The sequence below is a fragment of the Engystomops pustulosus genome, chromosome 1 (genome assembly GCF_040894005.1).
Source record: "Engystomops pustulosus chromosome 1, aEngPut4.maternal, whole genome shotgun sequence".
Classification (NCBI taxonomy): domain Eukaryota; kingdom Metazoa; phylum Chordata; class Amphibia; order Anura; family Leptodactylidae; genus Engystomops; species Engystomops pustulosus.
The window spans coordinates 266386531-266447478 of record NC_092411.1 but is presented as its reverse complement, the minus strand read 5'-3'; the positions used below and the strand labels follow the sequence as shown (position 1 = coordinate 266447478).

At 44.0% G+C, this 60948-nt stretch overlaps 2 protein-coding genes across 3 annotated transcripts; one reads left to right on the top strand and one right to left on the bottom strand.

The window, feature by feature from the left end:
• Nucleotides 1-323: 323 nt before the first annotated feature.
• Nucleotides 324-37608, top strand: LOC140112912 (proton channel OTOP1-like). The gene is made up of 7 exons (XM_072132614.1): nt 324-435; nt 4950-5388; nt 12253-12389; nt 25407-25465; nt 32107-32237; nt 32632-33461; nt 37340-37608. Exons 2-7 carry the CDS (start codon nt 4971-4973, stop codon nt 37517-37519), a joined length of 1755 nt encoding a protein of 584 aa, XP_071988715.1. The 5' UTR covers nt 324-435; nt 4950-4970; the 3' UTR covers nt 37520-37608.
• LOC140079383 (uncharacterized) lies at nt 16605-23806 on the bottom strand. 2 transcript variants are annotated; one of them, XR_011849904.1, is made up of 3 exons: nt 23728-23806; nt 16990-23464; nt 16605-16726 (listed from the first exon to the last, which is right to left on the bottom strand). XR_011849904.1 is itself a non-coding variant. In XM_072126081.1 (2 exons), the coding sequence occupies exon 2, from the start codon at nt 23214-23216 to the stop codon at nt 17244-17246; it is 5973 nt and encodes a 1990-aa protein (XP_071982182.1). In that variant the 5' UTR covers nt 23217-23464; nt 23728-23806; the 3' UTR covers nt 16605-17243. The 2 variants fall into 2 exon arrangements, 1 of the variants encoding a protein (XP_071982182.1); XM_072126081.1 differs by having other exon boundaries at nt 16605-23464.
• Nucleotides 37609-60948: the final 23340 nt, after the last annotated feature.

Genomic DNA, 60948 nt, shown 5'->3' with positions numbered 1-60948 from the left:
ACGTCCTTGGAATAATCCGAAGTCAAACCAGTGGGTCCACAATTTACTGCTAATTTCTGTTGTGAAATGGATGTGACACTTCCGGTATTTTTATAATTTTGCTCTTAAATTGAAGAAGAATAATTAGATATTTAGGGATATTTTAGCACAGATATGAACAACGCACTAAGAGGCTTCCTATAATATTTTAGTATTATTTTTCTGCATTTCCAGAAAATGTTTACAATCCCTTTACTTTCTAATATTCAGCTGATCTGGAAACATTTGCTTCTCGCTCCTTCGTGCAATCCTATCCTACTGTAAGTGACGCCTATCCTCTGACGTCACCCAGAAAACCTATTTAAAAGGGATCAAAGACAGAAATTGCTTAGAACACATAAACCAGCTCCACCACATGAGAGTTTTCACTGGGGAATCCTACATCACATCATTCAGGTAAGGAAGATGCTAGACTCTGGAAGATCTGGACCTGATCTTTTACTACTCACAGACACAGATCCATCATTGTGCTATATCAGATGTTACATGAATAGCTGTGCAATACATGATTCATTAGTAAAATACATATACTATAGCTGATAAGTTTAATAGATTTCTTAACTTTGTTTTACTAAATAGCTGCTAAAATGTATAAAAATGTCATCTGGTACAGTACAAGGGCCCAGTGCAGCAAGGAGCCCTTAGAAATGGGGTGTAATTTATGGATTCACATGCAGGTTACTTTATGTAGGGTATTATGAGGGGGGTATTATGGTAAACTTTTTTTTAACACCGCTAGACAAAAAGTTTGCCCCATCCCTAATAGCATTAATCAATTAGATTTACCGCAAGTTCCAAAAATGTAATTGGTGAAAAACAAATCACGATGTGAAACTTGCCCCAAAAGTGACGCCATTTTTTTGGGATTACAAGCAGATGTGTAACAGATGGACACAGAACTAGGTAACACTGGGAAACACAGTTTTCGTTGAGTTAGATCTGTCTCTTGTTTTTGACTAACTTTTGGCAAAGTTTTTCTGGTCAACTTTTTATAGTACAGGATTCCCTTGCTTCGTCCCAAATATCCTACAAAAGAAAAAAATTGCTGAATATACTGATATTTTTGAGTTATTTTATTCATACAAAGGCATTGTAACTGCAAGTCAAACTGTGCACAACTAGTAGAGTTCTGTACCAAACATACCGGACCCTTATGGATTTTTCTGGAGTGTTCGATCTGTAGTCAATCTCTCCTGATGCTCCTATAGTCGGTCATCATACAGTATGCACATCCCATCCGCTCTGATACTGCTATGATGATCTGCACATCTTGGTGAAATTGTTCATCTTGCTCATCACTAACTGCACTAAGATTTTTCGGTAAGTCAGCAAGATGGCAATGCCGAAAATGCATCTGGTCCAGTGTTAGGACCCATTCAGAAATCATATTCTTTTTGCTGGTTTTGCAATCTAAATTTTGCAAATCATCCTTTTTAATTGCGGACTTGAAAATAACTACATGCAAGATAGGGTCCATATTTTCTAATTGTAGTTCCAGATTTTTTTTTTTGACATAGTGACTATTGGAGTTTCAAATTTTTTTGCTATACTGGGACCAAGGATTATCAATGAAGCTTCAGTACAGACACCTTACAGCTGATTATTGCAGTCTGGGACTATAGCAAAGTATTCAGAGAGCTTCAACAAAGGTAACAGGGGGCAGAGTGTCCGTCTGTAACTAGGGGTTGTCTGTAAGTTGGGTGTCCTATAAGTTGGCTGTAGAGATGTGAGAAGACACTGATGTGGCTACAATACTGACACAAAACAGACTGGAAACGAATGTGTTTTCCTACCTGTGTGAATGAGAACCAATTATATGATTATCTATTTTCTAGAAAGTTGGAAATGAATAACCTAGAAAAGTATGAACCTGTCACTTGTCTCCAATGTTGTCCCTCACCCGTTCCCACTCAAGGCAGGTTCCCTTAACAATAGGAGAGAATCAGCACTTCCCTTTGGCCAGGGCAGTCTACGTAGAGTGATTGGGTCGAAAAACAGATTGTAGTTTGTCAAGGAGAAAGTTGGATGAGAGGTAGGAAGATAGCTCTAGGGCGACATGTTGTTCCAGGAAGTAGTAAAATTGGGTGATAGTTCAGCGGAGTGGATAGGTCCAGCGTTGGCTTCTTTAGGATGGGTGTGAAAGTTGCATGTTTAAAGGAAGATGGAACAATAGCAGTGGAAACCAAAAGGTTAAAGAGATGAGTTAGGGCTGGAATGAGCACCACGGTGAAGTTGGGGATAAGCTGTGACTGGGGTCCTGGGTTCAACCCCCATCCAGGTCAACATCTGCAAAGAGTTTGTATGTTCTCTCCGAAGAAACTTCATGTGAGAACTGCAAGTTTAAAATCAGCAAAAGGCTATATAAGGGAACTAAGAAGACCCCCTATGGAGACTTTGGCATTAAAGGGGTATTCCCACCTCACCTACTAAAATATTTCTTCAATGCATTGTTATTTTTAAAACATTAACTTTATTCCCATAACAGTGTAAATGGGGATTACCTGTCCCCTAGTAACGGCCCCCTGTCATCACTAGATGAGGGCACCGCAGCTCTCCAGCAGAGGTGGCCGCGCAGGCGCTTAGAATGAGGCTTCTCTGAACCTGCTGCGAGTGTGTGAATGTGCATAGCTAGCGCATGCGCAGTTCACATTTACCTCGCTCGCTAGATCAGGATGGCTGCCGGGCATGTGCAGTAGCTTCACAGCAGTCCTGGTCGATCAAGCCTTACCACGGGACAGCTGTGTACAAGCCGGCATTAGTACGTTCTCTTCATCTAGTAGTGCTGGCTTGCTGCAGTGCACAGCTGTTCCACGGTAAGGCTTGATCAACCAGGACTGCTGTGAAGATACTGCGCATGCCCGGCCAAGTTTAACATAACTGGAAATTGAACTCAACAAAAATTACATCATAGTCTTTTGATTAGATAAATTAAAGAATTCTAATTTGTATTAATTTTTCAATGTGGGACCCACATTTATAATGATTCTATCACATATCCTGTGACTACCCTGTTTCCCCGAAAATAAGACATTGGGCGTCATTTACTAAGGGCCCGATTCGCGTTTTCCCGACGTGTTACCCGAATATTTCCGATTTGCGCCGATTGTACCTGAATTGCCCCGGGATTGTGGCGCACGCGATCGGATTGTGGCGCATCGGCGCCGGCTTGCGCGCAACGGAAATCGAGGGGCGTGGCCGAACGAAACCCGACGTATTCGGAAAAACCGCCGCATTTAAAAACCGAAAAAGTGTAGCTTGGGAAGCGCTTACCTTCACCTGGTCCGAGGTGGTGCATTCCGGCGCGTTGAGATGATTTTCAGCGCAGCAGCGCCACCTGGTGGACGGCGGAGGAACTGCCTTTATAAATTCCGTCCGGACCCGAATCCTGTGCAGAGAACGCGCCGCTGGATCGCGAATGGGCCGGGTAAGTAAATCTGCCCCATTGTCTTATATTAATTTTTGCTCCTAAAGAGGCACTAGGTCTTGTTTTTAGGGGATGTCTTATTTTTCCATGAACAAGAATTTACATTTATCGTTGAACAAAACAATCTACTTCTCTAATCTCCTTACAACTCTGAATTTCATGCTGTATTTTTTGTGATTCCATTACTATTAGAATCATTGGCCTCAATCTCTCATGTATAGTAAAACCACTTTCTATAAATGACCCTTCTTATCCTGGTAGCTGCTGGTATCACATTTGCAGCACAACAGTCGGTGATTTTATCCCATGAATTCTTCTCGATGTCACAACCTTCTGCAGCATCTAAAAGATTTACCAATACAGGCAGTCCCCGGGTTACGTACAAGATAGGGTCTGTAGGTTTGTTCTTAAGTTGAATTTGTATGTAAGTCGGAACTGTATATTTTATCATTGTAATCCCAGACAGAATGTTTTTGGTCTCTGTGACAATTGGATTTTAAAAATGTTGGATTGTCATAAGAATCAGGATTAACACTAAAGCTTCATTACAGACACCAGTGATAACTGTTATAGCTGTTTATTGCAGTCTAGGGCTACAGTACAGGAAATTACCAATATCCAGAGGTCCGTTTGTAACTAGGGGTCGTATGCAAGTCGAGTGTTCTTAAGTAGGGGACCGCCTGTACTAATGTACAGCGCGGGAGGAGCTGCTGCAATGACGGCCGTTAGGTCTTATTTTCAGGGGAGGCCTTATATTTCTAAGCCTGAACAAAATTATACTAGGTCTTGTTTTCAGGGGATGTCTTATTTTAGGGGAAACAGGGTATGTCATGAGTACAGAAGATGGGAATAACTCTTTAGGGCAGGGGTGGAGTAGCTTTGACTCTGTGGGTGAGATTTATCATGAGGTCGTCTCTTTGCAAAAGTTCTATGTCTGCAGTTGGAGCTCCACTACTTTTTAGATTTATTAAAGTTGTGTTGACTCATTAATATATCTCTATGTGATTTTTAAAAAAAAAATATTTGCAAGTATAGGAAAACAATCGCAACAGCACATACGCCAGGACCTTGCGACCTTTTTGCATTATTTTCGAAAATCGCTAATCATAAATCTGGCTTTGCACGGCGCTGCACTAGCATTGGTTCTATATTTTAGTGGCGGGAAAAGGCACTGCGATTTTTTGACTCAAAGAAAAAAAATCGCTATTTTTTGCCACTTACTTACGCCAAAAAGTCAGTGATAAATCTCCCCCTATATACCCAAAATGATCAACTGTTCTTTAACCATGATTTATCAAGTTTATTATTGAGTAATAATAAAATAACAATAGAAATTATACTAAAAAAATATGTAAAAGCCCTAAATTGAACACTTGGAACTACATCTTGTGTACAATAAAAACAGAGAAGCACAATACACCTTGTACAAAGCTCATGTATAATATTGACTAAAATATTTCTATGCCATTTCTGTGGTTTATTCCAGGCCCCTCTTTCCTTTCGGTGAATGGGTACAGACATGACTGACAGCAGCCATTCCACAGAAAATGCTACAATCAATGGGATCTCTCTGGAAATGAAGGATATGGGGAATGAAATAACACTTCCACCGCCTCCCCCTTCCCCTCCACCTCCGATGTCTGAACCTCATATAGGAGCCAATGTAATGACCACCAGCAAGAGGCACAAGAACAGTGAGATTGCCAGCAGTCAGTATGGCATCAATATTTTCATCCTAGGACTTCTCCTGATGCTCGCCACCTACCTGAACATTACCGGCCTGTCTGAAGGTGACCGGCTGATCTTCTTGATCGCTTTGATGCTGGTTCAGGTTCTGTGGATGATTTTCTATATGGCTATAGGAAATAGAAAGAAATGGGCTACAGCTGAGAAAGATGGACATGCGGGAGCCCGGTGGCTGAAATGTAAGTGCACATTTTATTGCTATTTGAGTAGTTGTAACATTCATCTGGAGACATAGCTATGGGATAAAAGTGTATATATCGGTCAGGAGTACAAAGATTGAATGGGGGAATTTTTTCAGTCCTGAAATGTTGGCAATTACTAGAGAACCAGCCAGAAATTGTGATTATTTCCCGTTTTAAAGAGAATCTGTCACCACGCAAATCACTTATAAACCACCAAACATACCTTTATCTGGGAAAATAAAGTTTTATTCTTGGACAGCTACCAGTCGTGGGGTTTGGGGAACAGCAGTCAAGCCGGCAGCCACCCTCAAGGCCACCTCCTCCACCGCCGTGAAGCTTCTATCAGTTCTACCTCCTAGCTCTTCATCCCCATCCTCCCGCCGACTTTTTTAAAATCAAGCGCATCGATCCAATTCGGCACTGTGTACCCTGTGTCGACCATGCATGTGCAGTGTGCATTTCTCCTTCTGGGTACACAAAGGGCCGGAGGGGATTTGAAATTTGAAAAGTGACCCTAGGAGGACAGGGAGGTACCTAAGACCAGGGGAAGGGCCACTATCAGCTCCACGGAGGCGTGGTTTAACTAACGAGGTGGCGTTGATGGTGGCTACATTACCCCGCACTCCACCCCCATGACTGGTAGCTGTCCAAGAATAAAACTTTATTTTTCCGGATATAGGCAGCGTTGGCAGTTTAGAAAGACATGGCTAGAAAACACTTAGCAGCCCATATATGATACGTTTGGTGGTTTGGAAGCAATAGGGCTGGTGACTGCTTCCCTTTAAGCCACCCTCACACCAAATGAGCAGGAGGGATTTGAAGCGGGGCGTTCCTGTCTCGAATTTGCAATAGCCTGTACTGGAGTACAGATAACACTATGCATTCTTTGTATCACATACATATTACCTAACCCATTGTATTATTTTTTATTCTTTCCAGTATAGTTTCTGCACATTAGATCAAATAACACAATAATGACATTTCCTTGTGTATCTCATTTCTCCCAATTTTCAGCAATGCAAAAGATGCAATAGCCTGTGAACATTCACAACTGAACGCTTGCAGGTTATAGCACAATTCTAGAATTATATGCCAGTGCAAACCGCCAACTGGATACATCAGGAGGCTGAAGGGCAAAAATCTGTGGGAAAATCCAGACTAAAATTTAGATTAAAGGGCTTGGCCACTTTACCTCCTGTTTTTTGCAATGTGTGTAAGTGTGTGTGTGTGGGAGGGGGCGGGGGCAGGTTATTAGGTAATTTACCAATATATCTATTTAAAGATCCCATGGAGGACAGGACCTGGATCTTATATTCATTGTCATGGGTACTCCCAGGACCCATATTGCGGGCTCAAACGGGCGCCTCACTGCCAGCTGGTGTCACTTACTTGTCCTCGCTCCAGCTCCAGCATTCCGGAGCATGTGGGCGCATGCACTTCTACACTCAAGGATTTAAAGGGCCAGCGCACCGCTAATTGGTGCTGGCCGTCCCCTGGAAATTGTTTAAAAGCTGGTCTCTCCCAGCATTCCACCGGATCTTCGTGCTTATGCCGTTGAGAAAGCTTGTGTCTGCCTTGTGCCTGTGTTTGGATTTCCCATTGTGACCCCAGTTCTGTACTTGACTTTGATCCTGTTCTGCCTGTCCTGACCTCCTGCTTTGTTCCTGACGTTGATCCTGTGCTGCCTGTCTCGACCTCTTGCCTGTCCCCAACCATGATTCAGCCTGTCGTCTTTGTACCACACCATGGCTGCCACTGCGGACAAAGTGGCACCTGGTGGAACGACCTGGTGGCACCACGTTGCAGCAAGTCCAACCCACTTTGCGGTGGGCTCTGGTGATAACTGGGTACCACTTAGGTTCCGGTCCCAGGTGTCGGCTTATGTCATCATCTGTGGTGGTCCAGTGGGTCCACTACCCCTGGAGCATGACATTCATTAATACAATCATAAGGTCCTGGCTGGTTGATTGCTCATGGACAGTTCATGGACAGGAATCTCTGGCTGATGAAGTAAAAGTCAGGAGGCTTCACTTTACATATCAAGACAGTTGAGCAGAACTGTAAATTAGCTAATATTCTGACACTTATAAACACATTACAAAAAAATGAGGTAAAGAGGCCAACCACTTTAAGATTTATTTTCTAAATTCTTGTAAAAACCTTTATGAATACCTCTGATGATGCATGCCATCCACATATTCCATTCAGAAAGCATGGCTGGCATCATCATTACTACAGCAATATTCTTTATTGAAATAAGATTACAGGTAAACACATGGGAGTACAAATTTTGATTGGCCTAAGAAACGCTTCTCTTGGACCAGGATTTAAATGGTCACTTGTAGTGATGAGCGGACCCAATATTCCCGTTCAGGGTTCGGCGGCCTGATCTGGATGTATTGCCGGATTGGCGGATGAACAGCCAATTCTGGCAAATTGACGGCCCTTACAACTTGCCATAGCTATGATTGTCCTGGGAGAGTTCCCCTGCCAATCATAGCCCTGGCTAGTAGCTAGGGGCGCCAATTGCATCTTCTCTCTGTTCTGCATCTGAGAAACATAATTACAGCTAGTCTTAACCCAGTAGTTCAGAGACAACTAACATTTAGAGATAAAAAGGGTCATTTATTATGGCCTCTCAAATGGAAAACTGGTGGCGTTTTTTTTCCTCTCTCTCCTCTTGTACCTGAATTTATAAAGTGTTACCCCCACAATATTGGTGTTTTCCGACACTCCCAACTTGTTCGTTTTTTGGGCACAAAACTGTGGTGCCACTTATGAATCCAACAGTTTTTTCCGGCACTTCTATTTTACCAACCCCTTTTGTGGCGCATGTGTGGCGCAAAATTAGAGCAGCTAAAAGCAAGTCTTGGGATTTCAAAACCTTTTACTCTGTGCACTAATTCGTTAATCCCTTGCGCCACAAACTTACATCCCACTGGAAAATATAGCAGCATTCTCGTGCCTCCCTGCACCAAAAATGTCCTGGGCTTTTTTGGTGTAAAAAAGTAACAAAGTAGGGGTTTTTTTTTAGACTTTTCACTGCTGAAAAGTCTCACAGGACTATATACACCTCTTCACTAATCTGGTCTAAACATAGAACTACTGCTTGTGCAACACCGGGCAAAGCCATATTCATGACTTGAGACTTTTGCAAAAAGTCTCATAGTCACTCCAGTCCAATGCTGATGTATGTGCTGAGACTTCTTAGAAAATATGCAAAGTTTTCTAGGATGGGATAAGGAAAACCACGCCTCTTTTAGCTCCCTTGTAAGGCAGCTCCCTTGACATCAAGCATGACCTCCAAGAGGCCTAATGACATGATGCAGGCTTAAAACCAAACCAGTATATCTATTCTAGAAGAAACAGACATCCAACTATAGACAGCACTGTTTCGACCTGGTTGGGTCTCCTCAGTACAGCGTAGGGAACTGGTTTGGCTGGGTGAGAGACTTCTGACTAGGGTCGGGAAGTAAGACATTTTCTTTATCCCATACTGGAAAACTATGCATTATTTTCCAGAATCCCCCTAGTGGAGCATCCATGGCAATAAGACTCCACACGCCTACATGGTGGCCTTAATTGGCAGTCTCCATAAGGAGAACTCTTACTTCCCGACCCCAGTCACAAGCCTCTCACCCAGCCAAACCAATTCCCTACTCTGTACTGAGGAGACCCAATCAGGTGGAAACAGCACTGTCTACAGTTTGGAGTCTGTTCCTTCTAGAATAGATATACTGGTTTGGTTTTAATTCCGCATCATGTCATAAGGTCTCAAGTAGGTCATGCTTGATGTCAAAGGAGCTAAAAGAGGCGTGGTTCTCCTAATTGCATCTTGGAAAACTGCATATTTTACCAGAATCCCTATAGTGGAACATCCATGGCTATAAGACTGACATGCCTACATGGTGGCCTTAATTGGCACTCTCCATAAGGAGAACTCTTACTTCCCGACCCTTGAGACTTCTTATACATTTCCAGAATTTTTTTTTGGAACTTTTTGAAAAAAAATCTCAGACAGAAAATAGACCATAAGAATTAAATTAAACGGCCAATGCCACTTTAATGAATCTGATGGGCATCGGAGCTCCAAAAATAGACATAGAACTCTCCCAAGGAGCCGGTCTAATGATAAATAACCCCCAAAATGTCTAAAATAATTAATAAATGTGTTGTAAGGCGTCTACACCCTGCAATTCTAGGCTATTAATAGTAAACCTTCTCCATTGTCCCAAGTTGAATCCCAAAGCGTTTTTCCACAGCTGCTTAAAACTTTTCCACAAAACAAAAAATAGTAGATTCTCCAACAGTGCATCACATGTGTGTGTATAGAGCCTAACAAAGAAGAACACTGAGTATACACCTGTATCGGGAGACCACACCTGATACGCCCTCCTGAGAACATTTCCTAAAGGAAGCTTAGGTGGTGGCCTGGCCTCCGGGCAAATGTGACCAGTATTAAATGTACAACATGAATACACGTCTCTGTTTCCACTTCCACCCGTTGAACTTTGTATCTAAAAATAAGCTTATCGACAATTGTGGGTGTGTTGTATCTTGTTTATTTATTCTTTTTTTTTTTTTTGGAAGATTATATCAGAGCCCAAGTGAAAACTGATCAGTAACATTAGTTATTAGCTTTGTACAGATTTAGATACATTTGATACCTAACTCTCAGTCTGTGCATTGTTTGTGGACACAGATAAAAACACTGATATCACGTATAAGTATCTGCCTTGCCAGAGAAAAGAGGAGCTGCAAGCTGGGACTACTGGGGGGGGGGGGGAGGGTAGGGGTGGTGCTGGTTTCTAGAACTCTTAGTACTAGTACTGGTTCTAGTAGTAGTAAAAGGGGCATAACTAGGAGAGGATGGGCAGAAGCAGGCTTCTGAATGGGACCCTCCTTCCCTTTTAAAAATATCCATATTTGTATACTCACACATGAGTTACAATCACACACAGTATATTTACACTATATATACATACATACAGCAACATACAATACACACATACATACAATACCATATACAGACATAGAGCATATACACACCTAATATACTGAATGCCGGGGCCCCCTGACACTGCGGGCCCCATAGCAGCTGCTATGGCTGCTACCCCTGTAGTTACGCCCCTGAGTAGTAGCGCTGTGTAATATCTTTCACTAATAGGGGGCACTGTATAACCAGCTATAACATGGTATCCCTGTTGATCCATTACTTGATTAGTAAATTGCCCTTCACTTGACATTGATTGTTGATAAATATGTCCACGCCCTTATTGGTATCTGTGTCAGTAAATCTCTCTGAAATCCTTCAAGGTTTACGATAAGATCAGAAAAATTACATCCCTCAGGACAAAAGATTAAGAAGCAAACCTAATGAATGCACCATTGACCCCTACAGACATGGATATCAACCAATCAGATTCTTTTTTAATTTCGGAGCATTACCCAAAATGAGACAATTCAATTAGTTGTTTTGGGCAACATGAGACACTACCTCCTTTTTTTCTGTAAAGGGATAGTATTGTGTTAAGGTTAATCCATTGTTATCGGAGTACGACATGAAACTGTCATGCCATTAAAGTGGTTTTCTCACTATATACAATAATCTCCTGTCCACTGGGTATAACTAAGGATTGCCTATAAGGATAGACTTCACTTGACATTGACTGTTGTTGGTAAATTAGTCTTGGTCATTGTTAGTAGAGGATAACAACGTGATTGTTGGTGGTCTGACCATTGGGATCGCCAGTGATCAGAGATGTGATTGGGGTCCAACTGCTGGGAACTCTGAGCATGGCTAGAACAGGGGCCCATAAGAGCATCAAAATACTTCATATAAGAATTCACAAACAGCATTTGGAGGCACTTGTGTGCCCCCGTTCTAGTGATTCTTAGGTTCAACAATATCTTGAGAGGGTTCACAAACGGTACTTTCGAGCAGAATGCCCCCAATAATCAAGATAATGTCAGTATCCCGAAATTGCTTTGAAATTTTGTCTTCTAGAGGGGTGGAAATGTTAAAGGAAATCTGAAGCAATAGGAGCAAAGTCAACTGGAGCAACTTATAGTAAAAACATAGGCTTAGGCTTGATGTATTGGTATTGTTTACATGAAGCTCCTCCAGTAGACACTTGCAACTGCCTCCCTAATGTGTACGTAGGATACTCCAGCCCCAGTTCCATTATCATGCTGGTCTCTGGCTCGACCAGAAGTGCAGAGGGTCATGTTTGGACCAATCAGTGACCTCTTCGAGCCACAAGACATCACTTGTGACATAAATGGAAGTAAAGTCCAATGGTTGGAGGAGGCCACGGATTAGGACCCAAAGAATGGCATATGACCAAACTGGCAGTGCTGAAGTACTCAGGAGCCAGAGCAGGGATAAGTACACTGAGGGGCATTTATTATTTTTGCCGTTCCAGTGGTGCTGGAACTGTGCTATATTTTTCAGTTGCTTGCCATATATTGCACCAAAAAACATGTCAGAAAAATAGAATCACCAGAAAACAGGTGGATTCACAAGCGGCGCCAACATTTTGACCCCAAAAGTAGAACAAGTCAAGAGTGTTGGAAAAAAAAACAATATTGTGGTGCTGAGGATTCATAAATTTAGGCGCATGAGGCTCTTAAAGGGAAAAAAAAACACTGCCAGTTTTCTGTTTGACAGTCCATAATAAATGACCCCCACTGTCTTTATTTTGGCATCCCTGCTCATACACAGGATTTCCATTTGTCCACTGTAGATAAAATAAAGTAGCATATACAATGGACACATATATAAAGTATTGTTTTGCTTTGCTGACTTGTTTTTTAACTGTCAATACATTTAGCCGGTCTGTCTTTGTATTTGTATTCTAGGTGGCATTGGCCTGTTTGCAGGGACCACGATAGCAATGCATGCGCTGAAATTAGGCTACTTTATTGGATACACAGAATGCAAGTCGATAGTAGAAGGAATGTACCCGGTCACCCACATCATTCACACTATTTTACAGGTACAGTATGACCTGAAGGTATTTCAATTACTCTGTCAAGTTAAGGGGAGTCTGTCAGCAGTTTTATTTTCTCAGGAAAAGCAGTACAAACATATGTGGGTAATATTTATATATATATGTATATTGGGTTCTTCCCTTCCATGGCTCTTGGGACCATTTTTCATTCCATGCTTTGATAACAATGTGGAAAATACTCTAACTTCTCAACTTCCCATTTTGAAAACGAAACCACCTTGTAGATCGGTGGTTCAGTGTCCCAAATCGTCTCCATAACCACATTACATAAAAAACTTTTATACTCACTTTGGTCTGGAGCCACATGATCGTGGGTGTTACCACTGTTGGTGAACATTTGGATTTGGGTTTGGGTACCCAAACCTAAATCAAATTTTCAGGGTTGGGTTTGGCCGAATTTGTCGAACCTAGAGCTGAAAGGGTCACCACACTCATAACTTGAACTTAGGGGTGGTGTAAGCTGACTACATTTAAGTCAATGGGGGTAATAAAAATAACATAGCCTACGTCATGCAGATGGCCATCAATAGACATTTCTGTACAATCCCTTTAATTGGCCTATCAGAGCTAAATAATGTTGTTACATGGAAAAATAAACAGAAAGTGAAACTTACCAAAAGACCATCAGAACTAGCATGTGGACCATAAAAAGAGGAGATGTAAATACTGATAAAGAGCAGTTCAAGATGTTTTTCTTTTTTTTTCCATCAGATCATTTTTAATTGAACTCTGACTCCCAGTTTTCTATTTTTAAAAAATGAAAAGTACAGATACAATATACAACTCACAATGCACCCCTCTCATATGGCCGAACAGTAAGATCCCCCCACCCCATTGTCAGGCTTCTGGGGTAGTGAACCCACTGGACCACCGTGGACACATGCCGACACCTTGTACCTGAATCTAAGTGGCACTCGTTCTTCACCAGAGCCCCCCACATATCGGGTTGGACTTGCTGCGGCGTGGTGCCACCAGGTCGTTCCACAAGTGCGACTTGTCCGCTGTGGCAGCCAGGGTCGAGGTACAGGAACACTAAGCAGTCTCCAGGTTGGGGGCAGGCAGATCGTCAGGGCAGGCAGCAATAAGGCAGAAACAGGAACGGAGCAGGAGGTCAGGGCTGGCAGTGAAGGAGCAACGTCAGGGTCAGGTCCGGGGTCACAACGGGTGATCAGAGCAGAAACAATAAACTTGGAGGAAAGCTTTCTCAATGGCATATAGCTCAAAGATCAGGCAGGGTTCCTGGGAGAAGTTAGCTTTTAAAGAAACCCAGAAGTAGCCAGCATGAATTAGCGGCGCACTGGCCCTTTATATCGGCATATATATAGCGGGAACGCACATGCTGGCCAGCCGGGACGGGAGCAGGAATGCAGAGAGGTAAGTGAGTAGGGCCCGGGGTGGTGACACGTAGAGGGGCATGGGTGTGCCTGCTACCCGAGACGTGGATTTCAGTGGCACCCATGACAACCATTCCTTTTCTACCTGGAACAGTCTTTGAAAAGTTCACACTAGCAGTGAGGTCCATATCTCTCCTACCCCAACTTCCATACACTGATTCACACAGGTCAAAAAGTATGGAGACAACAGATTCCGTATCACAATAGGGTAGTGACTCTCTGAGCAAAATCTGTAAAGGAACCCCTGGTGAGACATTCCAGGGCCTGCAGATTAAATCAAATCTACTCATGGTCCCCCTTTTCTATAACCCCCTTTTCCAGACTAATAGGCTTATTAATGTGCTCTCGTAGGTCTTTGACCAACTATTAGCTGCAATGATTTTATGGGCCTGATATAAAATATGGAAGAGACCATTCATGATGTTTCTCAATTATATTTCTCAGAATATGGGCTTAAAATGTGGAAAGGATGTAACATTTTTAGAAATGCTTTTTTATGGCATCACTATTACATCTCTACCTCCACTTTCTTTAGACCACACACAACTTTAGATCCTTTTATCTGTATAAGATTGGGTTAGACCAGTGAATGTTGGGTTAGTCCTGTGAAAGTTGCCTGTTGGTAATTTCGATCCTTTATACTTGAAACACAATGACATTGGCGAGACAATGATGCTATAGACTATTGTGAATTTCAATACCTGCTCTATCTTTAGCTTCAGCGCTTGTTTCTTGGAGGAGATGCTGGGAATAATAGAATCTGGTAATTCTAAACTTCTGAATAGGAAAGACTAGGAAAGTTAGATAAATCTTACGAAAGAGACTTAAAAGTAGCTGACATCATTCTTTACATTAAAATAAAAAAATTATTATCGGAATGTTTTAACCCGTTAAAGACTTGGCTATTTGTAGCCTTTGGAAACACAGATGGACTCTAATGAATGTGTAGAACCATCTCAAGGATGATCAGAAGGAAATGGACATCATGTGAGTTAAATATGAGTGTCACCGCAAAGGTCTGAATACTGACCATGTAATATTTCAGTTTTTCTTTTTAGATAAATTAGCAAAAAAACCTACATTTCTATTTTTTTTTCTGTCAAGATGTAGTGCAGAGTGTACATTAAAGAAAGAGAAAAATTACTTTATTGATCTTACCAGTTGGCTGTAATGAAGCAAAGAGTGAAAAAGGGATGTGAATACTTTCTGTACCCACTGTAGTAAGAAGCTTCTGCAGGCGGAGCTGCCGGGGACCTGCCGCTGCTCAAGCCGCTGCTACAGGGGGCTGGCAGGCATTTACAAGGGGCTGGCAGGCATCTGCAGGGGGCTCCAGGCATTTACAGGGGGCTTGCAGGCTATATACTACAAGGGGTTGGCAGGCTATATACTACAGGGGGCTGGCAGGCTATATACTGGGGCTGTGACCAATGCATTTCCCACCCTCGCCTTATATATACGGTAGTTAAAATGTAATAAGTTTAAAATTTTTTTAATTTTAATTTTTATTTGGGGTTAAAAGTGGAAACAAGTCTTTTGATTGTAATTTACAGTGCATATTTTTTGTGATTTTCAAATTAACTCAAAATGAACTTTATTAATGAATTCTCTATTTTGTTTTGGTCATTTTATATATAATAAGTATATTATCGGACAAACGGGATGATTATGGCAGTGTTTTTTGTAGTATTGTAGTATTTTTTTTATTATATGGGGTAATGTGAATGTATTTTTTATGAGTATTTGTTATTTGTCAAATTTTGACATTTAACAAAGTGTTTTTTAGTTTTTTCAATTCTACCAAATTAAGTTATAGTAGGTTTGAATTATTTTTAGATACACCTGTTAGTGTTTGTATTTGTAAATTGTGTAAGCTTTAGCACTCTTAAGACAAACATTTAAATTTGCATTGTACTGCAATATTCTGAACCACATAACTTTCATATACAGGCAGTCCCCGGGTTACGTACAAGATAGGGTCCGGAGGTTTGTTCTTAAGTTGAATTTGTATGTAAGTCGAAACTGTATATTTTATAACTGTAGATCCAGACAAAAAAAATTTTGGCCCCAGTGATAATTGGAGTTTAAACATTTTTTGCTGTATTGGGACCAAGGATTATCAATAAAGCTTCATTACAGACACGTTACAGCTGATCATTGCAGCCTGGGACTATAGTAACGCATTCAGAGAGCTTCACCAGAGGTCAGAGGGGTCTGTCTGTAACTATGGGTTGTCTGTAAGTCGGGCGTCCTTAAGTAGGGGACCGCCTGTATTTCTGTCTATGGAGTTGTTTAAAGTGTAACCGTCATTCTGAGCAAAAAGAACTAAAATACATAATTCTGCTCCAGGTGTCCCTGGGAATTACTCCTAAAAGTATTTTGCCTCTCGGACCTCATTTAGTACCTCTTTTGGCCCATAGCAACCGGGGTTTCCAGTTTTCAAAAAAACTACAATCAGCAAGAAGGAGGGATGGATCCTGCCTCCTGTCACCTCATCACAAGGGCATGGTGCTGACCAATCACACTGTATCCATCCATCTCATATTTATCTACTTAGCCCCTATCTATCTATCTATCTATCTCCTATCTATCTATCTATCTATCTATCTATCTATCTATCTATCTAGTATGGGAAAGTCCAGAGCAGCACAGCAACTATGTTGGGTGCAAAGTCCTTGACACTCTGGCAGAAGCGTCTTCAATGTATAATTCAAAAAGCAGGCAGCACTCCAGAGTAGTGATCAAAAACGGTGGGGTATCTTTATTCCATGTGCGACGTTTCAGCTCATGCAGAGTGTCCTGCCCCCACTTCACGTACCCCCGGGGTCTATGCGGAGCTCGACAGGCAGTTAAACGCCTTCCTACAGTTCAACAAATGAGACTGGTTCAAAGTCCGTAGCTTTATTAAACTGATGTAGGATTAGGGTGAAACTGAAGAAAAACAGGAATGTACAATCTATTAGAATAGTACAATAATATAACAGGAGCATGTTACATACATTACATTAGCATATAACAAGAAACAAGCTGATACATATACAGTCTGGGACCAAACATGGCGGACCATGAGGTTGGGCCTATCTGTGCAATTACAGTTTAATTACAGATCTATACATTACATCATATAAGAGACTTTATACAGAGTGGTCCTATAACTGCTAGTAGCTATAGATTCTTATATACAGTCTCCTTACCGGCTATACTACAACAAGGGTTAAGATGGTTGAATATAGGTCTTCTCTCTGTGTAGACATGAAGGGAACTGCCCTTCTCCTACCCACAATCCTTTGTATCTGCTAGTGGGTGGGGAAAACAGAATGTAAGTAACTATTAACTTTGGCCATTAGATGGCGCCTGCAAATAAACATCTGTTACATAATGGACAAATTAAGAACATCATTTAACCTGCATAACATTTGCCAGTGGGCAGCACACTCCCCGCCTGGCGTCAATCGATGCCACCATAAGAGTCCTCAGATGACAGCAATAAGATTAGTTCAGTTACTGGTCTGAAGAACGTTTTGGTTTCATTCTGATCATGGACCTTGACTTCAACTTTGCGGACGTTCCCATCCTCCCCTGGGAAACTTTTAGTAACAAGAGCTAAAGGCCACGCATTTCTGTGTGACTGGCAGTCTTTCATCAGCACAACATCACCGACTTTGAGATTGGGTTTGGTTTTCTGCCATTTATTTCTTGGTTGTAGTGTGGAGATGTATTGCTTTTTCCACTTATCCCAAAAGGTATTGGCAAGACTTTGTACTTGCCTCCATTGGCATTTATAGAGATCTTTGGTAGTAAATTCTCCAGCTGGAGAACAGGTTGTCTTAGTCTTCTGAGTAAGCAACATTGCAGGAGTAAGTATCGTCCGATCATCAGGATCGCTGGTAACTGGAATTAGTGGTCTGGCATTAATGATGGCTGATACTTCTGCCATGAAAGTAGTAAGGCACTCATGAGTTAGTCTGGCCATACCCACTTGTAAGAAGATAGAGTCCAGAATTCTACGGGCTATGCCTATCATTCTCTCCCAAGCTCCACCCATATGGGAGGAATGTGGCGGATTGAAAGTCCAAGTGCAGCCCTGTTCACTTAGGTATCTGTTTACACTGACAGTATCCAGGTTTGTAGGAATCTGTAACTCTTTGGCTGCTCCCACAAAATTGGTGCCTCTGTCAGAGCGAATGTGTTTCACAGGCCCCCTAATGGCAATAAAGCGTCTGAGAGCATTTATGAAGCTTGAGGTGTCCATTGATTCAATTACCTCTATGTGCACGGCCCGGACAGACATACAGGTGAACAAGACTGCCCAGCGCTTACTGTTTGCTTGACCTCCTCTGGTTTGTCGGGTAACCACAAACCATGGACCAAATACATCAAGCCCGACATTAGTGAAAGGAGGTTCTGTACTCAGTCTGTCAGATGGAAGATTGGCCATCTTCTGTGTTTTGAAAATACCCCGAAGTTTGCGGCATGTGATACATTTGAAAATGAACTTGCTAATACATCTTTTTGCTCCAACAATCCACAGTCCAGCAGCTCGTAAAGCCCCTTCTGTGAACAACCGACCCTGATGTTTTACCTGTTCATGGTAATGTCTGACAAGCAAATAGGAAATGTGATGATGCCCAGGAATTAATATCGGATGTTTTCCTTCAAAGTCTATTTTTGCTTCCTTGAGGCGGCCTCCAACCCTTAATAGGCCATCTGCATCAATGAAGGGATCAAGTTTCTTTAAGATACTATCTTTAGGAATAGGTCTGTGATTAATGATACTGTCAATTTCTTTAGCATAAACTTCATGTTGGACAGTCCGAATGATTACATTCTTTGACTGATCTAGTTCAGTCACTGCATGAACATTTTTGCAGAGGTGCCAGCCTTTACACTCCTTAACATTAGCAAGCTTGGTATTTTTGAAAGAACGAGCTATGTGGGTTAAGAGAGTGATGGCACGAACAAGTGATTTCCAGGTTGAGAACCTGCTGAATCGGTGAGACTTAAGGTAATTGTCTGAAGTCACTGTGTGTAGTGTCGACACCTTGGGACGGATTTCTGCATCCTTGTCAGCATCCACAAGTTCAAATGTTTTAAGATCCGTAGTGCCGTGTTCTGAGCTGTATAGAAAGGCAGGACCTGTAAACCATGTAGTGTCTTTAAGGCGGTTGGCAGCAACAGATCTAGTTGCTTGGTCTGCAGGATTTTGATCAGTAGGAACAAAATTCCACTGTTTTGGCAAAGTTGACCTCCTGATTCGTAGAACCCTGTTGTTGACATACACGTAGAAGCGTCGGCTTTCATTGTAGATATATCCCAAGACTACCTTGCTGTCTGTGTAAAACACAGCATCTTTGATCTCCAAATGCATCTCTGTTGCGATCATCTCAGCTAGCTCAACTGCTAATACTGCAGCACAAAGTTCTAGTCTCGGTATAGTGTGCTCAGGGAGTGGTGCAAGTTTTGCTTTGCCCATGACGAATCCTATATGACATTGTCCTTTAATGTCTACTGTTTTAAGATAGGCCACAGCAGCAATGGCTTTGATAGAAGCATCAGAAAACACATAAAGTCTTTGTAGCTGAACCTCTGTAGATGGTACAGGGGCATATGAGCGTGCAACATGTATATGAGAGAGATTTGTTAGAGAATCCTTCCACTCTACCCACAGTGCTTTCTTTTCATTGGGAAGTTGTTCATCCCAGTTAGAGGCATCATGAGTCAAATCTCTAAGTATTGCCTTACCTTGGATGGTAACAGGAGCTGCAAACCCTAAAGGATCATACAAGCTGTTTATAGCAGATAGTACTCCTCTCCGAGTAAAGGGTTTCTCTTCCTCGCTGACTTGGAAGGTAAAGGTGTCAGACTTTAAGTCCCAGAGCAGTCCAAGACTACGTTGCATTGGAAAAGTGTCAGTACTTAAGTCCTTTAAGTCATTGCTGTAATCATGAGAGGGAAATGCTTCCATCAATTTTTTGCTGTTGGAGGCAATTTTATGGAGTCTCAGGTTTGAATTAGCAAGCATTTCTTGAGCTCTCTTAAGAAGACTGATTGCAGACTCATTTGTAGGTAGCGATTTTAAACAGTCATCCACATAAAAGTCCTTTTTGACAAACTGTGTGACGTCTGAACCATATTCTTTCTCACCCTCCCTGGCTGAATGTTTAAGTCCATATATAGCCACTGATGGGGAAGGGCTGTTACCAAAGATGTGCACACGCATGCGATACTCGATGGGTTCCTCCAAGGGGTTGTTGTCCTTGAACCAAAAGAACCTAAGGAAATTTCGGTGTTCCTCTTTAACAAGAAAGCAGTGGAACATTTGTTGGATGTCAGCCATAAATGCAACAGAGTCTCTGCGAAATCTGAGAAGCACTCCAAGGAGTCGGTTGTTGAGGTCTGGACCTGGCAGTAGGACATCATTTAAGGAAACACCCTCAAATTTGGCACTAGAGTCGAATACTACTCTTATCTGTCCTGGTTTCTTTGGGTGGTAAACTCCAAATATAGGTAGATACCAGCATTCCTCTGAATCCTTTAAGGTTGGAGCTATCTCTGCATGGGAGTTCTCAAATACTCTTTCCATAAATGTAAAGAAGTGGTCTTTCATATCAGGCTTTTTCTGAAGATTCCGTCTAAGGGAAGCAAAGCGTTTATAAACTTGTTCTCGATTGTTAGGCAAACACTGCCTTTTGGGTCTGAAGGGAAGAGGTGCTATCCAGCTATTTGATTCGTCTTTAACTATTCCTTGCTCCATTATTTTTAAGAACAGTCTATCCTCAAAGGACATTGCCAGTTGATTGTCTTCCTTTGTTCTCTGGAAGACTGTGCATCCTAAGTGGTCATGGTCACTAGTACAAGTATGGTTGTCACAAAGGTTGCTAGTGATATGACAGGGTAGAGGAATGCTGTGTGGAAGCTCTTTTATGAAGATGTTACTGTAACATGGTTGAAAGAGAGAAGGGCGTCCATTCTCTAATGTGCTGGTAAGCATGTTGTTCACCGAAGTGGGTCTGTGCACACCACCTATACAAACATCGCCTACAATCACCCACCCTAGGTCAAGTTTCTGGGCAAATGGAGCATTGTGAGGACCATTAATTTGATGTCTAGGCTTGTGAACTTGCAAGATATCTCTTCCAAGGAGCAGAATTATCTGAGCTTGAGGATCTAACTTTGGTATGAGATGAGCTATATGCTTCAAATGGGGTTGGTGTTTTGCAACATCTGGTGTAGGGATTTCAGACCTGTTATCAGGGATCTGGTTACACTCGATTATGGTTGGTAAAGTCAGGCAGGTGCGACCATCTATAGACTCTATTGTGTACCCAGTAGCTCTTCTCCCCGCCGTCTCAACAGTGCCTGCACAAGTCTTTAGGGAGTAGGGAGAGCTGGGTCCCTTAATATTGAAAATGTCAAAGAAAGTAGATCTAGCCAGAGATTTATTACTTTGGTCATCAAGAATGGCATATACTTTGAAGGCTTTGTCTTTGCAGCCCGTTGGGTAAACTCTGACAAGACAGATTTTTGAGCAGGACCTGCCACCTACAAGTCCTTTGCAGACCTCAGTGCATTGAGAAGTAACATCTGGTGTCTCTGTTTCAGTATTTCCTTCCTCTCCACCTTGTTCCTGGCCACTTTCTATATGAGATGAGGCCCACGGTGGTGGCCCAGGGTGTAAAGCTGAGTTGTGATCTGTGCTGTCACATTCTGTACATTTAACACTGACCTTACAGTCCTTTGCGAAGTGTGATGTTGCCAAGCAGCACTTGTAACAGATTTTGTTCTCCCTGAGGAAAGCTTTGCGGTCCTCCATGGACTTCTCTCTGAAGCCTCTGCATTTCAGTAGGGAATGTGGCTTCTTGTGCAGGGGACACTGCTTACTTGGATCCATGGATCTTCCATCCTGGTGGGAGGAGCTTGAAGGCCTGTAAGAATTACTTTTAGAAGAAACATTAGTTTTGTGAACTGCTACCGGAGTTTTATGTTGTTTAAGACCAGATGGAGTGGCACAGGATAGAGTAAAATCGAAACTGGGATCATTTCTGATTTTTGCTTGCTGAGTAATAAATTCCACAAATACACTGAAGGGTGGAAACTGTACATCATGGATTTCCTTGTACTTGAAACCATGATTGACCCACTTCTCTTGTAGGTTGTGAGGAAGTTTTTGCACTATAGGGTTGACACCTCTGGCTGTGTCAAGAAATGCAAGTCCCATTAAATCTCCTTCTGCTTTGGCAACCTGTAGTTCAGTTAACAGATCACTTAGTTCCCTAAGTTTTTGGTAGCCCTTACTAGCTATTCTAGGGAAGTCATCAATTCTTTTGAATAATGAATTTTCTATAACCTCTGCTGAGCCATAACACTCATCGAGTCTATCCCAGATCATTTTTAAGCCTGTTCCTGGATAGTTTATGTTAATGGCTCTGATCCTCTTAGCATGCTCAGCAGATTCATCTCCAAGCCATTTCACCAGTAGATCTAGCTCTTCCCTAGAAGACAGGTCTAAGTCTCTTATAAGACTCTGGAATGAGGATCGCCAAGCCCTATAGTTCTCAGGGCGATCATTGAACTTTACAAGTCCTTTGGTGACAAGCTCACGTCTAGCAAAGAACTTAGCAAAGTCTATTGTGGCTTGGTTTGTGCTGAGACAGGTTGGCAAATGGTTGCCTTGGTGAGAGTGTGGTGTGTAGCCATACCTGTCAGAAGTTTCTTCTTTAGGTTTCACAGTGCCACACTGTCTGGGAGTGTAGTAACTTCCTGGATGCTGGGGTGAAGCTTGGGTTCTCTGGTAGGCAGGGAAGTTGACTTGAGCCGTAGCATTCTCTTGCTTGCAGAACTGTTGTCTGAGGTCCGCTTCTTGACATGAAATACGATGCCTTGGACTTGACTCACAGTTGGTAACCTTTGTTTCATGTGTAGTCTGAGGATTACACGCAGGATGTTGAAGGACATATTCTGAAGTGCGTTCTAGTGTATCCTGGGGTTCTTGTTCCAGATCAGGCATGCTACTGTGTCTGCTGGGCTCGCTGTGAGAGAACGCGGCTGCCTCTAAGATTTCTGCTTCCGCCATGGCAGCTGCGGCTTCCCTCTCAATTGCCAGCTTCTCGAGTGTTGCTTCCAGGCGTGCTCTTTCTAAGTCTAGAGAAGCCTGTTCTTGTGCTTGTCGTGCCCTCTCTGCTTCTAAGGAGGCTTGTTGTCGTGCCCTCTCTGCTTCTAAGGAAGCCTGTTGTCGTGCCCTCTCTGCTTCTAAGGAGGCTTGTTGTAATTTCAGCTGCATCTCTTGTTCAGCAAAGGTAGCCCGTGTCCTCGCTGCTTCCGCTTTTGCGCGGGCGATGGCGGCTGCATTGCTAGTGGTAGATGCTTTTGAGGAACTGGCCCGTGATCTTGTCTTGATAGAAGACACTTGGCTTCGTGACATGCTTTGACCGGTTAGAGATTGCTGTGTTGTCTGTTTGCAGGTGACTGCGTAGACAGTAGCAGACCTCTGTGTAGTCTAAATCTTTCCCGCTTGTTTCCAGCAGCCGTTTCACTGTCCTGCCCCCACTTCACGTACCCCCGGGGTCTATGCGGAGCTCGACAGGCAGTTAAACGCCTTCCTACAGTTCAACAAATGAGACTGGTTCAAAGTCCGTAGCTTTATTAAACTGATGTAGGATTAGGGTGAAACTGAAGAAAAACAGGAATGTACAATCTATTAGAATAGTACAATAATATAACAGGAGCATGTTACATACATTACATTAGCATATAACAAGAAACAAGCTGATACATATACAGTCTGGGACCAAACATGGCGGACCATGAGGTTGGGCCTATCTGTGCAATTACAGTTTAATTACAGATCTATACATTACATCATATAAGAGACTTTATACAGAGTGGTCCTATAACTGCTAGTAGCTATAGATTCTTATATACAGTCTCCTTACCGGCTATACTACAACAAGGGTTAAGATGGTTGAATATAGGTCTTCTCTCTGTGTAGACATGAAGGGAACTGCCCTTCTCCTACCCACAATCCCTTGTATCTGCTAGTGGGTGGGGAAAACAGAATGTAAGTAACTATTAACTTTGGCCATTAGATGGCGCCTGCAAATAAACATCTGTTACATAATGGACAAATTAAGAACATCATTTAACCTGCATAACATTTGCCAGTGGGCAGCACACAGAGCCTTTATCAAGCATGCTTGATAAAGGCTCTGCATGAGCTGAAACGTCGCACATGTAATAAAGATACCCCACCATTTTTGATCACTACTCTGGAGTGCTGCCTGCTTTTTGAATTATCTATCTATCTATCTATCTCTCTATCTATCTCCTATCTATCTATCTATCTATCTATCTATCTATCTATCTATCTATCTATCTCTCTATCTATCTATCTATGCAATACTCCAGCACAGCACATGAAGGCACAGCACATGAGGGCAGAGCTTGAAGACTTGGAGATTGTCTCCTGCCCCTTCCTTGTGTGAGGTGATGGGGGAGGTGGGGCTGCAGTTTCTGTCTGTGTGGATTGTGTGTTTATACACAAGTGTAGGGAAAGCTGAGGAGAGATGAGAGTTTAGGTGTTTGGTCACTACATTAGTAAGGGCTTCTCCCTGCACATGACTGAGTGCTGGAGCAGTGACACATGAGGTAATCAGCTGTGAGCAGGGAGACATGAGGTAATCAGCTGATTGGAGGGAGAGAGATGGGGGTGTGTCTCTACCTCCGTAGTCTCAGCTTCTTTCTGAAGACGGAATGTCCATAGCAACAGACATATGTGAGAGTGAAAAGTGCTTAAAATTACCTGCCCTACAACATATCAAAAGTTTTTTTAAATGACGGTTCACTTTAAGGTTTTTTAGGGTGGGAGTACATATGATCTGTTTTTTTAATATGTTTTTAGGGGACTGCATTTCTGATGTCTTTTTTCCATTACTATTCACTTTTATTTTTTATTACATTTTATTTTATTTTTTTTATTAGGCATTCTTGGAGACAGCCATCCCAATTATTTTTATTCATTTGAGGAACTTTTTTTTATTTATCTTGGAGTGATTTTCAGTTTTGATATGATCATGGATGTTAACAGTGGGTATTAGCTAGTAGTAGCCGAAAAAGAGGGTGTACGTAGCTACTGAGCACACTCCATGCCTCATCCAATTTAAAGTTACTTTGGTTTATCATAAAGGGGTCAAATTCACCTTTACTTACTACCCCCACCGCTAACAAAAATTTAACTGTTGTTAAAGGATAATTGAAGATTTAACTCACATGTATCGGTATGCACCACATGCATTTTTATCTTTGGAGTTTTGTTTGCATGGTAATTATAGACTGTGCACATGTTTCTTAAGCTGTTTGTACCTGTAATTACCAGGAGAATAAAAACCCCATTAAAATACTGTGATCATTTATGACGGTGGGATTAGTTATACTCATTACAATTAAAACCCTGTTCACAGCTGCGACATTACAGAAGCTTAAGATAATTCTTATTGTCTATTATGTGCTACAGGACACTTTGTTTTTTTCCCGGAATTAGTTTTACAATGTTTGTCTGTTACAAGTCATTAATTTATGAGAAATCATTTTTTTTTTACACATTTATGGATTTCAGGTATATTTTCTTTGGCGCCATTCAAAAGACGTAATCAAATCCTTCAAAACACTCGAAAGGTAAGAGCATTGGATTTCATATGAAATAATTTTTCCAGCAAAATTTTTTTGCCCATATCTGTTTGGTCTTGTATTAATCCTGTGATGCCCCATGGACTTAGACCATATTTGGAATCACTAAAATCATACTGAAACATAAAAAGATTTTACGTTATTTATGCTGCGTGATGAATGACGCAAAAGTATTCATTAAAACTTTGAGGACTTTTTATTTTTCTACTACCCTTCATAAAGCATTGGTAAAATTAAACCAATAAGTTTATATTTACAGGTGGTCCCCTACTTAAGGACATCCAACTTACAGATGACCCCTAGTTAAAGACAGACCCCTCTGCCCACTGTCACCTCTGGTGACCTCTCTGGATACTTTACTATAGTCCCAGGCTGCAATGATCAGCTGTAAGGTGTCTGTAATGAAGCTTTATTGATAATCCTTGGTCCCATTACAGCAAAGTATTTTGAAACTCCAATTGTCACTGGGCCAAAAAAGTTTTGACTTACATACAAATTCAACTTAAGAAAAAAACTATGGAACCTATTTGTAAGTAACCTGGGGACTGCCTATACTTCAAAATGACTCATTAAAAATTCAAGTTATCCTGCATAAAACAAGCTCTCATATAGATATGTAAGCGATAAAATGTAAAAAATTTGAATGTGAAAATGTGAAAATCCTTAGAAATTTGGGGGAAATTGAACTAGTCTGGTTGTAAAGCAGTTAATTCCTCCCATTTATGTGTCTATTGGCACAACGTTTTTCTTTATGATTGAGCTGAAAGGTTCAAAGCTGCAGAAGACAAATGGAAGTGGAAAAGTTACTCTCAGATGACTATCCAAATGAGGTTTTTAAAAACATCTATATTTAACTTGGAGAAAAAAGAGACTGTCACATCCTGTAATTCACACCCCAGTTCAGTTACACGGCCTTATGCAGATGTGTACAAAAGAGGACAGAAAAAGGCTGATTCTGAAATATGATATAAAAACCTGTTGTATTGGTAACTTTAGTCACATAGTATTATAGACATATCTATTCAGTGTTAAGATTGTCAATAATTTCCATTTAGACATTAAGGTGAGGCCTGGAATATTATATCTTGCATAAGAGTGTATTGTCGATTTTCTAAGTCGTATGTACATGGAGTTGCACCTCTCACTCGTAGACTATGTTGTCCACAATATTTTCTTTATCTGTGGCATAACCCATTCCTGTAACACTCATCAACCCTATAGCTGCCTTCAGTAGATGGTACATTAAGGCTGGATTCACACTGTGGTTGCATGCCGTATGGTGCATGGTGCCATATGCCGTGAAAAGATAGGACATGTCCTATCTTATCATGGGGTACGGAGCGGTTCGGTACGTGTGCGGCACCGCACCGCTCCCGTAGGGCATCGTGCGCCCATTGCCGTTTATGGGGGGCGTATATATCGGCTGTATATATATCCCCCATATGTCAGTGTGAATGTAGCCTAAGACTGTAGCATTCTACTCTTAAAGGTAAACAACCCTTTTCTATGTGGAACATTCAAACCTTAACCAAGTGAGGCATTCCACTTTCACACCACTCTCTTCCCAACCATTCATCAGTTCTCATTTTCCTTGATTAACTTAAACCCAATCAATTTAGCCCACCATGGAATGATAGTATGTAGGCTTCATGTGCTCTGGCCATTGCAGTTCCTGGTCTGGGGCCCAAGCCACCTAAAGGGCCCATGGCCACTCAAACCACCCACCATATTTTACTGAGAAAGGCCTCACACCCATGAAATCCTCATACATCAGTTTCTGCTCTCAATACTCTAGGTCAGTGATGGCGAACCTTTTAGAGATCAAGTGTCCAAACGACAACCAAGCCCAATTATTTAAATGCAAAGTGCCAACAGGGCAATTTAAGCAGGAACTTGTTTCTACCTGTTTTGTCACTGCTTTTAATTGTATCTGGGTCCTGAGGACACATTACAGTTGAAAGAAAGAGGAGGAATTCAGATTATCATTGTAGCTTCTTTCCGGGGTCCCCTGAAAAGGAATAACTGCGGGGGTCCAGAGCAGGAGCTCCAATAATATCGCAGCCTTGTCTGCACCTCCTTGCTCCTCCTGTAGTTATAGGCAGCTAAGGATAGCCCTGATCACAGCACATCCTGGGTGGCCAGGAGGAGGTTTCCAGAGTCCTATCTGGAAGCTCTGTGCTGGGGTGATAGCCTGGGTGCCCACAGAGAGAGCTCCGAGTGCCACCTTTGGCACCTGTGCCATAGGTTCGCCACCACTGCTCTAGGTAGTGGGGAGAGCAGAGGAAAGGAGACTTTTTGAGGCTTTTGAAATATTTTTTCCACTAGTCCCAGCATCCTCATACTATGTACCAACATTTAATGTGGTAGGATGCCTTGGAAAAGGCTTTATCCACCACATCCTCTCTCCCTTCTCTGTCACATGTTGAGCATCTTCTGGCAGCCAATAATGTACTGCTCCTATTCAGCTTGTCACTGCTTACCGCCCTTCCTCACTTCTCATACGCTTCTCTTTCTTAAAGATGGATGTCACTATCAAGGGGGAGGTCATGGCCGCTCGGGGTTGGATGACTGCACAATTCCTGTCCCCTTGCCTGCGCAATTACTGCGGATGGACTAATTTTCATATGCGTGAATTTGATAGCTGCGTTTATTTCTATGCCGGGTAGGAACTGGCGTAGAGATGAAAACTGTGCACAAGCATATGATAAACAACCCCCAATGTGTATAAAATATATTTACAAAATGTACAATCATGGCACATTCCTGTTCCTTTTCTTCAATGGCATGTGCTTATACCTGAAGGTTCCCAATGTCTTGAGTACAGGTATTTGTCTCTTCTATTGTTTGCATTCCCTTGTTTCTGACTCTTGCACTGTTGTAAGACTGGGTTTCTGATCCCCATATGGTGGGTCAAGACAAAACCAGAGGTTAACACTTGGATAACGCCCTTGGAAAGTCCAAAGTCAAACCAGTTAAGTGAAGCAGATCCACATACTAAGTTCCAACAAATCATCATCTGTTGTGTGGGTTTCAGGTTTCTGCTTCTACTAGGGTCAATTGCTTGACAATTTATCAATATAATTGCTTGACAACATGTTTCTCAGCTACCCCTGTGGAATAGATTTTGCCAATATTAAATCCAATACTCAACAAAATGGTCCGTCCAGCAAAGAATTCACTCCTTAAAGAACTTGGTGGCGAATGACAAATGGACCTGGAATTTTGCCCATTTAAGTGGTTTTAAGGAGGTGTAGATATAAAGACCAAAAAATATTTGGCAATGACGTTTGTCAGAACTAGTTTTGTTCATGGGATGAGGGTCCAAATTAATATCCATATCTCCAAAATGTAATCTGGAAGAGAACAGTAGCTATAAAGACAATTGGTAAGTTGTAAAAGGAGATATCTATGAGTGGGTGACATCAGGTCACATCTAGTGAGTTTAGTAAGTTTATGGCGACTGTAAAATATTACATTGCATAGACATCATGGATCAGTGTTTTTCCAGGCTACAGTCCTGAGTTACTGCTACTTCATGTACATCTGAAATGTCCTCTCCCCAAAAACTGCGGAAAATATCCCATGTGATGGATGGCTGAGCCACTGTAAAACAGTCCTATAGTTCTCCTGTCCCTACTTCTCTACTTCTTTTTAGACTCATTGAGAGATGATAGGGAAATATTCAATATACTACTGAATAAAAGTTAGAGAGCTGGAGAATGCCAAGGTCTATGGCATATCTACTGCATGTGGACCTTTTCACACCTTTTCACATTACTTTGAACCTTTATCTCCTGTCTGACTTGTGTGTACATTCCGGGTTGTAATAATACTGCCATTGTCTACATATGTTGTTGCTACCAATTAATTGAAATCAATGCGTATAATCTTAAATTGTAGGTTCCTCGAATGGTTGCATGTTGTGAAATCCCTCACTCCATGAATCAAGAATAGGGGATAGGGAAAAAAAACCATGAAACATGAGTCTTTCTCATAATAAACCTGGACCTGTTTACTGAAATGACCCGGACAACATAATTGTAACTCAATACGAGGAGCTATAAACTATACATATAGGAGCAAGGAGAAAAATACAGCCATTGACTGAATAGCATTCCTTGTGGTAAAGCTGTGAATAGTTGCTAAGGTTGTTGTGTTAATAATACTAAGGTGATCCCAGTGCAAATGTTTTTGCAAACTTTTAATAAAGTTACTTAAAGGGGCTGCCTTGTTATTCCACCATTGCCCATATGGCATGTGTCATGGGTGTCCCTGCTATCCATGCCCCGGATCATGGGCACACCCATGCCCCTCTCCGTTGCGGCGCTTCCCCGGCCCGCACTCAACTCTCCACGCTTCTGCTCCCGACCTGGCTAGGCCGCACGTGTACCCGCCCCCTAGGGCGCGCACGCGTCGGCACTCGGAAATTTAAAGGGCCACAGCCCACCACTTATTGGCGCTGGCCACTTCCTGTTCCCTTCTGTGTTGATCTCCTGTTGTGACCTCGGATCTGACCTCTGCATCTCTGCCGCCTGCCCTGAATACCAGCCTGCTTCTGACCTCGAGCCTGGATTACAATTCTGTACCCCTACCTTAGCTGCCATGGCGAGCAAGTCACACCTGTGGAACGACCTGGTGGTACCCTGCCGCAGCAAGACCATCCCGCTTTGCGGCGGGCTCTGGTGAAGACCAGGTGCCACTTAGATTTCGGTCCCAGATGGGAGTTAGGGAAGACTCACAGTAGCGTTAAGGCGGGTGGGCGGGTAAGTAAATGTGACCCGTTGTTGACTCTGGTGCTCAGAAAATTGTTGATATACTGCCTGTCTCCTCTGGTCTTTTGGCCAAAGTTTCGAAGGAACGTTCAAAACCACCCTTCACTCCATCCCTTGAGATGTTTACAATATGTGTTTGGTTTTTGATCCATTTTCCTGAAAGAAATAATATCTATCTTGTCTTCTTTCCTTGCTTCTACCTTGTACCCCTTCTTTGATTAGATACTCTATGATTTCCTGGTGGTTGCTGGTATTTATATGAAAGGGTCTACTTGGGAATAGGGATGAGGGAACCAGGACTTTAGGTTTCACGTCCTCTGACCACCAGCTCCGTCTCACAGCCATGCCTATTTGCTTGTGGCGTAAAGCTGGCTGATTGCTCTGCAGCCCATCAAGCAACATGTCCGGAATAGGCTCCAGAATTTAAGGTTCGAGTCCATTTTCTTTAAATTCTTCTAAAATCTTCAAAAACTGAAAATTGTAACTATTCAATAGGTTTTTCAAGGTTTCCACTGTCTTCTTGATGTCTATCTCACTCCTGAATGGGAATGGGAGTTTTATCTGCTTATTCATTTTTTTATAGCAGCTCCTCTTATATTATCTTTTCTTTCTGTAGGATCTAGGAAATCACACAATGGTCTTCTGTGCTAATACTCTGCCAGTAATCGTGACACCCTAATGCCCCCTGGGAACTATATTTTTGTCAGATAGTTCTCCAGGGATTGTACTTCCCTTCAGGACGTTACCTGTTCCGAGTACAGTTTAGCAAGCCACTTAATTAAGGTTTCGCATAAAAAAAATATTTATTAGAGCAGTAACCCAACTGTAAGCGCTGAATCCATTCCATTGGGACCTAAACATTAAATATGGTTTTAGGGGAATCTAAAGTTTGCATGTTATCCTGAATAACCAAATATGCTAATTCTGGAGTTCTGACCATTGGAACCACCTCCAGTCAGAACAGAGAACCTAAAAAGGTAAATATATTGAACTGCAAAATAACATCTACACACTAAATACAAAAATCAGGACTCTCATTGTCAATCACTGTGTGTGGGCAGAGTAATCAGGACTCTCACTGTCAATCTCTGTGTGTTGTCGGAGTAAGCAGGTCTCTCACTGTCAATCATTGTGTGTGGGCAGAGTAATCAGGACTCTCACTGTCAATCATTGTGTCTGGGCGAAGTAATCAGGACTCTCACTGTCAATCACTGTGTGTGGGCAGGGGAATCAGGACTCTCACTGTCAATCATTGTGTGTGGGCAGAGTAATCAGGACTCTTACTGTCAATCACTGTGTGTGGGCAGAGTAATCAGGACTCTCACTGTCAATCATTGTGTGTGGGCAGAGTAATCAGGACTCTCACTGTCAATCATTGTGTCTGGGCGAAGTAATCAGGACTCTCACTGTCAATCACTGTGTGTGGGCGGAGTAAGCAGGTCTCTCACTGTCAATCATTGTGTGTGGGCAGAGTAATCAGGACTCTTACTGTCAATCACTGTGTGTGGGCAGAGTAATCAGGACTCTCACTGTCAATCACTGTGTGTGGGCGGAGTAATCAGGACTCTCATTGTCTTTTCTAGGACTACCTTCAGATTTTCAGAAATATTATGATTTTAGAGTTCTGTATCCTGGTTCTCTGTCTGCACTTTTGTTCTTTCATAACTATTTATTATAGTTATGAAATAGGTAACTTCTAAATTCTCATAACTGTATACTAAAAAATGCAATACTTCAAAAAGCATGTGAATAATAAACCAAAAATAGAATAAAACCAAAAAGTATACATTTACTTGTTTGCAGATCTATTAGAGCTATGTATAGACGTGTGTTAATTTTTATTCTTTTTTTATTCAGATTTGGCTTAATCCACTCAGTTTATACAAATTTACTTCTCTGGGCGAGTGCAGTGGCCACAGAATCTGATCACCAGCTGGAGGAGCACATGGGTAGACTGACATCGCTCGGCTTTGTTAACATAACTTTACGTAAGTTATCGTCAGGGATGGCGCCAGCACTGGGCATACCTGGGCATGTGCCGGGGCCCAGAGCTGTTGGGGGGGCCCACATAAGGCTGTACATAAGGAATCCATGGGGGTAAGGAGGGGCTGTAACTAATGAATCCATAGTGGGGCTATTTGTTCTGAAAAACTAGGGAACAGGAGACTGTTTTAGTTTCTGAATTTTTAATGGCGCCATGTGAGTTCGCTGCAAAAAGGCCCACTGAGGCTTTGTCGCCCAGGAGCCTCCTGAAACCTGGAGCAGACCCTGGTTATTGTGATTGATATCTTTATCCTAAGCACTGTATAATATTGTAATCTATCAGTAAATCAATAGTTGTACATTCCTTACAGTTTTATTTCGGGTTCCTATATCTTTCAGATGAGGATCACATGCAGTGTAACTGTACCTCCAGTCTGTGTGACAGCTTCAGAAGAGGAATCTATTACTTATACCCCTTCCACATTGAATATCAGATCTTGGCCTCGGCCATGCTGTATGTACTGTGGAAGAATATAGGAAACAACCTTGGATCTCGTCATCATAGATCTAAACTGACTTTCCATGGGGTTGTCCCTGGTACCCTTGTAGGACTCATCGCTTTGGGTGCAACTGTTGCTACAGTCGCAATATACCTGCTGAATATTGGACGCACGAAGATCAAAAGCGAATCCGCTCTGAGCATTTACTACATATATTCAATCGTCGTCCTCAGCCTCATGAGTGTAGTATCACTGGTCGGACTCATGATACATAAACTGGATGCAACACCTACTTTGAAGGAGAAAAGTCCAGCTGTTAAACTGGATGAAAACCTACTGGTGGGCTCTGCCATCGGATCTTGGATTACATCATGGGGCTCAATAATTGCCATAATATTTTCCGATAACCACCCGGCCTTCATCTGGTACAATATACCCTACTCCATACTGGTCATACTGGAGAAATACCTACAAAACATGTTCATCATAACATACATAAACCGAAAGCACAAGCAGAATACTAGGACACCTTGTGTGGGAATCTCTATCATGTCACATGAAACAAGATTCCCTTCCAAAAATACCGATTTTAGGACAGGGAATGAAAACAAACACCACGACCGCTGCCACATCACGCAGCAAGACTCCACGTCTCAAGATACTTGTGCAAAAATTAAGAAAGCGATGCTGAAAAATATTACAGTGGCCTTGTTCCTATGCAATATTTCGGTAAGTTTAGTCAAATCGGTAAGATGACTTTGACAGAATTCCTACTCAATTTTCACCAAGAAATTTACCTACATGCCTTTCATACTTATATCGGGGCACATTTACTAAGGATCTTGCACCAGTTTTCTGTTGAACTTTGCATGTTCTGTTTAGTGCAAACTGCTTGCACAGGTATTTAACCCCTTGCCGCGGGACGAGCCCTCTCCATAGCCGGTAAGTCTTTGCTGCATATTGCAGCAAAGGCTTGCTGGTAACACCCGCGATCGGTGCTAGCACCGATCGCGGGTGCTTTCACCTTGATCGCCCCTGGCAATGCTGCCGGTGACTTCATGGGCGCCGCCATCTTGCCGCTGATCGTCGCTCCCCGATGACGTCACGGGGAGTGGCAATCCATTGCCATGACAGCTTCGGGTCTCACGAAGGCCCGAAGCTGTGTCGTTTTAACCCATTCATTACAATGTGCTATCAGCAGTATGGCAGTATATGGTAGGATCGATCAGACAACCTAGGGTTAAAGTCTGAAAAATAGTAAAAGTAAAAAAAAATAAAAAAAATTTTTCCCTAGAACTGATATAAATATTAATAAACAGTAAAACATATTAGGTATCGCCACGTCCGAAAATGCCCGATCTATCAAAATATAATAACGGTTTTTCACTGCGTTTAACCGCGTAATGGAAAATAGCGTCCAAAGTCGAAAATAGCATTTTTTTGCCATTTTGAAAAATATAAAAAAATGAATAAAAAGTGAACAAAAGGTCGCACAGTCCTAAAAATTATAGCAATGAAAACGCCATCAAAGGTCTCAAAAAATGACACCACCCACAGCTCTGTACACCAAAGTATGAAAAAGTTAATGCTGCCAGAAAATGGCAAAATCACAAAAAAAATTTTGTACAGGAGGTTTTAATTTTTTTAAATGTATGAAACCATTATAAAACCTATACAAATTTGGTATCCTCGTGATCGTACCGACCCAAAAAATAAATCAGACATGTCATTTGGGGCGCAGAGTGAAAGCTGTAAAATCCAAGCCCACAAGAAAACGTTGCAAATGTGTTTTTTCACCATTTTCACTGCATTTGGAATTTTTTTCCCGCTTCCCAGTACACGGCATGGAATATTAAATACCATCACTATGAAGTGCAATTTGTTACGCAGAAAATAAGCCGTCACACAGCTCTTTATGTGGAAAAATAAAAAAAGTAATAGATTTTTGAAGATTGTGAGTGAAAAATGGAAGTGAAAAAAACTAAAAAGGGCCAAGTCGTTAAGGGGTTAAGAAGTATCCGTGCCACATATGTGTCACGCCAGACCCCTTTGTGGCGCAGATGCACTATGCTTCATATGATACAGATTACCTGATGTTTCAGTGCTCAGTCGCACTGTGCGCCAGATTTAGCATGCAAAGTTTGACAGATTTGTGTCGCAGGACCCATGTTAAAGGTGCACCAAAAAAAAGTGGGCAGTGCAGGGGGCGCCAGATTCATGGAGAACGTGTGTCAGAAATCCTGAATCTGGCGCCCCCTGCACACCACACAGGGAGTACACACTGCACTGTTCTTAGTGAATGTGCCTCAATGTAGAAGATGCCTTCCATTGAAGGTGTATGGCCCAATACGAAGGGCATGGCTTAAGATACAACAAAACGCCTCAAAATTGTTACAAAACTTTTAGCAAACTTTGGCCGGGAATGTAGGCCAACCAATACATAAAAGTATATAACATGCATAGCACATTTGATTGAATTTATGAAATACTCTGGGCCTCTTTGATACATTTCTGGATCGATTGTACATAGATTATAACCCCTTCCTACACTCTACTGTATAATGTGTTTCTTCAGCCCTAGCATGATTTTTTATCCTTTCCAGAGGAGGGCTATAATATATGCCCTGCCCTGTAAATAAGTCCTAGTTAGCCTATATCTTCTGAACTGTGGCACCTAGAAACACAGTTGTGGTGTAATTGTAAAGAGTAGGGTCTCTATTTTAATAATACACAATGTGGACATTTGTCACGGTTTGTACGTTAGTTTTGTGTCACACAAGGCCTGAAATAATCAAAAATGCAGAGAGAAATGCTAGGCATTGCAATTGTTTTCATCTGGATTTGGGGATGGATGGACATGAACGGAGTGCAGTCGGCGGTGAAGTGGGACTTGCTACAGCAGTGACTGTTCATGGCTGTCTTCAGAGCTGGACATGCTCCTGCATCTACATCTGGAGAAAACAAGATTTAATCACTGGAGACGACAGGGCTTTCTTACTATGAGAACTGTAAATCTGTGGAATAGCCTGCCTCAGGCGCTGGTCACAGCAGGGACAGCAGAGAGCCTCAAGAAGGGTCTAGATTAGAGATGAGCAAGCACTAAAATGCTCGAGCGCTCGTTGCTCGGGTCGAACTTTTCCTGATGCTCGAGTGCTCGTATCGAATAACGAACCCCATTGAAGTCAATGGGAGACTCGAGCATTTTTCACTGAAAGAACACATTGAAAGAACACTAAAGAAGAACACATTGCAGATGTTTGCAGATGTTTTCACTGAAAGAACACATTGAAAGAACGGTGTTCTTCACATACTATTGGGGGTCATTTACTAAGGGCCCGATTCGCGTTTTCCCGACGTGTTACCCGAATATTTCCGATTGGCGTCGATTTTCCCTGTATTGCCCCGGGATTTTGGCACACGCGATCGGATTGTGGTGCATCGGCGCCGGCATGCGCGCGACGGAAATCGGGGGGTCGTGGCCGAACGAAAACCTGACGTATTCGGAAAAACCGCCGCATTTAAAAACGGAAAATGTGTTGCGAAGCTTGCACTTACCTTCACTCAGCCGGCCTCGGTGTATTTCAGTGCGTTCCGATGCTCTTCAGCACGTTCCGATGCTCTTTAGCGCAGCAGCGCCACCTGGTGGACGGCGAGGAACTGCCTTAGTGAATCCCGGCCGGACCCGAATCCACCGCAGAGAAGGCGCCGCTGGATCGCGAATGGGCCGGGTAAGTAAATCTGCCCCATTGTATTCTTCACTGTTCTTCACTGTCTTTTCTTAATTAAATGCCCGCTCCGTTTCGCTCCAGCCCCCGCTCCGCTCCTCCATGCCCGCTCCAGCCCCTGCTCCGCTCCTTGTGGCCCGCACCAGCCCGCACTCTGCTGCTCCATGCCCGCTCCTGCCCCGCTCCGCTCCTCCATGCCAGCTCCAGTCCCCACTCCACTGCTCCATGCCCGCTCCACTCCTCCATGCCCGTTCCAGCCCCGCTCCGCTCCTCCATGCCAGCTCCAGCCCCCGCTCCACTTCAGCCTCCGCTCTTCCATGCCTGATCCAGCCTCCGCTCCGTGATGCCCGCTCCGTTTCGCTCTAGCCCCCGCTCCGCTCCTCCACCGTTCGGCGCTCGCGTCTTCAGATAAGTTAGCAGATGTTCGGAACATCTGCAATGTGTTCTTCACTGTGTTCTTTGTATTCTTCACTGTTCTTCACTGTCTTTTCTTAATTAAATGCTCGATCTCGAGCAGAGCAACGAGCCGTTCCGAGCATGCTAATATTTGAACGAGCATCAAGCTCGGATGAGTATACTCGCTCATCTCTAGTCTAGATGTCTTTTTACACCTAAATAACATTGATGGTTATGTTATATAGAATTGTTTCCCATAAATCTCTTCCTCCTCCAGTCCCTTCCCTTCCTTGGTTGAACTTGATGAACACGTGTCTTTTTTCAACCGTATAAACTATGATATTAGATGTAACTGGTAGCGCAATGCTCACTGGGAGAAATATGCAAATTGGTCCATGTTTATGGAGATGGTAATATGTCTTATTTGATATCTGATTAACACAAAATATACAGTATTGACACATTTATGTAATTTTTTTATTCCAGCTTTGGATACCTCCGGCTTTTGGATGTCGCCCCCAGTATGATAACGGATTGGAAGCTGTCGTGTTCGGGTTCATACCCTGGATTATTGTGATAGATATTTCTGTCCCGTTTTCCATCTTTTACAGAATGCACTCAACCTACTCCTTGTTTGATGTGTATTGTAAAATAGGCTCTTCCTGAGAAAAAAGTCATCAAGGATTCAGGGCTACATTTTATATTTAGGCAAAAAATTAGGCCACCCTTATAGAAAATCCCATCTTTTGTCCAATTCCTCAAACTTTACCTTGAGTAGTACGTTCAATTTTTTGTTTATAAAATTATTAATAATATAACTAATAATAATCTGTATTTATATAGCGCCATCATATTCCGTAGCTTTACAAATCATAGAGGACATATACAACTATATTACATTACAGAGTACAAGCAGTAATATGGAGCAATAGGAGTGAGGGCCCTGATCACAAGAGCTTACAGTCTATGAGGATGAGGGGGTGATACAAGAGCTTACAGTCTATGAGGATGAGGGGGTGACACAAGAGCTTACAGTCTGTGAGGATGAGGGGGTGATACAAGAGCTTACAGTCTATGAGGATGAGGGGGTGACACAAGAGCTTACAGTCTATGAGGATGAAGGGGTGACACAAAAGCTTACAGTCTATGAGGGGGTGACACAAGAGCTTACAGTCTATGAGGATGAGGGGGTGACACAAGAGCTTACAGTCTATGAGGATGAGGGGGAGACACAAGAGCTTACAGTCTATGAGGATGAGGGGGTGACACAAGAGCTTACAGTCTATGAGGATGAGGGGGTGACACAAGAGCTTACAGTCTATGAGGATGAGGGGGTGACACAAGAGCGTACAGTCTATGAGGATGAGGGGATGACACAATAGCTTACAGTCTATGAGGATGAAGGGATTGACACAAGAGCTTACAGTCTATGGGGATGAGGAGGTGACACAAGAGCGTACAGTCTATGAGGATGAGGGGATGACACAATAGCTTACAGTCTATGAGGATGAGGGGGTGACACGAGCTTACAGTCTATGAGGATGAAGGGGTGACACAAGAGCTTACAGTCTATGAGGATGAAGGGGTGACACAAGAGCTTACAGTCTATGAGGATGAGGGGGTGACACAAGAGCTTACAGTCTATGAGGATGAGGGGGTGACACAAGAGGTTACAGTCTATGAGGATGAGGAGGTGACACAAGAGCTTACAGTCTATGAGGATGAGAGGGTGACACAAGAGCTTACAGTCTATGAGGATGAGGGGGTGACACAAGAGCTTACAGTCTATGAGGATGAGGGGTGACACAAGAGCTTACAGTCTATGAGGATGAGGGATGACACAAGAGCTTACAGTCTATGAGGATGAGGGGGTGACACAAGAGCTTACAGTCTATGAGGATGAGGGGGTGACACAAGAGCTTACAGTCTATGAGGATGAGGGGGTGACACAAGAGCTTACAGTCTATGAGGATGAGGGGGTGACACAAGAGCTTACAGTCTATGAGGATGAGGGGTGACACAAGAGCTTACAGTCTATGAGGATGAGGGATGACACAAGAGCTTACAGTCTATGAGGATGAGGGGGTGACACAAGAGCTTACAGTCTATGAGGATGAGGGGGTGACACAAGAGCTTACAGTCTATGAGGATGAGGGGGTGACACAAGAGCTTACAGTCTATGAGGATGAGGGGTGACACAAGAGCTTACAGTCTATGAGGATGAGGGATGACACAATAGCTTACAGTCTATGAGGATGAGGGGGTGACACGAGCTTACAGTCTATGAGGATGAGGGGGTGACACAAGAGATTACAGTCTATGAGGATGAGGGGGTGACACAAGAGCTTACAGTCTATGAGGATGAAGGGATTGACACAAGAGATTACAGTCTATGAGGATGAGGGGGTGACACAAGAGCTTACAGTCTATGAAGATGAGGGGGGACAAAAGAGCTTACAGTCTATGAGGATGAGGGGGTGACACAAGAGCTTACAGTCTATGAGGATGAAGGGATTGACACAAGAGATTACAGTCTATGAGGATGAGGGGGTGACACAAGAGCTTACAGTCTATGAAGATGAGGGGGGACAAAAGAGCTTACAGTCTTTGAGGATGAGGGGGTGACACAAGAGCTTACAGTCTATGAGGGGGTGACACAAGAGCTTACAGTCTATGAGGATGAGGGGGAGACACAAGAGCTTACAGTCTATGAAGATGAGGGGATGACACAAGAACTTATAGTCTATGAGGATGAGCCCTTGTGATTGGCTACTTTACAAAGCAGGTAATTCCCCCCTAGCACAGCAGAATATATGAAACACTACATGACACCTCTTGCGAAAACTAGGCGATCCATATAATAGATAGATGTTTCTGTTTCTCTAGAATAAAATGTTTTTTTGCAGTCGTAGTCATCTTTGTCAACTGAAGCTTATAAATGAGGTGCCTTTTTATTTATGCACAACATTTCTATTTAATCATTTACACAAAATCTTTCAATGTCTACATTTCTGTTTTTTATGTCTAAAATTATAGGCTTAATAAGTGCTTGCACTTCCATATCCGTCTTTATACAGTCATGGCCGTACGTTTTGAGAATGATACAAATGTTAATTTCTACAAAGTCTACTGCATCAGGTTTTATAATGGCAATTTGCATATACTCCAGAATGTTATAAAGAGTGATCAGCTTAGCAGAAATTAATTGCAAAGTCAATATTTGCCTAGAAAATGAACTTTTTCCCCCAAAGCACATTTCAACTTCATTGCAGGCCTTCCTTAAAAGGAGCAGCCAACATGGTTTCAGTGATTGCTCCAGTAACACAAGTGTGGGTGATGATGAGGACAGGGCTGGAGATCAATCTGTCAAGATTAAGTAAGAATCACACCACTGGGCACTTTAAAAGGAGGCTGGTGCTTGGCATCATTGTTTCTCTTCTGTTAACCATGGTTATCTCTAAAGAAACACGTGCAGTCATCATTGCACTGCACAAAACTGGCCTAACAGGGAAGAGTATCGCAGCTAGAAAGATTGCACCTCAGTCACCAATCTATTGCATCATCAAGGAATTCAAGGAGAGAGGTTCCATTGTTGCCAATAAGGCTCCAGGGCACCCAAGAAGGACCAGCAGGCACCAGGACCGTCTCTTAACAGTGTTTCAGCTTCAGGATGGGGCTACCAGAAGTGCAGAGCTTGCTCAGGAATGGCAGCAGGCAGGTGTGAGTGCATCTGCACGCACTGTGAGACTGCGGAGACTCTTGGAGCAATGCCTGGTGTCAAGGAGGGAAGCAAAGAAGCCACTTCTCTCCAGAAAAAAAACATCAGGGACAGACTGATATTTTGCAAAAGGTACAGGGAGTGGACTGCTGAGGACTGGGGTAAAGTCATTTTCTCTGATGAATCTCCTTTCCGATTGTTTGGAACATCTGGAAAACAGCTTGTTGGGAGAAGACAAGGTGAGCGATACCACCAGTCTTGTCTCATGCCAACAGTAAAGCCTCCTGCAACCATTCATGTGTGGGGCGGCTCCTCAGCCAAATCTATTTTTCACAGTCCTGCTGCTACTAGCAAAACGCAAAGTTATGATTACACAGTTCTACATGGACAATAACTAACACTGTCTGCAGCTTTATATAGTCAAAACTGCAGTTTATCAAAGGAAACCTACCATGCGGAATCTACTATCAGAAGTAGATATGATGGTGGATTCCTCCTGCTGCCTCTGCCCTAATCTGTAATTTAATAATCCTGGAACCTAACTTGTTAAAAAATATAATTCAGTAATATGTAAATTAACTGCAGAGGCTACTGGGGCGGGGTGTAGCTTAGCTCTAGTACACACCCCAGTACCCTCTGCAGCTAATTTACATATCACTAAAAGTTTTTTTTAACAAGTTAGGTTAAATTCCAGGATTAATAAATTACATATTAGGGCAGAGGCAGCAGGAGGAATCAACCATCACATCTACTTCTGATTCCTCATGGTAGGTTTCCTTTAAGTATAAAACCAGAGTATCTCTTCTTCTAGTTCCCATTAGACCATGAAATAAAATAACAACAAATAACACTCACAAATCCTACTTTTTCCCATATAAGGCTGCATTTATATTGATGTATGCCCGGTCGGCCATACGTCAGCTGCCATGGAGAGGAGGAGGGGCGATCCCTCCCCTCTCCATAGAGAACCATTGTGCACGGCCCGTAATACGTGGAATGATAGCACATATCCTATCTCTTCCCTGTGTACGGAGCGGTACGGTGCCACATGTGTGCGGCACCGTATTTCTCAGTGCGACCATTACTTTCCCTGGCGGACATACACTCACCGGCCACTTTATTAGGTACACCTGTCCAACTGCTCGTTAACACTTAATTTCTAATCAGCCAATCACATGGCGGCAACTCAGTGCATTTAGGCATGTAGACATGGTCAAGACAATCTCCTGCAGTTCAAACCGAGCATCAGTATGGGGAAGAAAGGTGATTTGAGTGCCTTTGAACGTGGCATGGTTGTTGGTGCCAGAAGGGCTGGTCTGAGTATTTCAGAAACTACTGATCTACTGGGATTTTCACGCACAACCATCTCTAGGGTTTACAGAGAATGGTCCGAAAAAGAAAAAACATCCAGTGAGCGGAAGTTCTGTGGGCGGAAATGCCTTGTTGATGCCAGAGGTCAGAGGAGAATGGGCAGACTGGTTCGAGCTGATAGAAAGGCAACGGTGACTCAAATCGCCACCCGTTACAACCAAGGTAGGCAGAAGAGCATCTCTGAACGCACAGTACATCGAACTTTGAGGCAGATGGGCTACAGCAGCAGAAGACCACACTGAGTGCGACTCCTTTCAGCTAAGAACAGGAAACTGAGGCTACAATTTGCACAAGCTCATCGAAATTGGAGAGTAGAAGATTGGAAAAACGTTGCCTGGTCTGATGAGTCTCGATTTCTGCTGCGACATTCGGTTGGTAGGGTCAGAATTTGGCGTCAACAACATGAAAGCATGGATCCATCCTGCCTTGTATCAACGGTTCAGGCTGGTGGTGGTGGTGTCATGGTGTGGGGAATATTTTCTTGGCACTCTTTGGGCCCCTTGGTACCAACTGAGCATCGTTGCAACGCCACAGCCTACCTGAGTATTGTTGCTGACCATGTCCATCCCTTTATGACCACAATGTACCCAACATCTTATGGCTACTTTCAGCAGGATAATGCGCCATGTCATAAAGCTGGAATCATCTCAGACTGGTTTCTTGAACATGACAATGAGTTCACTGTACTCAAATGGCCTCCACAGTCACCAGATCTCAATCCAATAGAGCATCTTTGGGATATGGTGGAACGGGAGATTCGCATCATGGATATGCAGCCGACAAATCTGCGGCAACTGTGTGATGCCGTCATGTCAATATGGACCAAAATCTCTGAGGAATGCTTCCAGCACCTTGTTGAATCTATGCCACGAAGAATTGAGGCAGTTCTGAAGGCAAAAGGGGGTCCAACCCGTTACTAGCATGGTGTACCTAATAAAGTGGCCGGTGAGTGTATGTACAGCCGCAAGCTTACGGCCGTACATACGTCCCCCATACGGTCATGTGATGCAACCTAAGATACATTATTATATTGAAAAATTTAAATAATCGAACTCTGATAAAGTTGGTATAGCCATGTTTAGAAAGACCCAAACTATAGATGCATCACATTATCCCATTACTTGGTAAACACTAGAGATGAGCGAACATACTCGTCCGAGCTTGATGCTTGTTCGAGCATTAGCGTACTCGAAACTGCTCGTTGCTCGGACGAGTATTTCACCAGCTCGTTTTGCTTTTTGGTGACCAGAAACAGAGCCAATCACAAGCAAGGAGACTCTGCACTCCACCCAGCATGACGTGGTACCCTTACACGTCGATAGCAGTGGTTGGCTGGCCTGATCAGGTGACCCTGGAATAGACTAGCCCCTGCCCGCGCTGCTCGTATCATTCTCTGTCTGGATGCCGTTAGGGAGAGAGCTGCTGCTGGTCAGGGAAAGCATTAGGGTGTTCTATTACAATAGTGTTAGGCAGGAGTGATTCTACAAGAACCCAACAGCCCTTCTTAGGGCTACAATAACGTTTTATTTTCCTTTTTTTTGGTTTGCTTGTGGCTGGGCTTGCTGCCATTAGTAGTGCAGCTAGTACCATATTGTGAGTAATTTGTAGGGAGACTTGTGTTTAGCTCTTAGTGACACACATATCCACCTCAAACACCGAAGTGGGACAATTTATTAGGGGTTTGATTTGAATTAGGCAGAGTCTGCTGATTTATTTTTTTTTACGTTTATTTCTTTTTAGAACTCAAAGTCATCAGGCACAGCACAAAATCCAGTTGTGTGCTGTCAGTGTAGGTTAGAAACTAGCCATAGCAATAGGATAGCATCGTTTTGTTTAAAAAAAAAAAAAAATGTAAAGTTTACACTTTAATTTGGAAAATGTTTAACCCCAGGGCTAGGGGTAGAGGACGAGGGCGTGGACGTGGGCGTCCAACTACTGCAGGGGTCAGAGGCCGTGGTCCTGGGCGGAGTGAGACATCACCTGCTGATGAGGGAGCTACACTCCCTAGGTTCATCATGTCTCAAGTTACTGGGACTCGTGGTAGAGCACTGTTGAGGCCAGAACAGTGCGAAGAGGTGATGTTGTGGATTGCGGACAATGCTTCTAGCCATTTGTCCACCAGTCAGTCTTCCACGCAGTCCACCCATGTCACCGAAATCAGCCCTCCTCCAGCTCCTCCACCTCAGCCTCCTTCCCCCCAGTCTGCCCCTTCCCAGCAAAATTTGGCATTTGAACCGGCATACTCTGAGGAACTGTTTTCTGGACCCTTCCCACAGTCACAAACCACTTGTCCGGTTGCTGCTGAGCTATTTTCCGATGCCCAGGTTTTCCACCGGTCGCAGTCTGTGGGTGATGATGACATTATTGACGTAGTGGAAGAAGTGTGTAAAGAGGTGTCGGACGATGAGGAAACATGGTTGTCAGATAGTGGTGAAGTTGTCAGGTCAGGAAGTCCGAGGGGGGAGCAGACTGAGGGATCGGAGGATGATGACGTGACAGACCCAAGCTGGGTTGATAGGCCGGGTGAACACAGTGCTTCTGAGACGGAGGCGAGTCCTATAGCAGAACAGGTTGGAAGAGGCAGTGGTGGGGCCAGACGGAGAGGCAGGGCCAGAGCTGGTGCATCAGCGCCAAATGTTTGGAGCAAAAGGAAGTATAGTGCAACCCACCCACACGCCCAAGCCCTCAACGTCCACATCTCCAAACTGCTTAGCCTGGAGATGCTGCCCTATAGGCTGGTAGAGACCAAGGCCTTTCGAAACCTGATGGCGGCGGCCGCCCCCCGTTATTCGGTCCCCAGCCGCCACTACTTTTCCCGATGTGACATCCCAGCCCTGCACAAGCACGTGTCAGACAACATCATCCGTGCCCTGACCAACGCCGTTTCTGACAAGGTCCACCTGACCACGGACACGTGGACGAGTGCTGCCGGGCAGGGACACTATATATCGCTGACAGCACATTGGGTTAACTTGGTGGAGGCTGGGACCGAGTCTGACCCTGGGGCTGGTCATATACTGCCGACGCCGAGGATTGCGGGGCTTACCTCGGTCCAGGTCTCAAAGGCCTACTCTGCCTCCTCCCACCCCTCCTCCACCTCCTCCTCCGAATTACCATCCGTGGGCATGGCGCCATCAGTCGGTAGCTGTAGGCACAGCAGCAGTGCCGTTGCTAAGCGACAGCAGGCGGTGCTCAAACTGCTGAGCCTAGGCGATAAAAGGCACACCGCCCAAGAGCTATTACAGGGCATCACGGCGCAGTCTAATCAGTGGCTGGCACCGCTGAACCTGAAGCCAGGCATGGTTGTGTGTGACAACGGCCGTAACCGGCTCTGCAACTCGGCAGACTGACACATGTGCCATGTCTGGCCCATGTGTTAAATCTCATAGTTCAGCGTTTCCTCAAGACATACCCCAATCTGTCTGATTTGCTCACGAAGGTGCGCCGCATCTGTGCTCATTTCAGGAAGCCCAGCACAGATGCTGCCACTCTCAGGGCAGCGCAGACGAGTGCTGCCTCCAACTGCCCGCTCACCGACTGTTGTGCGACGTGCCCACGAGGTGGAATTCAACATTAACCATGTTATCCAGAGTTTACCAGCAGCGCAGAGCGATTGTAGACTGCCAGATGTCAACTTCCACCAGAACTGGTAGTCAGGTCAGTCAGCTTCCTCAAGTCTACAATGAGGAGTGGACGTGGATGTCTGATATCTGTCAGGTGCTGAGTAACTTTGAGGAGTCAACACAGATGGTCAGTGGCGATGCCGCCATCATCAGCCTCACCATCCCGCTGCTTGGCCTGTTGAAAAACTCTCTGGTCAGCATGAAGTCGGAAGCTTTGCGCTCGTCACAAGAGACGGGGGAAGAAGATTCCCTTGTTGATAGCCTAAGCACCCTCAGGTCTGTTTCTCAGCGCATATCGGAGGAGGTGGAGGAGGATGCGGAGGAAGAGGAGGAGAATGTTGGCGAGACAGAAGAGGGGACCATTGTTCAGTCCTTCACTGTTCAGCGTGTATGGGCAGAAGAAGAGGAGTTGGAGGAGTTGGAGGACGAGGAAATGGAGAGTCAGGCCAGTGAGGGGAGTGAATTCTTGCACGTTGGTACTCTGGCGCATATGGCAGATTTCATGCTAGGCTGCCTATCCCGTGACCCTCGCGTTCAAAGAATTTATTCCAGCACCGATTACTGGGTATTCACTCTCCTGGACCCACGGTACAAGCAAAATCTTTCCACTCTCATCCCTGGAGAGAAAAGGAGTGTGAGAATGCATGAATACCAGCAGGCCCTGGTGCACAAGCTGAAACAGTATTTCCCTTCTGACAGCGCTAGCGGCAGAAGGCGTACTTCTGCGGGACAAGTAGCGAGGGAGAGTAGGCGAGCAGGCAGCTTGTCCAGCACTGGCAGGGGTACGCTTTACAAGGCCTTTGCCAGTTTTATGTCACCCCAGCAAGACACTGTCACCTGTCCCCAGTCTCGGCAGAGTAGGGCTGATCTTTACAGAAAGATGGTGAGGGAGTACGTAGCTGACCATACCATCGTCCTAAATGATCACACAGCTCCCTACAACTACTGGGTTTCAAAGCTGGACATGTGGCACGAACTGGCGCTTTACGCCTTGGAGGTTCTTGCCTGCCCTGCCGCTAGCGTGTTGTCCGAGCGGGTTTTCAGTGCAGCTGGTGGCATCATCACCGATAAGCGTACACCAGAGATGAGCGAACATACTCGTCCGAGCTTGATGCTCGTTCGAGCATTAGCGTACTCGAAACTGCTCGTTGCTCGGACGAATACTTCGCCCGCTCGAGAAAATGGCAGCTCCCGCCGTTTTGCTTTTTGGCGGCCAGAAACAGAGCCAATCACAAGCCAGGAGACTCTGCACTCCACCCAGCATGACGTGGTACCCTTACACGTCGATAGCAGTGGTTGGCTGGCCAGATCAGGTGACCCTGGGATAGACTAGCCGCTGCCCGCGCTGCTCGGATCATTCTGTGTCTGGATGCCGCTAGGGAGAGAGCTGCTGCTGGTCAGGGAAAGCGTTAGGGTGTTCTATTAGCTTACTGTTAGGCAGGAGTGATTCAACAAGAACCCAACAGCCCTTCTTAGGGCTACAATAACGTTATACTTTTTTTTTTGTTGTTTGCTTGTGGCTGGGCTTGCTGGCACTAGTAGTGCAGCCAGTACCATATTGTGAGGAATTTGCAGGGGGACTTGCTACCGTTGTGTTTAGCTCTTAGTGACACACATATCCACCTCAAACACCAAAGTGGCAAAATTTATTAGGGGTTTGATTTCAATTAGGCACAGTCTGGCAGTTTCTTTTTATTTTACGTTTATTTTTTCATAACTCAGCGTCATCTCATCAGTGTGCTTTCATACTTGGCTAGAAAATAGCCAAAGGAGAATCCAAACGGCTTACTTACGCCTACAATAGCGTTATATATATTTTATTTCTGGTTGATCTGCTGGTGGCTGTCCTTGCTGCAGTGCATATACTAGCCAATTGTGAGGAATTTGGAGTGAGACTTGCGACCGCTGTGTTTAGCGCTTAGTGACGCACATATCCATCGCAAAGACTGAAGTGGGAAAATTTATTAGGGGTTTGATTTCAATTAGGCACAGTCTGGCAGTTTCTTTTTATTTTACGTTTATTTTTTCATAACTCAGCGTCATCTCATCAGTGTGCTTTCATACTTGGTTAGAAAATAGCCAAAGGAGAATCCAAACGGCTTACTTACGCCTACAATAGCGTTATATATATTTTATTTCTGGTTGATCTGCTGGTGGCTGTCCTTGCTGCAGTGCATATACTAGCCAATTGTGAGGAATTTGGAGTGAGACTTGCGACCGCTGTGTTTAGCGCTTAGTGACGCACATATCCATCGCAAAGACCGAAGTGGGAAAATTTATTAAGGGTTGGATTTCAATTAGGCACAGTCTGGCAGTTTCTTTTTATTTTAAGTTTATTTTTTCATAACTCAGCGTCATCTCATCAGTGTGCTTTCATACTTGGCTAGAAAATAGCCATAGCAATAGGATAGCATTGTTTGGTTTTAAAAACTAAAAAACACAAAAAAACACAAAAAAAAGTTAAAAAACTTTCATTTTCAAAATGTTTAACCCGAGGGCTAGGGGTAGAGGACGAGGGCAGGGACGTGGGCGTCCAACTACTGCAGGGGTCAGAGGCCATGGTCCTGGGCGGGGTGAGACACCACCTGCTGATGAGGGAGCAGGGGAACGCCGCAGAGCTACACTCCCTAGGTTCATGTCTGAAGTTACTGGGACTCGTGGTAGAGCACTGTTGAGGCCAGAACAGTGCGAACAGGTGATGTCGTGGATTGCCGACAATGCTTCGAGCAAGTTGTCCACCAGTCAGTCTTCCACGCAGTCCACCCATGTCACCGAAATCGGCACTCCTCCAGCTCCTGCACCTCAGCCTCCTCCCCCCCAGTCTGCCCCCTCCCATGAAAATTTGGCATTTGAACCGGCATACTCTGAGGAACTGTTTTCTGGACCCTTCCCACAGTCACAAACCACTTGTCCGGTTGCTGCTGACCAATTTTCCGATGCCCAGGTTTTCCACCAGTCGCAGTCTGTGGGTGATGATGACCTTCTTGACGTAGTGGAAGAAGTGTGTAAAGAGGTGTCCGACGATGAGGAGACACGGTTGTCAGACAGTGGTGAAGTTGTTGTCAGGGCAGGAAGTCCGAGGGGGGAGCAGACTGAGGGATCGGAGGATGATGAGGTGACAGACCCAAGCTGGGTTGAGAGGCCGGGTGAACACAGTGCTTCTGAGACGGAGGAGAGTCCTCGACCAGAACAGGTTGGAAGAGGCAGTGGTGGGGCCAGACGGAGAGGCAGGGCCAGAGCAGGTGCATCAGCGCCAAATGTGTCACGTAGTGAAGCTCCCGTGGCGAGGGCTCCCGCGGCGAGGGCTAGATTTTCAGAAGTCTGGAGGTTCTTTAAGGAAACACCGGATGACCGACGGACTGTGGTGTGCAACCTTTGCCAAACCAGGATCAGCAGGGGTTCCACCACTACTAGCTTAACTACCACCAGTATGCGCAGCATATGAATGCTAAACACCCCACTCAGTGGCACCAAGCCCGTTCACCTCCGGCCGTGCACACCACTGCTCCTTCCCCTGTGTCAGCTGATAGTCAGCCCCCTGCCCAGGACCCTGGCACAAAAACCCCATCGTCGCCTCCACGATCCTCCACAGCATCCACCAGCGTTCAGCTCTCCATACCCCAGACGCTGGAGCGGAAACGCAAATATAGTGCAACCCACCCGCACGCCCAAGCCCTTAATGTCCACATCTCCAGATTGCTTAGCCTGGAGATGCTTCCCTATAGGCTAGTAGAGACCGAGGCCTTTCGAAACCTCATGGCGGCGGCCGCCCCTCGGTATTCGGTCCCCAGCCGCCACTACTTTTCCCGATGTGCCGTCCCAGCCCTGCACCAGCACGTGTCAGACAACATCATCCGTGCCCTGACCAACGCCGTTTCTGACAAGGTCCACCTGACCACGGACACGTGGACAAGTGCTGCCGGGCAGGGACACTATATATCGCTGACGGCACATTGGGTTAACTTGGTGGAGCCTGGGACTGAGTCTGACCCTGGGGCTGGTCATATACTGCCGACGCCGAGGATTGCGGGGCCTACCTCGGTCCAGGTCTTTCAGGCCTACTATGCCTCCTCCTCCTCCCACCCCTCCTCCACTTCCTCCTCCGAACTACCATCCGTGGGCATGGCGCCATCAGTCGCTAGCTCTAGGCACAGCAGCAGTGCCGTCGCTAAGCGACAGCAGGCGGTGCTCAAACTGCTGAGCCTAGGCGATAAAAGGCACACCGCCCAAGAACTATTACAGGGCATCACGGCGCAGACTGATCTGTGGCTGGCACCGCTGAACCTGAAGCCAGGCATGGTTGTGTGTGACAACGGCCGTAACCTGGTGGCGGTTCTGCAACTCGGCAGACTGACACATGTGCCATGCCTGGCCCATGTGTTAAATCTGATAGTTCAGCGTTTCCTCAAGACATACCCCAATCTGTCTGATTTGCTCACGAAGGTGCGCCGCATCTGTGCGCATTTCAGGAAGTCCAGCACAGATGCTGCCACTCTCAGGGCAGCGCAGCGCCGCCTCCAACTGCCCGCTCACCGACTGTTGTGTGACGTGCCCACGAGGTGGAATTCAACATTAACCATGTTATCCAGAGTTTACCAGCAGCGCAGAGCGATTGTAGACTGCCAGATGTCAACTTCCACCAGAACTGGTAGTCAGGTCAGTCAGCTTCCTCAAGTCTACAATGAGGAGTGGATGTGGATGTCTGATATCTGTCAGGTGCTGAGTAACTTTGAGGAGTCAACACAGATGGTCAGTGGCGATGCCGCCATCATCAGCCTCACCATCCCGCTGCTTGGCCTGTTGAAAAACTCTCTGATCAGCATGAAGTCGGAAGCTTTGCGCTCCTCACAAGAGACGGGGGAAGAACATTCCCTTGTTGATAGCCAAAGCACCCTCAGGTCTGTTTCTCAGCGCATATCGGAGGAGGTGGAGGAGGATGAGGAGGAAGAGGAGGAGAATGTTGGCGAGACACAAGAGGGGAGCATTGCTCAGACCTTCACTGTTCAGCGTGTATGGGCAGAAGAAGAGGAGTTGGAGGAGTTGGAGGAGGAGGAGATGGACAGTCTGGCCAGTGAGGGGAGTGAATTCTTGAGAGTTGGGACTCTGGCGCATATGGCAGATTTCATGCTAGGCTGCCTATCCCGTGACCCTCGCGTTCAAAGAATTTATTCCAGCACCGATTACTGGGTATTCACTCTCCTGGACCCACGGTACAAGCAAAATCTTTCCACTCTCATCCCTGGAGAGGAAAGGAGTGTGAGAATGCATGAATACCAGCAGGCCCTGGTGCACAAGCTGAAACAGTATTTCCCTTCTGACAGCGCTAGCGGCAGAGTGCGTAGTTCTGCGGGACAAGTAGCGAGGGAGAGTAGGCGAGCAGGCAGCTTGTCCAGCACTGGCAAGGGTACGCTTTACAAGGCTTTTGTCAGCTTTATGTCACCCCAGCAAGACACTGTCACCTGTCCCCAGTCTCGGCAGAGTAGGGCTGATCTTTACAGAAAGATGGTGAGGGAGTACGTAGCTGACCATACCATCGTCCTAAATGATCACACAGCTCCCTACAACTACTGGGTTTCAAAGCTGGACATGTGGCACGAACTGGCGCTGTACGCCTTGGAGGTTCTTGCCTGCCCTGCCGCTAGCGTCTTGTCCGAGCGGGTTTTCAGTGCAGCTGGTGGCATCATCACCGATAAGCGTACACGCCTGTCGACTGACAGCGCTGACAGGCTGACGCTTATGAAGATGAATAAAGCCTGGATTTCTCATAATTTCCAATCTCCACCAGGTGAAGGAAGCTCAACCTGAATAATTTATGCACTCCTCCTCCTCCTCATTTTCCTCCTTCTCCTCCTCTTTGTACACTAAAGCAGAGGTAACTGGCTATTTTTTGACAGGGCCCACTGGCTCTAGCTATAGTACTTTATGCATTTAATTTTTCGGGAGGGCCACCTACCCGGTCCTCTGTTTTAAACAATTTTTGGGAGTGCCACATACAGGCACTCAATCTATTCAATTTTTCTGGAGGGCCACCTACCTGCTCCTCTGGTTTGAAAACTTTTTTGGACTGCCACATACAGGCACACAATCTATTTTATTTTTCTGGAGGGCCACCTACCTGCTCCTCTGGTTTGAAAACTTTTTTGGACTGCCACATACAGGCACTCAATCTATTCCATTTTTCTGGAGGGCCACCTACCTGCTCCTCTGGTTTGAAAACTTTTTTGGACTGCCACATACAGGCACTATCCAAATTAAATTGTCTCCATAGCAGCCTCCACACGTTGTCTCCATTGCTACCTCCAAAAGTCGTCCATATAGCTGCCTCCATACATCGTCCCCTTATCAAACGAGGTGTGTCAGGCAGAAATTTGGGTTGTTTTCATGGATTCCACATCAAAGTTGTTAACTTTGTCACCACCCTGCTGTGTTATCCACAAAATATACTGGCAAACTTTTACCATTTAGGGATATTATTTCAGCGCTTCTTGCGCATCTGTTTACATTCCCCTCACCCGCCATATCCCAAACTTATAAGAACGCTACTACACTTAACTTGGTGCAGGCTGGGACCGAGTCTGACCCTGGGGCTGGTCATATACTGCCGACGCAGAGGATTGCGGGGCCTACCTCGGTCCAGGTCTCAAAGGCCTACTATACCTCCTCCTCCTCCCACCCCTCCTCCACCTCCTCCTCCTCCGAATTACCATCCGTGGCCATGGCGCCATCAGTCGGTAGCTCTAGGCACAGCAGCAGTGCCGTCGCTAAGCGACAGCAGGCGGTGCTCAAACTGCTGAGCCTAGGCGATAAAAGGCACACCGCCCAAGAGCTATTACAGGGCATTCCACATCAAACTTGTTAACTTTGTCGCCACCCTGCTGTGTAATCCACAAAATATACTGGCAAACTTTTATCATTTACCAATATTATTTCAGCGCTTCTTGCGCATCTGTTTACATTCCCCTCACCCGCCATAACCCAAACTTATAAGAACACTACTACACTTGATCTTATACAAAAGGTTCTTAGAGGTGCTGTTTGGGGAGGAGCCGAGAGACAGGGGCTTGGATTGGCGAAAGCTCGCCCGGCAGCGGAGCGCCAGCTCCATCCCAAGATCCAACTAACATAGTTTTAACTGCAGCACCTTTAATCTACTACTAGTTCACTGCCTCCATACATGGTCCCCTTATCAAACGAGCTGTGTCAGGCAGAATTTTGGGTTGTTTTCATGGCTTCCACATCAAACTTGTTAACTTTGTCGCCACCCTGCTGTGTAATCCACAAAATATACTGGCAAACTTTTATAATTTACCAATATTATTTCAGCGCTTCTTGCGCATCTGTTTACATTCCCCTCACCCGCCATAACCCAAACTTATAAGAACGCTACTACACTTGATCTTATACAAAAGGTTCTTAGAGGTGCTGTTTGGGGAGGAGCCGAGAGACAGGGACTTGGATTGGCGAAAGCTCGCCTGGCAGCGGAGCGCCAGCTCCATCCCAAGATCCAACTAACATAGTTTTAACTGCAGCACCTTTAATCTACTACTAGTTCACTGCCTCTATACATGGTCCGCTTATCAAACGAGCTGTGTCAGGCAGATACATAGTGGAACTCGGCCCATCTGTCGCCGCCATGCTGGAGACCTGAAGTTGCAATCATAGCATCGCAATATGGATGCCCCATACTGTCGCTCTTAATCATGGAACCATTTCCGAAAAAACAATTAAAAATAGAACCACTATGCTCTTCCATTATTCCTAGGTGAAATATTCAAACGACTCGGCCTGCTTTGAAAATTATAATTTTTTCAAAGTAAACGCTTCTGGCACCCAGGCCCATTTTGGGTGGGGAGGAGCCGAGAGACAGGGGCTTGGACAGGCGAAAGCTCGCCTGGCAGCGGACCGCCAGCTCCATCCCAAGATTAGGCAGCCTCAGAGGCATCCATGCATGCTGCCCCTGCTGTTTCCTGTCCATTTCGCCTCCACGATCCTCCACAGCGTCCACCAAAGTCTCCATGCGCAACTTTCAACTCTCTATACCCCAGACGCTGGAGCACGAGAGGATATGCAGCACATAATCCCCTTATCAAACGAGCTGTGTCAGGCAGAATTTTCAGGTGTTTCACCAGATACATAGTGGAACTCGGCCCATCTGTCACCATGCTGGAGACCTGAAGTTTCAATCATAGAAGCAATATGGATGCCCCAGTAGTCACTCTTAATCATGGACGTCGTCTCCATGGCTGCCTCCACATGTCGTCCCTTTATCAAACGAGCTGTGTCAGGCTCATTTTTCGGGTGTTACACCAGATACGTTATGGAACTTGGTCACTATGTCGCCACAATGCTGTGTTATCGACTAAATATACCGTCAACCTTTTGTTCACATAGGAAATCATTTCAGCGCTTCTTCCTCACCTCCTTTGGTGAAACCTGAGTCCATTTAGGGTATGTCGCCATGACACTCTCTAGCCTGCCACTGCTGCCGCTGCCTCTGCATGCCGTCCCCTATAGTGTCAGGGTCAATTATTGCATGTTTTAGATGCCATCTAGCCTCATTCGGTCACTCTGTCATGGCCATGCTGTTGCCCATAATTTTGGCATAATGGTGCGATTAAGCAGCCTCAGAGGCATCCATGCTTGCTGCCCCCGCTGTTTCCTGTCCATTTCCGTGGTGTTTCCATCCTTTTCTGAGGTTCCCAGGTGTTTGGCCAAACTTCAGAGCCTTGGTCCCCTTGAAAAATGCTCGAGTCTCCCATTGACTTCAATGGGGTTCGTTATTCGAGACGAGCACTCGAGCATCGGGAAAAGTTCGTCTTGAATAACGAGCACCCGAGCATTTTAGTGCTCGCTCATCTCTAGTAAACACCATCCCAAAAATTTTCTACAATTCTTTTTTGAGACCTCATTTTAAAACAGCATCAAGAATTGATACTTATCTCAAAATTGTACCAATAAAAATTACAGCTCATCCTACAAAAAAAAAAACGCAACTCGCTCGGTCCAAGCTCTGGCTTGGAATACAATGAAAAAAAGAAAATAATTTTATTGTATATTATTAGCAATACTAAAAAATATATAAATTGAGCATCACTGATCCCCAGAATAATTTGTAATTGTTCTTTATCGTAAGTGGTGAGTGGCCAAAAATATTAAAGGAAACCTATAATAGCCGGAGCTGAGGCCACACGGCGCAGCTACTTCACGTCCCAGTAGCCTCTAAAGTAAATTTGTATATTAGTGGCATTGCCAAGGATTAGCCCTAAAAAGGGCCTTAAAAGGAAAAAAAACTTACCTTAAATGAAAAATTTTTATGTATTTTTTATGTGAACTTTTTAACACTTTTTAACACTATATATAATGACTCAGATTTATCTTTGGACGCATTCACACGACCGTATGGGGGACATATGTACAGGCGCAAGCCTGCGGCCAGGGCTAGGCGGCAGAATGCGGATCCCTTTAACCCCTTAACGCTGAAGCCACTTTTCACCTTCCTGACACGGCCCATTTTTTCAAATCTGCCCTGTGTCACTATAAATGGTTATAACTTTGGAACACTTTAACATATCCAGTTGATTTTGAAATTGTTTTTTTGTGACACATTGTACTTCATGTTGGTTGAGAAATTTAATCAATATGTTTAGTATTTATTTATTAAATAAATGGAAATTTGGCAAAAATTTTGAAAAAAACTATGTTTTCCAAATTCAAAATTTTCTACTTTTTGGAAAGTTGGTCATATCACTAAAATAACTTGATAACTTACATTTTCCATATGTCTGCTTTAACTTGGCATCATTTTTCAAACATCTTTTCCTTTATTTAGAATGTTAGGAGGCTTATAACTTTAGGTGCAATTTTTCAGATTTTCACGAAAATCATCAAAACCTACTTTTGGAGGGTCAATTTAGTTAGAAGTGACTTTATAAGGCCCACATGACAGGAAACCCCCACAAATGACACCATTTTAGAAACTACACCCCTCAAAATATTCAAAACAACCTTTGGGAATTTTGTTAACCCTTTGAGCGTTTCATGAGCGTGAAAGATAAATGAAAGTGAAATTAGAGAAATGTAATTTTATCTTACTATAGATTCATTGAACACTAAAATTTGCACCTTCACAATGGGTTAAAAAGGAAAATGCATTTTACAATGTTGAGGGCAATTCCTCCTGAGTATGCCAATACCCCTTTTGTCACTGTACCCTTCTGTACGGGCACAGGGGGGCACTTGGAATGGAAAGAGCGTTGTTTCGTTTTTGGAGGGCAAATATGGCTGAAAAAGTTTTCATGTGTCAGGATGCATTTGGAGAGCCATAATGGTACCAAAACAGAGGAAAGCCCCAACAAGAGACACCATTTTGAAAAGTACACCCCTTGGAGAGTTTAGCAAGGTGTAATTTGTGTATTTGCCCCAACAGGTGTTTGATTCAATTAGGCCCCAAAAAGGAAAAAAGGTGAAAATTTTCTCAAAAAAGTCACTTTTACCCCAAATTTTTGTAAGCCACAAGGGATAAAAGATGAAACACCCCCCTTAAATGTGTAGAACTATTTCTCCTAAGCACAGAACTGCACCACTTTTGCATATAAAGTGTTGTATGGGTACGCAGTGAAGCTCAGAAGGGAAAGTGGGGCTTTGGCCTTTTAGAAGCCAGATTTGACAATCATCCTTTACATGTGTCAGGATGCATTTGGAGAGCCCTAGTGGTACCAAAACAGAGGGGAACCCCAACAATTGTCACCATTTTGGAAAGTGCACCCTTTGGAGAATTTAGCAAGGTGTAATATGTGTATTTTCCCCTACAGGTGTTTGCTTCAATTAGGTCCCTAAAAGGAAAAAGATGAACATTTTCCCCAAAAAGTCACTTTTACGGCTAATTTTTGTATCCCATAAGGCATTAAAGATGAAACAACCCCAAAAAAATGTGTACTAGCATTTCTCCCGAGTATAAAATTGCCCCACACATGCAAATAAAATGTTGTATGGGTACGCAGTGAAGCTCAGAAGGGAAAGAGGGGCGTTGGACTTTTAGAAGCCAAATTTGACAGACATCCTTTACATATGTCAGGATGCATTTAGAGAGCCGTAGTGGTACCAAAACAGAGGGGAACCCCAACAAGTGTCACCATTTTGGAAAGCACACCCCTTAGAGAATTTAGCAAGGTGTAATATGTGTATTTGTCCATAAAGGTGTTTGATTTAATTAGGACTTAAATAGGAAAAAGTTAAAAATTTTCCTATAAAGGTCATTTTACCCCTAATTTTTTATAGCCACAAGGGATAAAAAAATGTAATAACCCCCCAAAATGTGTAAAGCTATTTCTCTCGAGTGCAGAAGTACCCCACATGTGTATATAAAATGTTGTATGGGCGCACAGTAAAAGGAAAGGGGAATGTTTGCCTTTTAGAAGCCAAATTTGACAGAAATGTTTGACATGCATTTGGAGAACCCTAGTGGTATAAAACAGATAAGAATCCGAAAAGTGACCCTAATTTTTGAATGCACACCCCTTAGAGAATTTTGCAATGTGTAATATATGTATTTGCCCCTACAGGTGAATGATCCAATTAGGCCCTAAACATTAAAAAGGTGAACATTTCCCTATAAATGTCACTTTACCGCTAATTTATGTAAGCCACAAGGGATAATATATTAAATAACCCCAAAAAAGGAGTGAAACTATTTCTCCCGAGTGTAGAAGTACCCCACATGTGCATATAAAATACTTTATGGGCGCACAGTAGAGGAAAAGAGGGATGTTTGTCTTTTAGAGGCCAAATTTGACAGAAATCCTTCACATGTGTCAGGATACATTTGGAGAGCCGTAGTGGTACCAAAACAGAGGAAAACCCGAAAAGTGACCCTAATTGTTGAATGTACACCCCTTGGGGAATATAGCAAGGTGTAATATGTGGTATAGTGTATTACATGTGGTGAAATGAGCATTTTGAACATATAGGTGGTTTCCAAATATCATGTGCAATGGAGTCCGAGATGGAAATTGCAATTATTTCTGGAAAGTTCAGTGCCCGTTATGTGGCGCCCCTTATGAGATAATCGAGGGGTATAGGGAGCAACGGGACCTAACAGTTGTTACAATTATTCATTTTACCGAAATTAATTCACAATAGGTTGGGCGTGAATTGTGAATGTGTTGCGTATAAGGAGGTGGAATATACCAAGGGACCAACTAAACTTTTGTCACTCTGGAGTTGTCGCAGGTCTCTTAGTAGTATATAGTGTCCATCCTTAGTATATAGTGTCCATCCTTAGTATGTAGTGTCCATCCTAACTTCTCTTTTGGAACAGACTCTTTATTGAGTCCTACCATTAGAAGCAGCAGAATTCACCGGGAAAATGCTGTCCTGGCAAAACACAGGAACATCTAAACCAGAGATACTGGGGCCCCGTCCTTCTTGTCCCAATATTAGTTTCCTAATATCTTCCTCTTGAAAATGGAGAAATGATACGGCAGGACCTGCACATTGGAACAGCTCGTAAGAGTTGTACAGCATAATCTGTACAATGTACACGGCCAGCGCTTTTGTACCAAATCTTGTTTTTTCGTAGGGAAATTTTCACCAAGTGTTGCTCTTATTCACCCTAGCGATGCCCATTGTGACGAATATTGCTGCTTTTGGCTGGACCAAATCGACCAGCCAATAGCGGCAAACATGGACAGAGGGGGGCAACAAAACCCCTCTGGACCGCAAGGCAAAATTGGTGGCTGTCAGGAACAGCCGCCACCCTGCCCCGATCACCGTGTCTACAGACATGGTGACCGGTATTACTGACGTCATAAGTAAATTCGCTGCTATTGGCTGGTCTGAATTGATGAGCCAGTAGCAGCGATCATGTGGGGGGGACTTAACCCTTCTGGTCCATGAGGCAGGATGAATGGCCGTCAGGAACAGCCGCCGTCTTGCCCCGATCACTGTGTCTGAACCGTGTTGGCAAGTCACTACCCGCCGCACCGTTCTATAACAATGCGCGTTGGGAATAGGCTATACAATCTTTATTTATTTTTTAAGCAATTTAGACACATAATGGCTTATTTTTTGCGAGATGAGATGCACTGTAAAAAAAACTTAATTTTAGTGGGTTTTTAGCTTATTGAAGCAATTTTATTAACTTTTTACGTGTGGAGGAAAATAAAATCATCAATTCTTGTTTTGGATTTTTAGCATTTTTTTGGGGGGTGTTCACTGTAGCATAACAATAATATATTATCTTTATTCTACGGATCACTACGATTACGGTGATACCTCATTTATATAGTTTTATTTTATATTTGTCCAATTTTATTGAAGGAAAACTAGAATAGAAAAAATTGCATTTGTTTTAGTATTTCCATTTTTATAGCAGCATAACTATAGTATTTTTTGGTTGACGGAGCTGGTTGTAAGCTTATTTTTTGCGTGACAAGTTGTTCTTTTCATTGGTATCATTTTGGTGCTTGTAACTTTTTCGGATAACTTTTTAGAACATTTTTTGTAAAGCAATTTGATAAAAAGTTTAAATTTTTGGCATGTTTTTGGGTTTTTTTTTTTACCACGTTCACCGAGCGGGTCCAATTATGATTAGGATTTATTGTACAGATTGTTACGGACGCAGCGATACCAAATAAGTGGGTTTTTTTTGTGATTTAGTGTTTTTTATACTTTATACTTTATTACTTGTGTAAAGGGAAATGTGGTGTTTGGGGGGACTTTCCTTTCTTTTATTATTTATTTTTATTTAAAAAAACCTTTATTTATTTATTTTTACTTTTTTTACAGTTACTGCCATCTAAGCTTGAACAAGTGATCTTCTGATCACTTGTTCATGCATTTTTACAGGTTACACAGTGCAATACAGATGTATTGCACTGTGTAATGTAAGACACTGAGCATGCTGCGCATGCCCAGTGTCTTACAGCCGGGTCCTGCCAGGAGGCAGGGACCCGGCACCGGGATGAAGATCTCGCAGCCCCGGGCACCGGCAGTCCCGGGGCTGCGATCGGAGCAGCGGACCCCCCCGGTAAGCGCCGCGGGGGGGTCCGATTCCCTCTTCTTAAACTTTAAATGCCTCTAACACGCCGCGGTCAGCGCGCACCTCCCGCCATGCAGTACTATTACGTCAAATGTCGGGAAGGGGTTAAAGAACGGCGAAATCCACCGCTCTAAAGTGGGCGATTCGAGCGTCCGTTAATGCCCGAATTGCCCACCAGCTAAATAAATTGCGCCTGTCTCTTTAAAACACAGGCACGATTTATATGCGGAGCGATGCAGTGCCTGTCTGGCTGCTGGCGTCGCTGCGTTCTATACAGCGACATAGGCGGCGGATGAAGACATCACGTTGCCTGTGTCACTATGCGGAGCCGCGGGTTTCAGAAGACCCGCGCGAAGACCAGACCCGACTGCATATACTTTCATTAATTAAATTTTGCTAATAAGTGGGTGGGGAGGTGTCGTTTTATACTGGGAGGGTGGGGGGTACTATATATATTAAATGGGGCTAGAAAACGTTTTATACTGGGAGGGGGGGTGCTGTATATATTATATGGGGCCATAATCATTTTATAGTGGGGGGGTGCTGTATATATTATATGGGGCCATAATCATTTTATACTCGGGGGGGGGGGGTGCTGTATATATAATATATGGGGCCAGAATAGTTTATACTGGGGCGGGGGGTGCTGTATATATTATATGTGGCCAGAATCGTTGATGCTGGGGGGGGGGTTTGTGTTGTATATATTATATGCGGCCTGAATCGTTTATGCTGGGGCGGGGGGTGCTGTATATATTATATGTGGCCAGAATCGTTGATGCTGGGGCGGGGGGGGGGGTGCTGTATATATTATATGCGGCCTGAATCTTTTATACTGGGGCGGGGGGAGTGCTGTATATATTATATGGGGCCATAATTGTTTTATACCGGTGTGGGGGGTGGGGTTCTGTATATATTATATGGGGCCAGAATAGTTTTATACTGGGGGGCTGTATATGTTATATGAGGCCAGATTCTTTTTTTTCCAGAGGGGTGGCTTTATATATTTATATGGGGCCAGATTTCAGCTGAAGGGTATACAGTATATTACTAACTCTTTGGGTGTCGCGCTGCACTCTTCAATTTAACCCCATTAGAGCTAAAACAACGATCCAGGACTGATCCAGAAGTCCCAATGTTAAAATATAAAAAGATAAAAATATGTATGAATTTCTTATCTGACCGGAGCTCCAGACGTTCTCAGAAGTTTCACTTCAAATGTTCACAATAATTGTTCTCGTTGGTCCTCCATTATGCTCAAAGCACAAATCCACAGATTCTCCAGATAAGAGTAGCCCACTGTTCAGACCCACGTGGATGTGATTTTCGTTCCTCCTATTGTTAC

Excerpts from the sequence above, each read along its gene's own strand:
- LOC140112912 (XM_072132614.1), top strand. The coding sequence starts at position 4,971 with ATGGGTACAGACATGACTGACAGCAGCCATTCCACAGAAAATGCTACA. Across the intron at positions 12,390-25,406 it reads TCATTCACACTATTTTACAG|GTATATTTTCTTTGGCGCCA; the intron begins GTACAGTATGAC and ends TATGGATTTCAG. Across the intron at positions 33,462-37,339 it reads TGTTCCTATGCAATATTTCG|CTTTGGATACCTCCGGCTTT; the intron begins GTAAGTTTAGTC and ends TTTTTATTCCAG.
- LOC140079383 (XM_072126081.1), bottom strand. The coding sequence starts at position 23,216 with ATGTCACGAAGCCAAGTGTCTTCTATCAAGACAAGATCACGGGCCAGT.